Source organism: Onychostruthus taczanowskii, unplaced genomic scaffold, assembly GCF_017590055.1.
Source record: "Onychostruthus taczanowskii isolate IOZ18803 unplaced genomic scaffold, ASM1759005v1 scaffold56, whole genome shotgun sequence".
In the NCBI taxonomy this organism is placed as follows: Eukaryota; Metazoa; Chordata; class Aves; order Passeriformes; family Passeridae; genus Onychostruthus; species Onychostruthus taczanowskii.
The window spans coordinates 712,944-783,120 of NW_024503235.1; the positions used below are offsets into that span (position 1 = coordinate 712,944).

General features: G+C 50.7%; 2 protein-coding genes across 9 annotated transcripts in view; both read right to left on the bottom strand.

Moving 5' to 3' along the window:
* Positions 1-24,824: 24,824 nt before the first annotated feature.
* On the bottom strand, positions 24,825-50,718 carry CLIC4 (chloride intracellular channel 4). The gene is made up of 6 exons (XM_041417453.1): positions 50,527-50,718; positions 36,541-36,650; positions 31,842-31,967; positions 30,948-31,054; positions 29,631-29,812; positions 24,825-28,799 (listed from the first exon to the last, which is right to left on the bottom strand). Exons 1-6 carry the CDS (start codon positions 50,596-50,598, stop codon positions 28,635-28,637), a joined length of 762 nt encoding a protein of 253 aa, XP_041273387.1. The 5' UTR covers positions 50,599-50,718; the 3' UTR covers positions 24,825-28,634.
* Positions 50,719-64,570: 13,852 nt separating this feature from the next.
* The window catches only part of SRRM1 (serine and arginine repetitive matrix 1), a 17,474-nt gene continuing 11,867 nt past the window's right edge, over positions 64,571-70,177 (bottom strand). For 6 of the 8 annotated variants that reach the window (XM_041417358.1, XM_041417356.1, XM_041417354.1 and 3 more), the window contains 5 exons: positions 68,533-68,637; positions 67,544-68,005; positions 66,404-66,581; positions 65,745-65,939; positions 64,571-65,560 (listed from right to left, as the gene is read on the bottom strand). In XM_041417358.1, coding sequence (XP_041273292.1) covers positions 65,456-65,560; positions 65,745-65,939; positions 66,404-66,581; positions 67,544-68,005; positions 68,533-68,637 — 1,045 coding nt within the window. In that variant the 3' untranslated portion in view covers positions 64,571-65,455. The remainder of the gene's footprint in view (positions 65,561-65,744; positions 65,940-66,403; positions 66,582-67,543; positions 68,006-68,532; positions 68,638-70,177) is intronic. The other 2 variants (XM_041417360.1, XM_041417355.1) reach the window with 1 other exon arrangement.

The following is a 70,177-nucleotide window of genomic DNA, read 5'->3' on the forward strand; positions in this document are numbered from 1 at the left end:
TCTTTGCTCCCCTTAGCAAACCTCAGTGATGGTGGCTGAAGTGAAGGCGGCATTCAGGACAATCTGAGACGTTTGAGATGCACTTCCAAGGGGCTCAGGAGCCTTTGGCATGGCCTTGCCACCGTTCTCCAGGTGTTCCTTCCATCCCCTCTGAGTGGCAACACTCACAGCTCGTGGCAAAGCACCATAATTCTGTTCATGTTTCCCATGTTCTCACCCAGAGAGGATTAACACGATTTTTTATTTTGACTCACATGTGTCAGTTCATCCTGAAAGCTCTGAGATCTGGAGAAAGGAGCAGTTTCTACTCCTGGTGGTGGGAATGTTGTGAATTGATGCTGTGCAGCCTTTCCCATCCCCTCACCCTCCTGTCCTTCCCCAGATGACCCCGAGCACAGGGATCTCGCTGTAGAGGGGGCACTTAAGCTGCCACTGGTGGTGGTGGCATCAGGTGGCATTAGCAGGAACCAGCTGTGCCAAGCACCACGCACCCTCACAGCTGACACCACAGAGATTGCAACCAAACCAGGGCCATGCTGGGAGGCGGCTGTGGGCTCCTCCAAGGCTCTGATGCACAACACAGGGTTTGTCACCTCCTGCAGGCCACCTGTGCCCTCTGCTGGCATGAGAACTGGGGCTGGATTCAGGGTTTTTCGGGGTGGCAGGGCTGGGAGGGCACAGACAGATTCCTGGGGATCCATAACTGCAGTACCCAGTGCCCTGCAGAGCCCTCCCCGCAGCCACCGGACAGTCCCAGCCCCAGTGCCACCAGTAACCACACCTTTCTTTTCCCATTTCTCCCATAAACACAAGAAAATCGAACGCCCAGAGCTGCCCTCCTGGCCCCTGTGCCTCAGTGCCACCATCCCAGCCTTGTCACCTGTCCCCAGCTCCCAGCTGGCAGCCGGTCACCCTCAGCACAGAGCGCTGGGATTGCACTACCACAGCGAGGCTGGAGCAGCACATCCTGGCTGCCCTGGAGGGCTGCCATGACCACTCAGAGTTCCATAAGCAACGAAGAACAACTCTTTTCGATAATAATAATAATGATAATAATAATGATAATTTTTTTTTAAAAGCCTTACCCCAGCATAACTGCAACCTCCACTTGCCTTAGCGCCGGCGCTCGCCGGCTCTGGAGCTGGACAGGGCAGCCTGTGTTTTGATGCCTTTTTGCATTTGTCATCCTGTCCCACTGGTTGAAAGCACAAAGGAAACAAGGCATTCGTAGTTGTAGGTTAATTTAAGACTGATTGTAGTGAGTTTTAAAAGAGAAAATAATAAAAAGAATGGCAACGATGTTGTTTTTATGACATATTGTCATGTGAAGGTGTAAATAGATGCACCTGTGTTGTATGCAAATGGTCATGAGACAGGCCAATGTTTTTTGCTTTGCACTATAATTTGCTTTTTTTAAAAAAAAAAGAATGCACAATCGCTTGTACAGTAAAGCCCCTTTGTCTGGCTCACAGAATATTTAACTATAAAATCTAATTTTTGGTCTTATTGTTATAATAATATAATTCTTAAATGTGTTGAAGGATACGATTCTTAATAATGCTTCTAATACTTGTATGTGCAGGGTAAAATATCACCAGACTAAGGAGATGAGATCAGAGATCTTTGTAGATAAAGAAGGCTAAAGTTGTTGGGTTTTTTAATGGTGTCTTATGATGGACATTAAAAAAAATGCTAGTGATACCAAAAAAAAATGTGGTTATTTGTGTAATACCCCAGCCCTACTTGAAGGTAATGCCCTATATTTAATATGTAGCCCAATTTTTAACCTGCAGCACTTGTGACTGGGGAGGGGGGAGGTGGGGAGGGCAGAGGAAGAGGAAGAGGAGGGTCTGCTCCTCCCGAAGTCATCGGGGAAGCTGCGGCTGGAGGAGTCTCCTGGCTCTGGAGCAGGGCTCGGCGGGGCTGGCGTGGGGACAGAGCCCCGGCTGGGGGGACAGTTCTGCTTTTCTGGTATGGGGTCATTTCTGCTCCGCGGGCCGTGGCCGTGGCCTCGGGCCGCCGTGTAATCCTGTCAATGCCATGTGGATCAATAAACAAATGGTTACAATGGCCCCCTGCCTCCCGCCTGTCACTTCTGCCCGGGACAGGGGCGCTCCTCACGCTGCTCTTTCTCCAGGCTCTGATTTTTGGCTCATTCAGAGCACCCCGCTACCAGCTCTGGGGCTGCTCCTGGCCACAGTCTGGCACCACAGGAGTGTCCAGGGGAGGATGGGATGGGATGGGATGGGATGGGACAGGGTGGGAGGACCTGAGCTCGCTGAAAACCCATTTAAAGATCTCCAGAGGGTCCTGGAGCGCTGCCCGTGCCCGCCCAGCATCGCCTCCCTGCCCTCCTCCTGTCAGCGCCGTCCCGAGCCGCAAAACCCCCGCACAAATCCAGCAGGACCCAAATTCCCGGGCGGTGCGAGCCCAGACCCCTCAGCACTCAGCGCTCGCCTCCAGAACCCAAATGACAGCTGAAAGGCAAAAAGGAAAAGATCCCAGCCCACAACAGGATCCGATGCCAAGGCGCTGCGGGCCGGGGCTCCCGAGGAGAACTCAGCGCCAGGATTATTCATGAGCCCGGGGCAGGAGCGCCGGGGCCATTCCCAAAGCTCTGCCTCCCCTCTGCAGCATCTCCGTGAGCAGAGCCCACAGCGACGTTAGCCTGGAAAGAGGAAAAAAAAAATTACAAAAAAAAATTAGGAAAAGACCAAACCAAACCACAATAAATGCTCGTACCCAGCTCCACAGCCCTGGCCAGCAGGAATATGTTCCAAGGAAAACCCAAGAGTTAGCTGCCTTTTCTTCACAGCTACTGGGAGAGGAAACACCCCGAGGTGTAGCTGTCATTTACAGGAACTTTCTGTTCCAAAGGGATCCGTGCTTTGCTCGCAGCCTCGGTCAGAGCTGCAGTGGGAAGAGAGAAGGAGAAGGAAAGAGAGGAGGGAGAAAGGACAAATAAAAAGGGTGATCCATGCATGGATCATCCATGGAATCCATGGCGTTCAAGTGGGTCTGATGCTGATGCCCAAGGAGGGGATGAGGTGTCAAGGACAACAGCACCTAAAATCCTGATGGGAGGCCCAGAGAGCTGATGGTGTTAAATGTGCCCAGCACCTGAGGGCCAGAGAGCTGTGATTTTTATACTGGTATTATTTTTATATGGGTATTATTATTATTTGTGTTATTCTATGGGTGATATTTTTATAAGGCTGATGTTTTTATATTGGGGATATTTTTACCTGAGCCACCTACCCTGCACGGCATCCAACGTGCTGCTGCTGCAACATGCTTCCACACTGATTTTGCCCCAATTTAATGAATTTAAATTAAATTAAAAATTAAATTAAATTAATTTAAATGGAACATCTGGACCCCAGCATGGTAGTGTGGGGTTGTGGGGTAGATCAACCTCTCATAAAGGGTCCCAAAGACCTGAGGGCTCCCTCTGTTCCAGGGGGAAGGTGAAAAACAGGGCTGGAAGCAACAGCGTGGGGCAGTCAGAGCAGGAATGTTTGGATTTTCTTTTGCAACAGAAAACAGAAAGGGGAAGAAAAATAGCTGGAGCTTGGAAAACTATTTTTTGAGCATTCAGATATTAAATTGCGTGGAGTTTGGGCTAAAAAATCTCCTAGGAAAAATGAAGACTATTTCCTTTGAGATCACAGCTAACAAAAGTCTCAGCAAAAATCTTGTTTTATTCTCATTCCAGCCCAAACTCCCCCAGCCTCTGTTTTAATGACTCTGTTGTGTCCAAACTGCCTTGGTAAATAATCTTTTAACTTGCACAAATTCTGAGACTACCCAGGATGTAGGGGAAGGATCCTGGCCCTTGCCTTGCCCACATCAAGCCCTTAACGAACCATGCCCAAACGAGCAATCAGCATCATTAAGGCCCAATTCTGTTCCTCTGAAATAGGAATGAAATCCTGTTCATCTGAAATAGAACCACATGGCCCTGAGAGGTGCAGAGCACCCATCCAGCACCCCCAGGGACCCCCTGCACCTGCAAAAAAATCACCCTGTGGGCACCCAGCTGGAGGAGAGCGAGGTTCCCACTCTGGCATCATCTCCGTGGGCATCCACGGGGGGTTAATCCTCCTGCAGGGCCTTCCTGCTGGAAAGGATGGGGGGTTGGTGGGACTGGGGTGGGTGTTTTTGTGAATGCTGCCTATTTAGAAGCTAAATGATGGAAAACATGGAAAATTCATTAGGGTGTCTGGGCAAGTGTTGGGTTACACGTCATTCACATCCACTTACTCAGCGGGACCTCGCGCCTTGGGGGAGAGATATATTTATATACATTTATATACATGGATTTTATATAGAGGAGCAGTTTGGGGAGGGTTTTTTCCCCCTCCATTTAATTTCCAGACTGGCACAAAAATGAGACTTTTTGCTTCGCTTTAAAACTGCCAGCCCCCTCGGCCTGGGCTCGCTGGGCTCTGTCCCCTTCCCACTCCTGGGAGGTGACTGGTGCCATTCCCAGTGCTTGGAAAAGGCAGGAACTGTTAGCCCAGGATCCATAAAGAGCAAATCCACGGCCAGGGCAGGACCTGCAGGCTGAGATCCCCAGCTGGCTGTTCCTTCAGTGCTGCTGGGGGATGATGAGAGCTGGGAGAGGAGCAGGGGGCCGAGGGCTGGTCTAGTGCCCAAAGTATAAAACCCCAAAAAAACCCCCAAATCCTTCATTCCTGATAACTCAGAATTTCTCCAGTTTGCTACACTACAAAACCAACCCAATGAAAACATTGTTCCAAGGTCATAGGAGATGTTTTGTTCAGGATGTTTCATTTTTCAGGGAGCTCTTTCTCCCCAGCTTCAGCCTGTCCTGACACCACCTTCCAGCCCTGAACCACATCAGAGATGCCACCAAGCAGGGCCATGTCACCTCCTGATGGCACCTGAACCTGCATCCCGGTGCTGGCAGCCCCAAAAACCACATCTTGAAAGCCTCAGCAGGCACCTCGTGTGCTGTTCTGTGATTTAATCACACATTTTATTTTTATTTAGTCCATGCAAAGCAAGGCCCCCGTGTAACTGTTAATTCCTGCCAGCAGCAGCCTGGGATGCAGAGAAGCTGTTTTCTTGTGCTGAGGCTGGGCTGGGCCGCGAGATCAGAAGAGTTTCAATTAAAACAGGCTCATGTGAGTCTTTATTCTTGGCTTAGCCCACAGAGGCTAAAAACGCTGTTAAGCGACGCAGCGCCGGGATCCCGCCGCTGTCAGACACCCGGCCCTGAGCGCAGCTCCACTTCAAAGCGCCGGGGCAGGGCACGGTGCGCAGCGAGGCCTCATTAACCCGGGGATCGCGTTAGATGGGCCGATAGCGGGCTCTAATTAGGGCGGGAGGGGCGGCCGGGGGAGCCGGGGCCGCGTCCCGTGTGTGAGTGCGCGGGGCCGTCCCGGAGCATCCCCCAGGTGAGCGCCCCGGGCGGGCACCTGCTGCGTGGGCCGGGCTCACGCGTGACCGGGCAGGCCCGCGTGGCGGGGGACGCGAGCCCGGCGGCTCCCGGAGCCTCCCGGAGGCACCCGCAGCACCCACAGCTCCCGGAGCCTCCCGCCGGCCCCACCCGGGCACCCCCGGCCGGGGTTCCCCCCGGGATGCGCGGCGCTGGAGCGGCGGGATCCGCCCGGGGAGCGGGGTCGGGAGCGTCCCCGGCGCTGCTGTAGCCCCCGAGGGTCAGGCAGGGAGCTCGCACGGCTGCTGGGGGTGTTGGTGGTGTTCCCTGCGCTCCTGGCAGGCAGCGCAGTGTGCCTTGAGCCCGAGCGGGGTGGAAAAGCCACGGGTGTCTTGGTTGGGTAACCAAACTATCCCTGGGATGGCACCGGGGCATCAGGAGGGCACTGGGAGCAGCGGGCGCTGCCCCGAGCTCCTGCCCAGAGCAGCAGAGAAGGAGAGAAAGGAAACCCCGGGCACATTTTGGGGCTGGATCACCCAAATTCAGGCTCTGAGCACCCAAACGCCGGCCCTGTGAGCACCCACACCGCGATGCCGAGGGGGTGGGCACCCAAGGATCAGCTCGGGGTCTCCATCACCGCACGGAGACTCGGCGATCCCCCTGCCGAGGTGCCGGGAGCCCCTTCCCCAGCCCCGGCCGGGCTCTGGCGGCGCTCCAGAAGGGATATTTCACACCAGCGCTACCAGGCGCAGTATTTCCTTTCCATCCGAGCGATTTGCAAAGCCCCCGGGTCCCTGCAAACATACACAGGGTGGGTTTTAATTCGGGCAGGAAAATAACCACAGCAGAGCTGGGTTTGGCTGCAGAGGGCGGTCCCGGAGGTGCAGGTCCCGGTGCAGCTCCCGGTGCTGTTCCCGGTGTGTTCCCGGTGCCGTTCCCGGTGTGTCCCCGGGGCGGCTGCAGCCCAGACCCCCCTTGGCAGGTTTTGCTGCTCGTCTTTGCAGCCGGTGGGTTTATTACAGCAGGGAACACCCAGGGATTTTTTTGCTGTCTGCCATGAAATCGATACAGTAATTTCATTTCTCAGTCATAAATGAAACGAGCTGTAAAGCAAAGTTGGGTGTTTAAGCCGGAGTGAAAGAATGAATTGTTCTGATGGGGGACGTTAACGAGGGGATTAAATGTTCCTGAGAATCTTGGGGGTCCCCAGGCCACCCCGAATGTCACTGGGCGTTTTTTGGGGCTCCCTGCACCCCTCCCATGTGCTGCCTCCAACCTGTGTGGTCCAGCACCCTGTCCTGCCTGGGTGGGACACAGAACTTCACTGAGCCCCACTGGGGACATCTCTGGACATGGAGATACTCTCGGGGGTTTGGGACACTGGTGGCTAAGGGAAAGAGCAGAGGGAAGTCCTTGTGGGATGGGGCTGGTGGGGAGCTCTGCTAGCCCCTCATCTCCTCATCCTCATCCTCATCCGTTCCTCATGGCGACCCTTCCACATGGGGATAGACTAAAAGGAATGGGAAAAACAAACCCAAACCAAGGAGGTGTTTGTTACCAGCAGCCTTTCAGCTGACCCAAAGCAGCTGGGGTTTTTATGGCTGGTGTTTTCAGGGGACACAACCCCTGCTGCTTTCCGAGGAGGGTGGGCAGAGGTTTCCGCTCCGGGGCCGGGCAGTTCACAGCTCAGGGGATGTTTTTCCCTGGCACGGAAGGCAGGAGGTTTGCCCAGCTCCACACCATTAAAGATTAAGCCCAGAATTTGGTCTTTGCTTTCCTGCCCACAGCCTGGCAGCCCGACCTCGGGAGCCCTCCTCTCATGGCAAGCACCCAAGACCCCCAACTCCCCTCCTGCCCTTGCTCCATCATTTATTTTCCAGTGGAAAATAACCCAGCGCTGATCCGGAGCGCTTTGACAAGTCCAAAAATACGAGGCCATATTATCTTTAAACCATTTTTTAAAAGCCCCACAGTGAAAGCCCTATTGGGGCAGGAGAAACTCCAGCCAAGTTCCCCACGTCCGCCCCCTGCTCCACTTGTATTCCCCTGGAAATCCTCGCAAAGAAAAACACGGGGCCTGAAAAAAAATTTGGTTTTCATTAAAACCCTCGAATGTGAGGGGTTCTGTAGCTTTCAATGGGGCTTTGATTCCTATAGATGATGGAATGTTTTCAGAACATTTAAAAAATGTTCTCCACCTTTCTATCTTGTATCAGCGGGAACTGCGCCGGCGTTTTTCTCCCTGATAGAAGTGGCGAGGGCTGGAGGCAGATCCAAACCCTTTCCTTTATTTACCTTGAGGTTTCAGTTTAAAAATGTGATGATATTTTCTTGTGGCTTTGGAACCAGAGGAGATAATCCACGTGGGGGGAAAAGAAATGGGTGGAAAACGCTGCAGGAATTTTTTTTTCAAGGGGGATTTTAATTATTAATTTATTTTTTTTCCCGTGGAGAGGAAGCGGGGTCACTCAGCACATGCAGGCACCCACGTACCTCTCTGAGCCCTTTCTGAGGGAAGTTGAGAGGCATTTCCAACCCTCTAAATCATCTCCAGTTTTGTGGAGATTGCCTAAAGAGATGATTTTATTGCCGTGTTCCATCCCTGCTCCTGGGTGTGCCAGCTGGTGGCTTTTCTAAATCCCCTTTTATAGGAGATTGGCCTTTTAATGTAATTTAATTCCATTTCTTTTAGTGAGTGTAAAGTAGGTTCCTGGCCTTGGCATTTTTGAGGGTGAGGTTTAAAGGGCTGGAGGGAGCTGAGGTGCCCCTGCCCATCACCCCCAACCTCACCTGGTGCCAGCGATGCCCGAGGAGCCCCAGGGTGCTGCTCAAACGCCAGGCTGGGACAGCCCCGTGTCCCCCCCCCAGAGACTGGTTCCTGCCCACCCCACGGAATGTCCCCAGGGCCCAGCCATCCCCAGGGCTCTCTGCACAGAGCTCTATTCCAGCTTTTTTCTGCTGCTGTGTCCGAGTCACCACCCAGTGCCACCCCCAGACCTCACCAGGGACCTTCCCTTCTCACACAAACCCCACCCAAGCTGGCATTTTGGGGCGGCTTTGTGCTTTTCCCTGCAGGAAACCCCAAACCAAACCCCTTTCCTGCAGCTCGGTGGGGCTCTGGAGGAGGAGGAGGAGGTTCTAGCCCAGCCCTGGGTGGCTGGTGCCCAAACTGGGCACGGTGCCAGGCTGGTCAGACCGGTCGGGCCGGCTGGGCGGTGCCCGTGGCACCCAGACACGCCGTGCTCGCCCCCATCGCTGTCCCTGCCCCTGCCCAGGTGGCAGCTCAGCCTCAGCTCCATCCCCGCTCATTAATCACCACCCTGACAGGGCCACCCAGGCTGGGGTGGCCCGGTGCCACCGCGGGTGCCCGGCCCTGCTGCCCCGCGCCCCGGGAGCACCTGCAGCGCTGCCAGCCTGGCTTCATCCCAATTCCTGCCCGGGGGATTAGAGGGATTGGAATAAACCCGAGGGAGCTGAGCACGGAGTGCCAAACCCCAGCTCCAGCCCTGCCCTGCTGACCCAGCACCTCGGGAAGAGAGTTTGAGCTGGGCTTGGAGCTGGGTCTGGAGCTGGGTCTGGAGCTGGGCTTGGAGCTGGGTCTGGAGCTAGGCTTGGAGCTGGGATTGGAGCTGGGTCTGGAGCTAGGCTTGGAGCTGGGTCTGGAGCTGTTCCCCCAGTCCCTGCAGGTGTTGGCTCCAAGCAGCAGCAATCTGCAGGGGCTGAGATCTTCCATGGGATCTGGTTCCATGGGATGTGCTTCCAGGGGATCTGGTTCCGTGGGATCTGGTTCCATGGGGCTGCACTTCCCCAGGCAGCCTGATGAGCAGGGATGAGCCCATCCAAGGTGGGACCAACGCAGGGTCCCACGTTCTCCTTGTCCCCTCCAGAGCTCCTGGGCTGCCAGGGCAGGGGGTGACGGCTCTGCCCATCCCAGCTCCTGCCCCGGGGCTCCGGGAGCTGAGGAGAGCCGAGTGTGCCAGAGCTCACGTAGGCAGGAGGAGCTGCTGCCTCTCCAGGGCGGGATGAGGACGGGATGAGGATGGGACACGCTCCCCTCTCACTCTGGGCAGGCAGCAGCAGCAGCAGACGGGGCTGGTTCCGAGCTGGGAATGCCCAGAGCCCCGAGCAAGGAGCCAAACCCAGCCCCCTGCTCTCCCCTGCCACAAGAAATGCAAACATTATTAATTTTTAATACCTAATTAAGAAGTTTTAATGTGCTCCCCCGGCACGAGGGGCACGGCGGCTGCCACTGGAGTAGAGAGGTTGTAAAACACTCCCACGGAGCTGCTATGGATTTGAGGATCTTTGTTAATTGTTAATTAGCACGTGGAGCTGGGCTGGGTTAATGACCAAGGACCTCGTGGTCCTTGTGTGGCCATGGACCAGCACAGCATCCCAAACCAGCATCCCAAACCAGCATCCTAAAACAGCATCCCAAACCAGCATCCCAGCACAGCATCCCAAACCAGCATCCCAAACCAGCATCCCAAACCAGCATCCCAAACCAGCATCCCAAACCAGCATGCCATCAGAGCATCCCAAATCAGCATCCCAAACCAGCATGCCATCAGAGCATCCCAGCACAGCATCCCAAACCAGCATCCCAGAGACTGGGGGCTGCTGAGCCCCTCTGGAGCTGGGCAGCCACAGCGGGGCCGTGGCTGAGCCCCCCCAGGTCCCTCCCAAGGCTCCAAACACTCTGAAATGATCCCAATCAAAGGCGCCTCTGTAACCCAGCCCGCGCTTGATCCGTGCCTTGAAGAGCTCCAGCATTTGCCTACGGGTGGGAAAAAAACCTTTATTAGATTAAAACCAAGCCCCTCTGCATGAATCCTCTCCCTTTTCCCAAGCCTGGTCACTTTAAAAGGCAGAGATGGAAAAAAAAAAAAACCCAACTGGGATAGGTTTAAAGAACTCAGCCCTTCACGGGAGATGCTTCAGCCTGCTGTAACTTCACAAATAAACTTTGCTTTATACCTTTGACTCGTGGCAGTTTTGGCAAATCCAGAGCCCTTCAGTGCAGTTTCCTGCATTCCCGATTGCTATCGGAAGGTTGGGAAAATATACAGGTGGAGGAGCAAATTTAACTCTTTGCTCCCCAGCCTCACCCCTGAGTCAGGAAGAGCTCAGGGCTGCTCCAGAAGGGATGGGGAGCAAATCCCTGCCTCAGCAGCACAGAGAGATGCTCAGGATGGGCTCAGGGAAAAACCAGGAATTGGGACTAAAGGAAAAGGCTGGAAGCCAGGCTCCAGCCCAGCTTCCCACTCCTGTGCTGGAGAAAACCTGGGGACAAGAGGGTTTCCATACCCATGGAATGGCCCCTGGCTGGCATCAGCTGCAGAAACCCTGTGAGGCTTCACAGATGCAAAGGGATTTTTATTCTGGGTTTTTAAAACAAAAAACAGAGTAATAATGATAATTTTTGTGTGAGGAACCACAGTCCCAAGGCTCAGATGAGGCTCAGGGAGGTTTGGACTGGCTGAGGTTCATCGAGGAAAACCCAAGCACAGCAAGTCCAGTTTAATTCCCTACAAATGCCAGTGGCCCTGCTGGCCACAGCTTGGCTGGAAAGCCAAATAAATTCAAATAAAGTAATAATAATTAAATAAAATAACAAATTAAAAATGTCAGCCAGACTTTTTTGGGCCAGGACCAAGCAGGAGGAGGAAATTCCAGCCCCTCCATGCCAGCTGCCACGGCAGGAAGGTGCCCAGAGAGTGGCTGGTGAGGAATGCAGGGGCTGGGCTGGGCAGGAAGGACACATCCACACCTGGGAGGGGCTGGATCTGACCCTTTTGTCCCCTCCAATCCCAGATATCAGCCTTGGCCTCGCTGGAGCACAGGGACAGGAGCACTGGCCATGTGTCAGCCAGGACATTGCCGAGGGACAGACGAGTCCTGGAGCTCCCAACAGCCTCCCAGGAGCAGCAGGAGCTCCAGACCTCCCAGGGGAGCGTGGGCAGGGACACAGGGTCAGAGCAGGGATCCTGTCTGGACCACGGTGGCTTTGCTGGTCCCCTGGGCTCCAGGGCCACCAGCGTGCAGAAAATCCCTTTCCCAGCCCGCAGGGACCCGGGACAGCTGGGGAGGGAGGGGATTACTCATCTCCACAGGGACTGCGGCTCCCGGGGGAGGAAAGGATGTTCCCCATCCTCCCCTCGCAATAGGGATGGATTTTTTCCTCTCTGGGGCCAGCTGGGACTCGCTGAAGCCCCGGGACGGGAGAAAGCCCCGTCCCTCCCCAGCTCAGCACAGGCACCTCGGCCGCCTCCTCTGGCACCCCTTGAAGGCACTGACGGGGATTTGGCGGGGGCGGAAAAGCCGAAAGAGCATCACGGGACCCGGCTGGGGCTCGGGCTGTCCCTCCCCCGGCCGGGACGGGCTCTTGGCCCCTCGGGGCCGGGCAGGGCCGGAGCCGCCGGTGCCGCTGCCGGGAGAGGCCGGCCCGGGGAGCCGGGAGCGGCGCGGATCAAAGCGCCCGGGAGCTTTCGGAGCGATGGACAAGACCCAGCGAGAGGGCGAGCAGACAGAAACACGGCCGGATGCGCCGTGCGGGGCTGCGGGGAGGACGGGGAAGGTGCAGGCGCTGAGCTCTGCCCCACTTTTAGGCGGTGACCTCGGGCGCTGCTTTCATCTGGCTCCGTCTCGGCAGATCCGGGTGAAACGCTGCCCGCGGGGGCTGTGCCGATGGTGAAGGGAGCAGGGGCTGGCACCGGGGGCTGTGCCAAGGCTGAGCCACTCCAGGGCCCGGCTGTCGCAAGCTCGGGTGTCCCCAGCAAACATCATCCACTCACCCCAGTGCGGGAGCATCCCCAAACCCCCGTTTGCTGTAAAAGAGGGGAGAAATGCAGAATGGAGTCCAGCCTGGCTTTGCAGCAGGGAGAGGAAATGTGGGCATCAGAGGGGAGCTCCTGCACTCACCATCGGCCCCATCTCCAAGGGATGGAGCAGCAGCAGCAGCCGAGCCCCTCTGGCCAAAGTAGGAGCAGGAGCAGGAGCCAGGGGCAGGAACAAGAGCAGGAGCAGCTCCCTCTGGGCCCCAGACCCCCGGGATTCACACCCTGCCCTGCTTTGCCCATTCCCATCTGGGGTTTGCCAGGCCGGGAGGAAAGCCCAGCCCGGGGAGGTGAGCCGGGGCATTGGCACGGGCACTGCAGGGGAGAGGGCAGGAAAAAGGGAGCCTGAACCCAAACCCACACTCCGCAGGTTTCTGGGAAGGGTTTGCAGTGACCACAGGGAAAACACACACAGGTCTGGGCAGTGCCCCGGCCGGGCAGCACCTGCGGGGCCACAGCCTGGCCTGGGGACGTGGCACAGCGGGCAGTGCCAAGGAAATGCGCGGCGGGAAGGCAGGAGGGATGTGCTGAGCCCGACGCCGTGGAGCATCCCCGCCATCCTCTCGGCATCCTCCAGGTCCACCAGGATTTCTCCTTCTTGGACAAATACAGCCGGGCACAGCGAGCCCGGGTGTTTGGGAGCTCTGCCGGGCACAGCAGCCCGGGTGTTTGGGAGCTCTGCCGGGCACGGCAGCCGGGGAACTCCCGGCTCCGATCCCGATCCCTCGGCTGGGCCCGGTCAGAGCGGGGAGCTGATCCCCCACCGGCGGCTGCAGCGTCCCCAGCTCGCAGGGAAAGTGGGAGAGGAGGCCGGGCCCAAGTCCCGGTTGTGAAATCAGCCCCGGTACCTGCCCGGCTTTGAAATGCAAAGCGCTCGGCTCCGCTCCGGCAGCGCCGCTGCGGTCTGGGGCGAACAAAGCTCTCAACACAAACGGGCTGCAGTCGCTGATCAGCGAGCAGCTTCAGACCGAGAGGCATCTCGCATGCAAATGGGGTTTACCGCTAATTAAATGCACAAAGGAGATTTTTCCAGGCATCCAAGGTTGCTCCTGCGGAGTCTGAACTCCCACACGCGCACACACCCAGCGCCTCTGCAGAACGAGGGCTTTTTCTGCGCACAAAGCACTTCATTTCCATGCGCGTGGATTGGGCAACGCTGCCTTTCCCGGCTCCCTTCCCTGCTCCCGCCGAGGGCATCCTGATCCAGCAGCAGCTCTTGGGGCTCCCAGTTCCACCCCGTGTCCAGCTCGGTGGGAATCTCAGCACTGGGACAATTTCAGCCATTGCCAGGCTCGCTGCAGCTGCGTGAGGTCTCGCAGGTGCTGGGTGTGGGGAAAAGGTTTTGGTTTGAGGGACAAGACCCACAAGGCCCCATCTCCCAGACGGATCCATGAGGCCACTTGCTGTCCTGTCCTGTAAGGACAAAGCCCCTGTCCCTGAGGACATTGGTGATGTCCACGAGCCGGGCCGGGGATTGCTCTGCCCCAGGAACAGCCCCCAGAACCCGCCCTGGGCTCAGCACAGCCCCTTCCTGCCATCTCCCAGCCCAGGGGACACCACAGCCTGTGTCACCCAGCCCCTCTCCCCTCCTCCCGGCACAGCCAGACCCCCAAAGCCAACCCCAATCCCAACCCTGCCCTCTGCAGCTGCTCCCCATGGCCCAGCCACGTCCAGGCTGCGCAGTGGGGACAGGGACAGGGGCTCCCGAGAGCAGCCTCTGGAGGGGCTGCTGGAGTCACCCCAGCCTCAGGGTGCTGCTGAGGGGCAGCAGGGACAGCCCAGCCCCGGGGGGACGCAGGGGACACGAAGGAGTCGGACACGGCCGCGTTTCACAACTGCCGATGGCTCGGGCTCCCCCCGCCGCCACCACCCACAGCCGGGGCGTGTTTGCAGCACCGAGATGTGAGTTTGTATCTCCTGCTCATCTCCAGCTGAAGCATTCCTGCTTGTTTACTGGTCCTCTCCCCCAGTCACAGGATCCCAGTCCAGCAGAGGAGCTTTCATTTCCTGGGGACATCTTGCATTCATTAGGACATGTTGTTATTGACTTACAAGGCTGCTAATTCCCAAGGTCCAATTTAGCCCTCAAAACCACCAACATGTGTGCTGGGGAGTTGCTACATCCCTGCCAGCAGCCAAGTGTGCTCAGCAGGCACAGAGGGAGCCCAGATTTAAAGCCAGGGAGGTTTGGGACCTCTCTGCTCCGTGCTCAGGATCTCCAACCTGCCCTGGTGGCTCTGCAGGGGCACGGCCACCACTCCAGCTCAAATATTCGCCCTCTTCAAACGGGAAAAATCAGAAAAAAGCGGCTGGGGAGATGCTGTGGGGTGACAGGGACAGTCCAAGGGGGGAAAGGACAGCTGGGACCCCTCGTGCAGCCCCGGATCGGGGCAGGTGTGACCCGGGGCTGCCAGGAGCGGGGGCAGAGCCCTGAGGAGCCGAGCCCAGGTTTGAGGAGTTGCCTCAGCAGCGGCTGAGCTGCACCAGAGACCGCAGCCGGGCTCCTTGTCTGGGCCGGGTTTAGGTCCAACAGGTTCGCTTAACTCCCCATCTCGGGGTATCTCTCCCTGCGCCGCTCCCGCAGCCGCGCTGCCCATGAATAAATAAATAAATATATAAACATAATGTACGGTGTGGCGAGAGCGAGCTTAACTCGGGCCCCCGGGGGCACTGAGTCACCTCAGCCGGGATTAAAGGCTGGTGGCTGAAGCAATTCCAGCCCCCGGCTGCGGCCCCACCCCGGCCGGGAAGCTGCAGCCCCCGGTGGCGGAACCACATGGAAGCAGCGCCGGGGCCGCCGCGGTTCGGGGCTGGGCGCAGAGCGGCGGTCCCGGGAGCCCGGGGCTGGGCAGCCCCGCCGCGATGGCTGCAGATTGCGAGGAGGCGGCGGCGGCCCCGGAGCCACCGGCGGGGATGTGGGGGATGCCGGCTGCGGGGGATCTGGGGGATTTGGGGGATGTGGGGGATCTGGGGGATGCGGGGGAACTGGGGGATCTGGGGGATCTGGGGGGTCTGGGGGATCTAGGGATGTGGGGGATGTGGAGGATGTTGGGGATCCACCTGCAGGAGCTCCCGGTCCGTCCCGGGGTGGGCACAGCCTGGGAACGCTTCTTCCTCGGCAGGAAGACCCGCACAGAGGGAGAAGGAACAGAGCTGGAACTGCGGGTCCTGCCCCAGCCCAGGGCTGGGACAAAGCACGACCCCTCTGCCCCTTCCCCACCGCAGGGTTTGCAGGTTTGGAGGGCGCTGGGGGCAGGACCCTGAGTGTCCTTGAGAGGGACCAGGAGCTGGGGCTCCCGGGGTGGCCCAAAAGTCCTTCAGAGAGGGGTGGGAACCATTTCTCTGAGGCTGAGGAGCTGCAGAGGTTTTGCCTCGGGACACAGGATCAGCAGCTCTGCCCTGGGCCCAGATCCCCACGGGGATGAACAGAAGGTGGGATTGACATCCCGAGGTCCAGCTGTGCCCCACAGCCCTGGGAAGGGGCAGAGACAGCAGAGCAGCAGCACCCAGAGGGCTCAGGCAGCTCAGCCACCTTCCTGCAGGGATCCTGAACCCTGGGAATGGGCTCCAGGCTGCCCCTGAACCCTGGGAATGGGCTCCAGGCTGCCCCTGAACCCCAGGAATGGGCTCCAGGCTGCCCCTGAACCCCGGGAATGGGCTCCAGGCTGCCCCTGAACCCCAGGAATGGGCTTCAGGCTGCCCCTGAACCCTGGGAATGGGCTCCAGGCTGCCCCTGAGTCCCAGGAATGGGATCTAGTCTGACCCCACTGTGGGAGTGCTGAGGCCCTTTTGGAAATCAGGCTCCTGGAGTTCTGCAGGAAAGGTCAGGAGCTGCTCTAGGAGCTCATTCCCAGAACCAAATCCCAGGAAAGCCAGCCTTGGGCTCCTCTGGAGCATTGATTCTCAGCTCGTGGCCGAGAGGGACGGGAATTCATTACCGTGGATCTGGGAAATGCAGATGCAGAGGAGCCTGGGCAGGACAGAGGCACCTCACTGCAGGCAACCTCTAATTAAAGGGTTCAACTAATTCTTCCCAGGGTCAGGTCACCACTTCACTGCCCCTCAGAGCACTTTGTCCTGGGAAAATCCCAATCCCAGCCACGGCTGGGAGCACGTGGGTGACCTCAGACCCAGAGAATCACCTGCTGATCAACCAGGATGGGAGAACAACCAAAAAGGTCCCTTTTGGCATTAAAATTCTACATCTCACCCTTGGAAAGGCAAGCCCAAAAGCCTTTGGCTGGGGATACACATCTCCAGATGCAGCAGAGGCTGAGCTCTTCATGGAGATCCAGGAGAGATGGGAGAGGGTCTTTCCAACAACACAGCCAGCCCCTGAGAAAGCTGAACTGCTCCAAATCGTTTTTAACAACCTTAAAACAGCAGCTGAAAAATCCAACGGGATCATTTCCTCCTGGACATATTTGGGAACGTATTTATTTTATACCTTGTGAAAAAAAGAAATTCCAGGATGTAAGTGAGAAGCCAAGAAAGGGGAAAAAAAAAAAAAAAAAGAAAAGAAAAGAGGGGAGGGGGAAAGAAAGAAAACAAATTTGAACTGGGCCTGTTTTCCATGCAGTATTAAATCTCCAGCACACAATGAATCATGCAGTCCTCGGCCTAACAAGGAGGACTCCAGAAAGTCTGTAGGATGAAGGAGTCACTGGAGACTCCAAGAAATATGACAGGCTTGCTCCAAAGTGCACAAAAGGTTTTTTTAGTAAAGGAGAAAGAAAAGAAAAATCTCTGAAATGAAAGCCCTACAACAGCTTCATTTGTATAATCCCTCTCAGGGCCGGGGGCTGTTTGCAGCTCTCAACAGGAGCAGCAGGAGATGACAGAAGGCAGCCTAAGGAACATGGATGTGAACTCCTGTCCCAGATCCAGCGCGTGTGTTTACGGTGGGACAGGGAAGGCCCGGGCCAGGATGAGCCCACAAACCCCAGGGAAGCAGGGCTGGAGTCACCAAACCTGTTCCCTGGCCCCAGGCAGCCGTGTTTACCCAGACCAGCCTGTCTGCTGCTCCAGCACAGGCACTGCCCCAGCAGCTGCACATTTTCCAGGCATCCAACCTCAATCCGTGCCTTGGTTTCCTCTCCCTCGGACTGCAGTGCCCTCCATGGGCATTGGTGCCTCTTCCCAGCCCTTGTTCCTGCAGCTCTTGCTCCCTCTCCCTTCGTTTATCCCACACCGGGCTCCCAGTCCCTCCTCTCTTCCATGGAATTCCAGGAGAAGCCACTTTAACCTCTCAGGTTTGACCTGGCAGCCTCAGCCCCGACAGGGCAGGAAAAGCCTCGGGGAAGCTCCAGCAGCCTCTGCAGCCTCTTCCCGTGCTCAGGATGTCCTTCCTGCCTCTGGGGCTGGCCGTGCTGGGGGATGGAGCTGGGGGAGGATCCCTGGGGGTTCTGAGGCTGGCTCAGGGAGGGTGCAGAGGATCTGAGGAGCCCAGGAGCTCTGGCAGTGATTCCAGCAGGGAGAACCAGCCCTGGGCACAGCAGAGACCAGAGAGCCCTGAGCATGGTGCCACCAAGGCTCCCCAGCCCTCCAGGGATTTATTTATCTGCTCCTTGAAATCCCCAGGGCGCAGCAGCACTTCCCTGCCCCTGGAAAAACCTCGGGATCTGCAGAGTGAGAGGCACCTGTGGATCCTGGGAAGGGCAGCCCCTCCTGCCAGGAGCTCCTTTCCCTCTGTGCCCTGACAATCTCCAGGAGTTTGCCCACACATCGTGGCCAGGCTGAGCTCCAAACCCCAGAGCAGAGAATTGCCCAGGCCATTCCTCTTTGGAAAAGTGGAAGGAGGAATGCAGAGTCAGAGCAGAGCAGGGCAGGGGGCTCTGGGAGGAGGGGGCTGCCCTTTTTTTGGATTAGAACAGGCTGCAGCAAGCAAAAGATGGAATTGTCACTCGGCTCAGCCCGGCCACCATTCAGGCAGCAAAACACTCTCTGGTTTATCTCCATCACCACCATCACAGACCCTTCCTGGAGCTCCTGGGGTGACTTTGGTGCAGGATGGATGCACTAAAAACCTGGGGAGGGGCAGAAAGCCCAGCCCTGGGCAAGCACAAGCACAGCAAACTCGTTCCTTGGCCTTTCATCTGCTTAACAGCACTCTCTGTGGCATCCAGAGAAACCTGGGAATGGCAAAGAAAGTCTAAAACAGAGATTCCCCCTCCTCCACCTGTGCTGGGGCACAGAGAGCTCCAGCGGAGACAGTGACCCAGGGAGCAGCAGAGCCTGGCAGCAGCTGCTGAGCCACCAAAGCTTCCACAGGATTTCAGCTCTCTTGGCTCTCCTGGGTGGGAAATTGAAAGAATTTTTGCTCTGATAACACCCAAAGGGTTCAGATCCAGAGAACCACCCCAAAAAAACACCCCAAAGCAGAGCAAAGCACCAAAAGGAGTGCCAGGCTCCATCTGTGGTCACCTCTGCATCCTCAGGGTGCAAGGCACAGCTCAGCGCATCGGCAGACCCTGCGATGGGGGCACAAACATTTCTGCGAGCCAAGCCCAGCCGCCGCTGTGTTCTCCCCTCAGGATCAGTGAGAAAATCGCGGAGGATGCTGCAGGAGGGGCAGAGGGGCAGCGAACCTCGGCCGGGCGGGAGGCGCAGCTTCTGATGAGCTCCTGGAGTTCTCGAGCCGAGGCTGACCTCCACAGGCAGGCGGGATCATCACAGCCCGGGATTACCACAAACCCGGGATCAGCATCACAGCCCGGGATCACCACAAACCCGGGATCAGCATCACAAACCCGGGATCAGCATCACAAACCTGGGATCACCATCAGAGCCCGGGATCAGCATCACAAACCTGGGATCATCACAAACCCGGGACCATCATAAACCCGGGATCATCACAGCCCGGGATCATCATAAACCTGGGATTATCACAAACCTGGGACCATCATAAACCCGGGATCATCATCACAGCCCGGGATCATCACAAACCCGGGATCATCAAAAACCCGGGACCATCATAAACCCGGGATCATCATCACAGCCCGGGATTACCACAAACCCGGGATCAGCATCACAGCCCGGGATCATCATGAGGGCCCAGGATCATCACAGCCCGGGATTACCACAAACCCGGGATCATGAGAGCCCGGGATCATCATGAGAGCCCGGGATCATCATCACAAACCTGGGATCATCATTACAGCCTGGAATCATCACAAACCTGGGATCATCACAAACCCAGGACCATCATAAACCCGGGATCATCACCATAAACTCGGGATCACCATCAGAACCCGGAATCATCATAAACCTGGGATTATCACAAACCCGGGATCATCATCACAGCCCCGGCTGCTCCTGGAACCAGCAGTGCCCAGAAACATTCCCAAACCCTGCCCACAGCCCAGGCCTTTCCCCACCAGCCTGTCCCAGTGCCACCAAAGCTGGGGACACCTCTGGGGGCCGGGAATTCCTGCCCCGTGTCCCAGGAGGGCGGCTCTGCAGGGAGGCACAGGAGATCCTGGGCTGGTTCCTGCTGTCCATCTCTCTGCTACATCCAGGACTCTGCCTGGGAATCTCCCCCACCACTTCCCACTGCTCTGGAAATTAAGAGGGTGTGAAGACAGGAAAGCTGCAGACAGGGAAGGTCTGACACGGAGCTGTGGGTCTGACAGGAGCTGCAGGAGATGGAGCACCCAGGCCAGGAGCAGATCCAGAAATCCCAACTGCCCCAAATCCACATCACCTGCTCCAACAGGTGACAGCAGGCAAGGACTGTTTACGCCTTTGCATTGCTGGGAAGGCTCATCCTCTATCCCAATAATCAATAAGGCAGCAATTTGAGGACTGGGTTTTTTTCCCCTCAAAAATCAGGAAAGATCCCATGGGTGGAGCTGATACCAAGGCTCCTGTTCCAAGAAAGTCTGAGCAAGCACAGCCCTGCCAGAGCCAAGGCATCATCCCTGCAGGGCAAGGGCAGCTCCTGCCTGGCTGAGGTTTGCAGCACCAGCTGCTGCTGTGAATTCCTAGACACAGCCTCTGCCTCCTCAGAGCCCGGGCTTTGTCTGGGTGTCAAATTCCAGAGTGGATCCGCTCTGCCCTTTGCTGTGATGGGAAGGGAAACCTGGCAAGGTCCCCGTGGAAGGGCAGCTGGAGCTGCTGCTGCTGGGGGCTTCAGGGGAATCAAAGGAGGATGAGCCAGGTTTTAATGCCTGGGGGAGAGCGAGCAGAGCAAAGCCAAGGGCACAGGAGTGGTTTGCAGGTCTCGTGTTTGGGGACACTGGCCAGATGTGACAGGAGCTGCTCCGTGTCCCTCACCCCACAGCCTCTGGGGTCTCGCTGAGCCCCATTTCCCAGCTCTGGGCCAGTTCCAGCTTCCCTCAGAGCTGCCCAGCCCAAGCTGTCCCACCACCACCTGCCCTTGGAGAACTGCAGGGCAGCCACAGCACACCCAGCATTCCAGGGCCAGGTTTTCCCTCTCCTGAAGTAGGAACAAGTGATGCCAACGGAAAAAGAGCCCCAAGACCTCCTGGAACTGCTGTGCCACTGGTCCCCTCGTGTGTGTCACTGGACTTGTAGCCCACTGACCCATCCTGCCTGGCCTGAGCTTACAAAGGGATTTGGTGGGCTGGTGCTGTGGGGGCACGAGGAAAAGGCTCCCATGGAGAGCTGAGGAAGCCCCTGCCACAGTTTGGCTCATCCTGGCTCCAGCTTGCCCACTCCAGGAAAGATTCCCAGGAGTTGCTCCCGTTTGCTGCCTGGCAGTTCAGGCTGCTTTTCCCCTCTGAACCAACACTGCTGACAGAGCCTGGAGCTGCTCTCCCTCACCTTTCATCCCCTGTGCCAGCAGCCAGCGTGGCCAGGGCAGGGATCCTGGGGGTCAGCCCTGCTGGATCCCCTCTGCCCCTCTGCACAGGGGGCTCTGCTGCAGCAGGGCTTTGCCAGCCCAGCTCCTGCAGGCACAGGAACACCAACCCTTGGGAGCAGTGAAACCACAGCAGGACCTGCACAGGGGCTGATCCACCCAAAACACAGCTTTGCCCTGGGGTCAGGGCTGGGCAGCTCTGCCCCAGGCTGGGGCTCACCCCAGGGCACCCAGAGGCAGAGGGACCCCCAACGATGCCAGGGAGCTCAGCTCTTCCCAGAACCAGCCCCGACTTGCCTGGGATTCAAGGCCCTCTCTTATCTTCTGCGGCAGCTCGGGCTCGTTGTGAAATCTCCCCACTGGAGATGTGAGCAGCCAGGATTTATGGCTTCTGTAGTTTCCCTTTCATGGCTCCAGCTGGGGAAGAGCTGGCGAGGGATGAAAGGTGCTGCTCCGGGAGGGATGGCAGGAGAGCACTTCAAAGGCTCCCAGAGTCGCGTTAGGATACTCAGGATCCTTCTCTTCCAGCCATCCAGAACTTCCAGCAGCCTCTCCCTCCTCAAGCACAGCCTTAAAACCATCTGGAGCCAGAGTCAAGCACCTGCAGCTCAGCTCTGGAGCCGCCCTCAGGAGCCCCCAGGAGGTTTCTCATCACCCCCAGACAGTGAAATGCCACCAGGGCAGCAAAGCCAGGGGTTTCAAGGGAAAGATGAGCAAGTTCTACTCATAAGGGAAGTCTGGGCTGGAAGGGAAGGCCAGAAGGAGCCTGAGAAGGGATTTTGGCCACTGATGCCTCAGGATCACTTGCCCCCTCGGGCAAGTCACGCTGTGAGCAGCTTTGCTCATGTGCATCTTCCACTGCCCGCTGGGACAAAAGGATCTCAGACTGCCTGAGCTGGGCTGCCACACTCTGGTGCCTGGAGGGAGCCAGGGACAATCTCCATCTGTGAGCTGCCTGCAAGTGTGCAGAGCTTCTCCTCAAGGAAGCTCACAGAGAAGAATTCACCCAAAGGTCAGAGCAGCGTTATTTCACACTCCTCCTTGGGTGCTGACTCCGGCTCCAAGGCCACAAAAAGTTAAAGCCTCATGAAGAAATCTCAGCCTGAACACTTCAAACCCACCAAGCCCATGCATGGAGCCTGCAGTAAATGTTCCTGTGCTGTTGTGGATGTGATTCCTGGGTGAGTGGGTGCAGCAAGATGAAGAGCCAACCACTGCCCTAAAAAATAACCAAACACAGACTGCAGGAACTCCCAGTCCCTGTAAGAGCTATTGCCTGAGGAAGTTAAAACTCAGAAGTAGCTGAGGCAGCACATGCCTGCCCACTCTTTAAATCACCAAAAGCTCCCAGCACTTTCCTGCCCTCTGTCCTTGCCTGGGCATCCTGGCTCCTGTGCCACAGGTGATGCCACCTGGCACCCAAACAGCAGCTGAGGTTGCCCAGGTGCCCTGAGTGACAGAAAGAACAGCACAGGCTCCATTCTCCAGCTCCAAACACATCCATGGATCCAGACCAAGCCAGCCAGGCTGGATGGAAAAGCTCAGCTCCAAGGCACAGAGCAGGGCTGGGTGCTCACACAGCTCTGGGACTCTGCAGGAGCTTCACTCCCAGCAGCCAGAGGAGCTGATAAACTGGAGTCACTGTGAGCAGCACTGCTAAGAAAAGCCAGTTCCTCAGAGCACGTGTCCTTGTCCTCAAGCAGCCTCCAGGGCAGTGACCTCAGGTCCCCTCTTCAGCCCAGGAGCTGCTGACAGGAGGTGCAGCAGTGCTGGGACTCGTCTGGAGCCACACGTGAGAGTTTGGGCCAGGGCAGGTTCAGCTCTGCCCTCCACAGGGCCCCCACTCAGCTCTCAGAGGGAGATGATTGTAGCTACAGATGGGAAACACCACCAAAATCTTCCAAAGGAAATGATTACTTTGAATTTTAGAAATTGAATTGAAATGGAAAAAGCACCCAATCAAGGAAAGGGGAATAGCTCACCCTACATTTTAATTACCCTACATTTTCACAACAAATGGGATCAACCTGCCTGACACAGACAAGAAATGAACTCATGGCCTCTAAAGTCAACTCCAGGGATCCAGTTCATCCCATTCCTCATTGGGCTCTTCCCAACAAGAACTTTACCCCAAAAACAACCTCCAACATCCCAACAAGAACTTTACCCCAAAAACAACCTCCAACAGCTGTGCAGGAGCTCCACGTGGCTGCTCACAGGGTCCAGCTCTTCTGCTCTGTGTTTAAAGGCAGCAAAGCTCTAGTGCCACTCAAAACCTCAGGCAGGAAATGGTTCAGGAAGACAACTGGGGGGTGGTCACCTTTTTCCAGGCATCCCAGAATGGCAGGAGCATCCAGGAGCTGCAGCTCCCCTGGGAGAGCTGTGTGCACACAGCAGCTGGGAGAAGCTGTCTGGGGCTGCTGGGCTCCCTGCAGCAGGCTGGGGCTGCTCTGCACTGGAAACATCTGGAGAGAGGCTGCAGCAAAGTCATGGAGGCAAGGGAGAAAAGCAGGAGAGGATGGAGGGTCCTTGATGCTGGAATGGGGAGCCAGCACTGACCCACAGCAGTTCATGGCCCTCTGCACACTGGGCAGAAGGAACAAGACCATAAATAACATCAGTGTGTCTGCTCCTGCTCCCTCTCCAAGCACAGCTTTCTGTGAGACCCCGAGCAGCCCCCAGAGGTGCAGGTCCCATCTCCTGGGCAGGGCTGGCAGGGCACAGCACATCAGAGCAGCCCCTGCTGCTGAGCCCTGCCCGAGCTCCCTCCTGGCAGCCTCTCAGCCCTCCAGAGTCTGGCTGCCTCAATCAGCATTTTTAATCACTGAGGATCATTTAGGTTTAGAACACTGCTGTGCTCTGCACCCAGAGCTCAGCCCCATAAATGATTTCTCCTCTCCCCCACATTCCCCCTGTGTGGACGGGGATGTTTTCAGACTCATTAAGAGGAGCAGTATCACTTTAATCAGCCTCTTTAAAATAACAATTCTGTGTGCAAACTGACAAAGTCATTCCCTAGGTCCTGCCAAGCCCTTTGCCGTAGGCAAAGGAGCTGAGACGTCCCTTAGCACCAATTTTGTTTGTTTATTTATAAAGTTCACATGTTTGATCTTTGTTTAGCAACTGTTTTCATCTCCCTGTCCAGTGGTAAGAACACAGCAGTTCTTCTCTTGAGTCAAAGAATCATGAGTTCCCTTTTCCCAGCTCTGGAAAGCATCCAGCATCAGCTTGGAGAGCTCATCCCAAATTTAGGCAGGCTCAGTGCAGGAGGCTCCATGGGGAGAAGGGCTGCTCCCCCCCACTGCTCACCAGGCTCTGGATCCCCCTGAAATTAAGGTTTTCATTAATTACCTGATGACTAACTCACCTCCATGACTGTGATTACTTTCAAACGTTGCCACCACGACCCCAGCTTGCTCAGTCACAGCTTTTGGCAGTCCTGGAGAAACACTAACCCAGATTAAAACACTTTGGCACTGCCAGAGCTGCTGCATCTTATCTGGAAGCAGAAGACAGCAAAGAAACCCATCTGAAACTCAGAACAAGAGCTCTGAAATCCAGGAATTCTGAGGCACCACAGCTGGTTGTAATGTTAGAAATAACATCAATTCTGCCTTAAATCACATCACCACTGAAAAAACCCTAAACCTGAAGGCCAAAAATGGAGAACATAATTACTAATAAGTTGTGTTGTGCAGTTCAGCCCATCACCCTGCAGTCCTGGATTGCACATGGAATCTTCAGAAATAAGAGAAAGATCTGCTTGGTAGTGAAAATATAATTTTATTTAACAATAGCTGCCAGCAGTATACTGGTATATCTGTAAAAGATGTTCCAGAAAGTGAAAGACATAAGCAAACTACAACAAATTGTATCAACTCTTCAAGTATTTCTGCAAACCACGCTCCAATCCTTGATGTCCTGTCTCAGGGGTCTCCATCCCCTCATCCTGATCCCACCCCCTCCAGAAACCAAACTCAGGAGTTGGTGGCACAGGTCCTGAGGCAGGTGAAGCATTTCTCACTTGGGTTACAGCCTTCTCCTGAAAAATATTCCCTGCATGGGTTCAGATGGTTCTGAGTGGCAAGGGGAGAGCAGCAGAGCTGGCTGCACTTCACCACTTTTTGTTCTGCACCCAGATAGGCATCAGTGGGTTTGGCTCCAGCAGCTCCCATTTACTCCTGTCTGTGCTGCTTTGATACCAAATGCTAATTTGCTGCTTTAGCATAAAAATTTGATTACATCTCTCTCCTTATCACGGAGCTGCACGCAGCTCTCGATCAGTTTGGACATGCCCAGTGTGGAGAAAACAGCGATTTTATGGGAAAATGCAAAGCTGAAAGCTGGGGCTGCCTGGTGGGACATCCAGGGAAGGGATGGACAGGGAAGCTGTGGAGGGGCTGGAATTGTTCCACAAGTCCCACACGCCTCTTGTTCCACAGGCAGCCTTTCCACAGCAGGGATCTCCTCGAGAAGGAAAGCTTTGTTAAGGGGAAAAATAATAATAATAATAATAATGCACCCAAGGATGGTCTGTTCTCCCACACAAAAACAGGGTGCAGGTGATGGATTTTCCCCTTGTGTTCAGGAAATACACAAGTCACCTGTTTTAATGCGAATTTAAGCATATTTCAGCTTGAGAATAAAGAAAGTTATTCAGCATGCTAATACATGCAACCAGCTTGCAAACTGGAATGCCTACTTGAAAGGGTAACTGCTGTTTTTAAATTGGAGAAGGGGCTAGAAGCAGCATTTTAAATTTAAACAGGGGGTAGATTAATTGCTGTTTGATGAAATTAAAAATGCATTTAAAGATCAGATTGTAAACAAGTTGACAGAAGTCGAGAATTTACATAGTTATGAAAGGGCTTTTTTTAATTAGTGTGGAGCTGGTGATTGGGGCCAGATGAAAGTGCTCTGCCCACACCAGACGCTGCCGTTCCCCGCTGCTCTGCAGGGATCACCTACGGAGCTGGAGCTGCTCCTCTCCACCAGATTCCTGCTCCCTCCCCGAGCCAGGAGGGGCTGGGCAGCTCCTGCCACAACCAAACTGCAGCAGGAAGCCTGAGAGACACCCAGGACAGTTAGCATGCCAGGCTGGTGCTCGTTGGAATTCCACCTCCCAGGGAAAGGCTCCTTGTGCTGAGATGAGGAACCCGCTGGTCCCTGAACTCTGCTTGCAAGCTCTGAGACACAATGGAGCCACTGAGGGAGAAGGGGAATGGTTTGAAGGCTGCCTGAACAGCAGAGGGGATGGATTATGTCAGAAGAAGCCCGAGCTGGTGTTTAAGGAGGTGGGGGTTGCTCCTGGCTGTGGGTGCCCTGCTCTCTGCACTCCAGGGATGATTCCCTGGGAAAGGGAGCACAGCCTGACTCCACAGCCCCATCAGCACAACTTCCAAGGGCCATCCTGATCTGGTTTTGAAAGGAGAGCTAAAAACTTCACAAAGATATGCCCACATGCTTCCTACAGCTGTGTGAACCCTGTGGTGGCCAAGAGCACCGAGCCAAGGAGGGCTGGTTTGGGGATTTTCACCCTATGTGTGGTCAAAAATGCTGTTATCTAAATAAAAAAGTCATTCCTTTTTCTAGATGTCACGTTGTAGCAGAGACTGAAGCCCTACAGAGGATTCTTATGGCTGAGGAACTTTATTCACGAGGGGAACGTGACATTAGAGAACAGAAATTAATAAAGGGTCAAGGTTCTCCTAAGCAGCTCACTCCCCAGGATTTCCTTCTGTGCCTAAACATTCCTGTAACAAACCAGAACAGGGGTTAAGTGTATCTAAGAGAGTTGCCTTTGAAAGGGATGTGGCAGGATTGCTAAGTGCCTTTAGATTGGAATTCTAGCTCTAGGAAGGCAAGGCACCACAAGCCAGGTATACAAATGTGGATCTGGTTCTCTACCTCTTCTATGTCCAACTAACTCCATGGTACATAAAGTAGCAAAAGCAGGATGCTTAGAAAAGTCAGGCTGGTTTCCAGAAAGCCAGTGCTTTACCAAAAAAAAAAAAAAAAAAAGAAAAAAATTAGTGTATAAAAGTGTTTGTGTGAGCATTTCCACGTTATTGCAGAATGTTAAATATTCCAAGAACAACCTAGCAGGAATAGCACTTTCCAGCTTCTAAAATCAGTTAAATATAAAAGTATCTTTACAAAAAAATAGGCATATAAGTCTAGCATTCTTTGGAGTTGTTTATGATGGTCTTTTAAAAATAACCTAGCAGTTTATTTCGTGCATCAAAACCATTAATTTTAAACAAGAAAACTATTCCCTGGTTTAGAAACATCTGAAAATTGCTTTTAAAAAAATTGTAGTGCTATTCCTCAATGTTGCTGTAAAAAGATTTAAGTATAGTAGTGCAATGATTATGAGTATGCAAAACTGCAGTCCAGGTGCACAGAAACAATTGGGATAAATTCACTGGAAAGGACTGGATCCCACCACCATTTCTTTACAAAATTCCCAGATTCCCATTCAGAAAAAAAACCCTACTATCATTTAAGGCAAATGTTTTCTTTAAAGGTCACTTTAGCTTTCTTCAGGGAAGAAAGGGCATTAAAAATTCCCATTTCATGGCTCTCAGTCCATTTTGCATCACTAATCATTGCACTGCTATTCCCCACCCAGAGTTAGGACACTACAGTTTCCACGGATTTGGGCTATGACAGAACAGATTTTTAAGTAAAAATCACCAAAAATACCTATACAAAACAAAAAGGCTCTTAACTACCAAAAAGAAAGCCACTTGCAATTCTTAAGGTGAACAGAGGGCAGCTTCCATCTCTGCTGTTTCCTGATGGAAAATCCTGACAATTATTTGTTTGCTGCAACTCAAAATTCGTACAATGCAGGTGTTTAAATCTTCTCAAGCTCTTGAAGACACAATAAACATCAACTCTGAGCTTTGAGCTTCCTGCCCCAGCTCTCCAGCCTGGATTCAAACTTCCCTGATGCTGAGGTCATTCAAATCCAAGGTTCACATTGAGTCCATTCTCAACCATTATAATGAATTCAAATCCAAGAGATTTTTTTAAAAATACAACAAAACAAACCAACAAAACTTTGCCAAACATTTTGCAAATGGCTCTTTTGGATACTAAGTTCCCTTCTCTATGTAAATAGGATAGACAAGCAGGTACAGTTCAACATGTCACAGGTATGACAGGTGTGTACAGATCTTCTGGAAAAGCAATAAATTCCAAAATACATAAATATTCCTTGTACCATACAGTGAGACAGGATCCTAAACCAATTCCTGGACAAATCATGGACCAAATGTTTACAGAGAAAAGCAGCAGGGGCGAGCCAACCCTTGAAGAATGCAGAGTCACCCCAGTGCAACAGGAACACGAGCACATCGATCATAGTCAAAGGCTGTGAGAGGAGGTCAGGAAAAACAAGCCTGTAATTAAGTCTGCAAACTTTAGGTAATTACTGTACCTGGTCTATCCACGTGACTTGGAGTAACTGCGAGTTCATGCAAAAAACAATTGCTATTGATATGAAAAGAGCAGTCTGTTAGAAGCATTGTTATGGGATATGCAGGACCTCATCCTTTGCAAGTGCTGCTTACTTGGTGAGTCTCTTGGCTACATCACTGTAAGCTATTTCAATCTCCTTGTCTCCAGGACAGGTGTTGGTGAACTCATCCCTGCTGTAAGCATTTGTCAGGTATCTCCAGATCCCTGTCATCTCCTTGGGAATCTCGAAGTTGCGGTATTTTTTGGCCACCACCTGGAAAAAAAAGAATTGCTTTATGAATTTACAACCTTCACTTAAAACATTTTTCCCAGCCCTAGCCACTCTCTTGTGAAGTTAGCTTCCAGCTTGGACACTTGGGATGACTCCTGCAGTTTCCAGAGGCTGCTCCTGAGGGATGCCCCTGGTCCTGGCTGCTCCTCAGGGCTGCTCCTGCCTCGCTCCCCTTGGGGCTGTCCTCACCCAGGGAAACTCTTCTGCAGCAGGCAGAAACTGAGCCTGTGGCTCCATCTGCAGTACAGACCTGACACAGATCACTGCAGGCAGGAGGAGAATCCAACCACACTGATGTGGGCACATCTGCACTCCTGTGGTTGTCCCAGGCTGCCTCTTCCAAGATTCCAACTTGCTTATTTATCCAATCCCTTCATTTCCTACTGTGTCATTTACTTTGTTCTGGAGCAGTTTCTCTGCAGAAGTGAGCAGACACCCACTTCAGCCATTACCTGCTCACCTGATCTTCACACCCTCCTTGTCCCTGTGAGCTCTGCAGCTCCCTGAGACCACGAGGTCAGTGCAGGGAAATGGGGTTTGGCTCTCTGCTGCCCAACCTGCCCCCAGCTTCACACCAGCACTGAACTCCCCTGCCCAGAGCCCTTGTGAGTGACTCAAACCTTGCACAAATTCAGGTGCTAAGAGTTCTCTTTCAAATATTGAAATCTTTGACATCAAATTTAAACAAGATTTTAATTCAGGTGCTAACAATGCAGTTAAGCTTACACACAGCTGCAATTAGCTGGGCTCGGGAGTGCCACAAAGCACAGATATTTCCTCCTGCATTTTCCCTTGAAACCCCTTAGGTTTTACCTTGACAATGTGCAGTTTGGGCAGCAGGTTGCAGTCGGCCAAGGTCATCTCGTTGCCATCCAGGAACTTGCGGGTGGAGACGGTGACATCCTCCAGGCTGTTCTCATCGATCTCGTCGGGCAGGGGGGAGTTCAGGTACTCATCCAGCTTCTGCAGGGTTTTCAAGAGGCCACGTTCTAAGGCTGCACAGGAAGGCGTGATTCAAAACAAATATTGAATGTTATTAAAATATTAAACAGATCTGAAATAGAAACCCCACATCCCCGGGCTACCCTGAAGGATTTGTAAGCCTTGGACAGTTTTTGTGTCTCTGTGCTCAGCAGAGCACTGAAAGTGGACCAGAATCTCTTTAAATATCCCACATGTGTAGTTTATTTAGAAGTGGCTAATACAGGAGTTTGCACTAATTTGAAACACTGTAAGACTGCCCACAAGGGTTTATTTTTGGTTTAAAAAGTGGCTTATGTCAGTTTCTTAAGACTGTGCCTAACTGACTTAAACTGATTAGAATTAAGCTATGCTGGGGTTTATATACATTTAAACATAATCTGTTTAATGTCACATGCTCAGCAAACAGCCCTGACCAACCCAGAGCATCCAGGCTGGTGCTGGAGCACAGCAGGGTTTGGAATGGAGCAGCAGCTTTGTGGAATGCAGCAGCAGAGGGCAGCACACCCCATAAAATCCCCGTTTATTTCCCAACTGTTTACAAATGTTTTGCATCTCTCCCTTTGAAATGCAGCAGAAAGGAACCCTGATTCCCCAGGTTTGGTTTCACCTCTAAGTACTTTGAGGACAAAATTGATTTGTACTGAACTACTCAAAGGCCCAGCTGTGAGGTCTTTACCATTTATTGATCTCTCATGTGAAATCTGTTTTCCTTCCACACAGAAAGGTTTTAATCCTTTAATGGCAGTGACACAAACTAAACTTAGCTCAGAACTCTGAATGGGAGCCCTCAGTCCTAGAGGGGTGAAATAAGAGCAGCAGAAATTCAACCACTGGGGCATGACACAAACTCTGCCTGAAATTTGCTCCTGGATGTTGAAATATTTATCCTTCATTCAAGAGTTTTGAGTGGCTGTTGCACAGAGAGGATCCAGTGCCAGGGATATTTACAAACCATGGACACCCCACTGAAATTCTGATTGAAGTCCTCTTTCAAATGTTGAAATCTTTGACATAAAATTTTAATTCATGAGACTCTCAAGTTTCCACCAACATGCAGCTGAATCTGTCAGGGAGACACTTCCCACAAAGCTGCTCTGAAAAACACCAGACAGTGAAACAGGAGTGCACTGTCCCACAGTGACCCACCTTCATTAGCTTCTGGTCTAGAGTTCTTGATAAAAGCAGAAAATTTGGCAAATATATCCATTCCAGCAGTGTTGGATTCTGGATGCTTTGGTGAGAGTTTCAGGTACCTGAAAAGCAGCAAGGAGCAGATCTACAGCACATTCAGCACAATGCTGCTCATTATCTATTAACTGGCACAAAATGACATTTTGTTTCTGATTTATCCTTTTCCAGACTGACTCCTGAAGTGCAGGATCACACAGTAAGGTTTTTAATCCCAGCACCTTCCAGAGGGACACCAATGCACATTGCTGCTTTCTGAATGAGACATCTGGTACAAGCAGAGAGTCTGAGGAGCCCAGGGGCACCAGAGCCCCCTCAACCCAGTGCTGCCAAGGGGGCACATCACTCATCTGTAAGCAAAATACAGGGTTTTCCATTTCAATTAGCACCAGACAATTATGGACTCCACATCTTTTAACAAAAGCCTGAAGTTTTGCCATGCTGAAAAGACAAAACAGTTCAGGCTGTTAAAGGCAGTGTCTGGATCTGCCTGCCAGCTGAAGAGTAGAAAGCCAAGAGTCTGGAGAAAGTTTGAACACATGAAAACAAATTCTCACTAAAGTTTAGGACTAAGCTTTGTACAGCAGACTCATCTTCATTTGCATTATTTGGACACAAATGTGCCTGTCATCAAAAGCAAGAGTTTCAAAGTGCAGAAAGGATGACTGGGGTATGCAAAGGATAATTTTAAAATAATCTCACAGAGAAAACAATTTTTGATCTAAAGATGAGGGGAAGAAGGTAGGACAAGCAAGAACTATTCCATGTCTTCAGCTTATTGATGCTGAAGAACACCTCACTTAGGGCAGAAATCCCCTGTCTGAGGTGACAAACCATCAGTTTAACACTTACTTGGGTGGGGCCAGAACATCTTCCAGGAACTCTTCAATCTTGTTCACATCTGTCCTCACTTCCCCATTGTATGTGATGAAGGGAGGGTGAGTGCCTGGAGCCAGGTTCTGAAGGTCTGCTGGTTTCCTGGGGTGAGATGCAAACCCATGAAGAATAAGCAGGGGACATTTCACTGCTATGACCACAAAAGCACTGCTGAGGTTTCCACATCCTCAGTTTTAAACAGACACCAGCAGTTTTCTTTCTAAAATGTGAGTTTACAACTAAACATTTTGAATACACTTGCTAACAATGAATTTAAAACAGTTAAAAACAATTTCCTCCTACCTCTGGCTGTGTTTATTCTCGACTCAGCACAATGTTGACTAGAAGAGGGATACCTACAGACACACCTCACACTCTCCCTCTATCCCCAGCCCTCCAGAAGAGTTTATATATAGCATAATCTGTGCTAATCCTCCCCCCTCACACAGAGCTGCTCTGGAAGGAAGAACTCTGCTCCAGCCCAGTGTATAAAGCATTTATTCCGTGCCCAGGGAGGTTGGTTCCAGGCAGGCTGACAGATGCTTGAACATTGTGTTTATAATTATTCTTCAGTTTTCCCCCAGTGAAAAAAGGTATTTACAAACAAGAGCAGCACACCTGGGAGAGGAATCCCACATTAGGATTATTAGCAAAAAGCTGAAACACTCAGCCATTTCTAGCTCTATTTCTAACTAACATTTCCCTCAGGCAGCCTGGCCACCCCCTCCTGCTGGCCCAGCAACAGCAAACACTGGCCCAGCTGAAAGTTCTGCCAAGGTAAAGCTGCCCCTTGGTTCCTGCTGGAACAAATCCAGACTGGACCCTAACCCTGAGCTGGGACTGAGCCCTGTCCAGCGTGGCCACGCTCCTGAGGCAGCCCCAGGCGTGCAGGAACTGCATTTACTGGAAACTGCAACTGCACTTCAGGAAATCCTCCTGACACCACCAGACAGGGAATCTGAGCTGGTGACAGCCCCGGTCCTGCAGGGACTGAGAGCAGCTGGACTCCAAGCTGAGCCCAGTTTACAATCTCTCCTGTTTTCCATTTCTTACAAAACTGAGAAGCCCTGTCAGAATTTCATGTCCTGCCCACTGCTGCCCCTTTCATAGAGCCAAGGTGTGCTTACTTGTAAGACTGAATGAGAAAAGTGATTTTCATACTTTACCCTGCTTTAAGGCAGGGGATGGAAACCTCATGAATACAAGAATTTAATTCTTTTCAATTTTTAAGCTTCTGAGAAGTTATTTCTCACTAAGAGTTGCCACCACTCTCTCACTTTTAGGATTTAAAGTCTATCATTGGGTAATGCTTTAAGTAGCTTAACACTTCATTTAAATACAGCTTTGTAACTCCCAACAATTACAGGAAGTCATCGTGGCTCCCTTCCAGTTCCCCATGTTGGCCAGATAAAATTCCTCAAAAGGAATGTTATTTTAAAAACAAACAGGGGCAAGACCACAGGATCTGCAGGAGTACTATCAAAGGCAAGTTTTAACTCAGATTATTCCAAAGAACTACCCAAAAAGAGTTTTCCAAAGAACCAGAGTGCATCTCAGAGCACTTCATCCATCCAGTCAGGCCACCTGGATCTTTCAAGAGCAGGAAAGCAGAGATGAAGATCCCACAGCCCAGCTCAGGGTTTAACTTCCAGTTTGCTGCCCCTGCCAGGAGATCCCAACCCAGCCCTGCTTTAGCACAGCCACACAGGAACAGCCTTAAAAGGCTCAGAGTTCAAATTCCCTCAACAGTCAAACAAGAAGGCAATTACTGTAACAGTGACGTTTTCCTTCAGAGATAAAGCTGGAGAGCTTAAAAAAACAAACCAAACCCAAACAAAAAACCCTTCTGTAACCACTCCAAATAATTCCAAGATGGTTTGTGCCTACCCCAAAGCTTACCTTTACCAGGGGTTTTGGAGGCACGTGAATTATCTGGCCATCACCACCCTCAGAGTTAAGGTGTAAACACCTCATAGCTTTGCCACAAACCAGAATAGCAATTAGCATGCAAATTATTTATTGCAGAGCAGACAAAATCCAGCCCCCAAAATGTAACACATGTATAAATTACACAAATACTGCAGTGAGGATCTGAAGAGTACATGGGGAAAAGCCAGGACCAAAACCCCAGTTCCTCAGCAGCATTTCACACTGCTGAAGCTGGATTCACCTCTGGGTGGTCCTTAATATTTAATCGGAATATTCCATATCATTACTTAAGCTTTGCCTGTCAAAGGAACTGCAAAAACTCCAAATGAAGATGCTTCAAACAGGATTTCAGCACTCAGCTGAAGGCAAGCTGGCCCTGAGTGCTGTTCCAAGCCCAACAAATGGTTTGTGCAGTGCAGCTCTGCTCTGGCCCCCAGAACAAGCCAGAGCTCTGGGCACTGAGCTGCTGCTGCCCAGAAGGGAAGAATGAAGCCTCTGTGTGCCCAAAGAGAGGGAAGAAATGCCTGACTCCTTGCAGAGGGTGGGACTGCCCTCCTCCTTTGCCTATGTGCATATTTTGTGTGTTGAGAGCAGAGCTGAGCACTGCAGAATGTGCCTTTGTTAGTACAGTGCAGCTTGGAGGGGAAGGCACACAGGAAAGCAGGGCCAGGCAAAGCAGGCTCAGATTTTCCTGTGTCCCAAGTCCCTCACTTGTGAACTTTTGTACCCAACCATGACCTTTTCAGGCTCACAAACAGACAGAGCTGGCCTTGCTGTTGTGCAGCACTGACGTTATGAGGCAGAGGAAAGCAAAGCCTTTTTTTCTGGTTTTGGCCAACAAAATAAATTCCATTTTTTTTTAAACAATTCCTGCTCTGCTCTTTGAGTTTGTGTCTAACAGGAACAAAGAGCAGAGGAGATAATTGCCTTGAGTAATGTGCTCACAAAAGCAGTTTCTTGTGACAATATTAAGGCACCACCTAACATCTATTATCATTCTGGCAGTGATAACAAGGGGAAACAGCCCCACGTGATAGCAAACATTTCCTATTAAGCACTTAGCTGGATGTGATGTTCTGCAAACTGCACTGCTCTGCCACTGGGTATTGATCAGTCCACAGTTAAAGTTGTATTTAAGGACATCTGAATAAAGTCTAAAAGGAATTAAGTTTGTATCAATATCTATTCCACCCTGAATTAGCTTCAGTGATGCTTTGTTTCCTTTCCCAGAGAACCCCTTCAGTGCACAACACCAAAGTGGTTTATCTGACCTATTCCCCTGCAGATCTTTAATTTTGCACTTATTTTGTGTTTCCCCCCTCCTCAACAGGAAAAAAAAAAACAACCCTGAAAGAAAGCTTTCCTTGTGTAAGGAAGGTCAACTTTAAACATCTGCAACCAATTTATAGGCTAAAAGTTAGTCCTACATCTCATTCCCCCACCCAATTAACTCCAAGTTGCCAAGGGGACACAAAATAAAGCCAATTCATCAGGAATATTTGGCATTTTAATGATATCTAAACTGGTTCAGCAGTAAAAAGCCTTTCAAACCTAAAACATCTCTGTCCACCTCCTCCTCCTGCCCACCCCAGTAACTGCAATAGGTTAAAGAACCCCATCATTAAAGGAAAAGGAAATCCCAAACTACCAAGAGCCCACAAGCAGCAGTTCTGCTGCTGGGTTTGCACAAAGCACAGGCAGGGCTCAGGAAGATGTGACACGTTTGGTTTATGGGGCTGGCAGCACCAGTGTTTGCAGGGAAATCCCACTCTGGCCAGAAAAGCTCTTTGAGCAGCTCCAAATGCACCCAGAGCTGACAAAAGCTGCTTTCTGCCCCTCACCACACATGGAAGCCTTTAACACTCCTTGCCAGCACTGAAGCAGCAACTTCAGTGATTTTTAAAACCCAAACAAGTCACCTCCCTCAAAAAAATCCCAAGAGGTTGAGTCCAGCAGGGTGATTTCCCCCCTCTATGTAGGATTTAGTGCAGAACACTGTGTTTCTCTTGGCTTTATTCCTGAAATTCAGGTTTGGAGGCACTGGCAGCCTCCCCTCCTCAGAGCTGTGACCAACAGAGTTTTCCATCAGTGCTGGGAAAACATGACTTCACACCCAAAGCAAACACAAGGCCCCTGCTGAATTTAGCACTTTCATAAAAAAGAATGCCCAGCCTGAGGAAATTCAGACTCCTGGATTCACTTCTCACTGGTTTTAGCCACCAAGGTACTCATTTCATAGAGGAGCAGCTGCAATTTAGGTGACAGCATCATGACTTCTCTGGCTGACACTGAACAAAGGCAGAATATTCTACATTTTATTCCTGCCCATTTCACTAGGATTTACCTCATGGGCAAGTATTTTCATTATTATTGCACAATAACCAAAATGATCTTAAAAACCTTAAGAAAAGGAGGAGGCTGCACATTGTTTGTGACAATTATCCATCACTGGAGGTTTGACCAGAGGCTGGCTGACTAAAAATATCCATCTGTCCTCACTTAGGGCACCTTGATGTGAAGTCAGGAAAGGCAGAGTAAATATTCAGTAACAAAAGACTTTGTGTGAGTTTTACAGAAGAGCACCACTGAACAAATTCCAGAGAACTTACCATTATTTTTGGTTAAACCATCAATGAATGCACCATTTACACCCAGGTTGCCTCAGTCAATCATTAGGACAGATTTTAATTTCACAAAACCATCCTGTGAGAACTCTTGCTGGCCCAATAAATCAAGCATTTCTTACCTCTTCAGGTCCACTGTTGTGACACTGAACACGACTCCCTTCAGCCACAGGATCATGAAGAGCCTCTGGGAGAAGGGGCAGTTTCCTATGCTCTCACCATCACTGCCAGCCTGCAGGACAGAACAGAACAGAGCATTAACGTGGGCAGGGCTGTGCCACTGCAACAGCTGCAGTTAAACACACACTCAGTACACCTGAAATTGCCACATTTGTCAAGTTTTTATTTGTCACGTGTCCTCTGGCTGCTCAGAAAGTGTACAGAGCAATTTTTCAGTTATCTGTGACGCTGCCAGTGCTGCAGTGCCCTTGGCAGCTGAACATCCTCCTCTGAGCAGCCACACCTTCTGATGGCAGCTCTCCAGTGGCAGTGCTGCTCTTTGCTCTTTATTATTCTTTTTGCTTTCTTCTCCAAGGCATGGCTAATTAATTGGAGTCATCTCCCCAGCTCAGTGCCTCTATCTCTGCCTGTGCAGTGCTCCAGGGAGCCAGGAACTGAGGATTGATTGTACTGCAGGTGTTGTGAGGAAAGACATAACTGTGAGTACATAGAGACTTCACTGACAATTAAATAATATCCCAAAGCCACTTTTTATAGGCAATTTATCAATCAGTCTTTGTCCCAGCACAACAAAGGCCCATTAGAAAGCAGCAGTGAGCTCCCACTGATAGCACCCATCTCATCATCGCTCTGACAATGAAGGATGCATTGCTGAGTTGGAAAATTTTCGTTTTTACTGGGCTAGAATGAGGCCCTGGAAACCTTTGTTATAAAATTCAATCATCTGAGAACTGGTTCAGTACTTAAAGCAGCCAAATATGTCAGATTATCCTGACAGGTACTTTATATCAGATGAGTTTCAATGGATTTTGCTTATTATTGTTATTATTAGAGTCCTTCCAAGAGCGATTTTCATCCATGCAATTCTCAAAGCCTGGCCAATTCTTTCATCATCACAGTGAGGAGAATTCAGAAAGACTTTGAAAGTTAAGAAGAGTAACAGCAGGATTTTCAAAGGCCAGGAAAAGAGAAAGCTTTCAGTGAAACTGTCTCAAATTCAGAAATCTGTGTTGGGTTTTGTAAAGTCATGGGGCCTTTGCAGATAAAGCTGAGTCTCTTTAACAGCTGTTGAGGATTTTTAAATTAATTACTGTTCCTACAGCTAATGGACTCATTCCTGCAAGTGCCCCTCCTGTCAGAGCTTCCAAAGACCTGGTTGTAGACACAGCCAGTTTTCTTCATATCTTTATTAATGTCATTAATGAAGACTTGGCGGAGAAAGGGAGTTGTTATTCTGTCATAAATTACAAATTGCCTGCTTTATCTTTGGATAGTAGAGTCAAACTTGCAGCAGATTATTGTTAATAGATTGTCTCAAATTCTGTCATGTGTCTGCTCAGGAGACTGAATTCTAGAAGCATCTAGAAAAATGATAATATGTTAATATTTAACCCATCACTGTCCCTGCAGACAGCAGGCTGGATTTCAGCAATTTCCCCCTCCCTGTGTTTACACTGGAACTGACATTTCCTACAGCTAAATTATAGATTTATAATCATCTGCTTTTTCTGCTGCCACGTGTCAGGTCTGATCTACCTTTGGAAAAAAGGGTCTGAAAAACACAACAGTGCATCCCATCTAAGGAAAACAGATATTTTGTACTGCCCAGGGTAATTCATGCTTTGAAGCAGAAATAATCCTTTGACTCAGAACTGATCTGTGTCCTCAAACTTCAAACAAAACCTGTGTTACACTGCACTAACAGCACAGGCTGAAATCCCCATCCATTAAACTTTACCTGGCCCACTGGAATCCAAACCAAAGCTACTTAAAATCATAGAACTGCACAAAAATTTGTTTAAAATTTCAGGCTGACTGGTGGCTTTCATTAATATCCATCCTCCTAAGCCAAAATCAAAGTGACCAAAAAAGGTCAAATGCATTTACTTATCCTGAAACTTTCCTTCTTTCCCAACACAAGTGCAACACTCAGAGTGAACAAGCAAGCAGCAGCATCTGCTTCAGTTTAGGACAGGCTTTTTGGATTATTTGAGTCACAGGAGGGGATCAGAGCCCAGCAATGCTCAGTCTGTGAGCAAACCCTGATGCACTCTCAAAGCCCAGCAGCCCAAAGGGAGCCCAGACTGCTCTGTCTGCAAACGTTTGTCCCATTTCTGCTCCAAAAAGTCCCAAGTTATTCTGAGCACATACTGGAGAAGGAATGCACTCAGAATGCCAAGAAACTCTGGCTGCAGCGCTCTGGAGCCAAGGAATCCTGCTCTGTAACTCTTTGCCCGAGAGGCCTGTTTGGTGTCTGTGTTTGATGCTGCAGCCCCTCCTCAGGGGCAGCCAGCCCTGCATCCCCCTCAGCCCATGGATTCTCCTCACAGGGTCCCCACCGTGCTGGGTGCTCCTGCAGGAATCACTCCTGCCTCTGATGTTCTCTGCCAGAACAGAGCTGTGCTGGCTGTAAACTCTCAGCTTTACATAGTAGGGGAATGCTCTGAAAGCTGACATGGTTTGACATGCAGGGGTTAATCACAGAATAATTGTTGCTTGTCATTGCCTTGTCTTTGAATTCAGGCCATAAAACTCCAGGATATCTTCGGTGTCTAATCCTCATCACCATCAGAGTAAAGCAAATATTAAATGTTGACTTCTTTGTACTAACAGGTTATTTGTTATTAGACAAGGTTGTAGGCATTCTATACCAAGAAGCTTTGGGGTTTTGTTTCAAATTCTTTTTAAAACCAGTCTAAAAATCTTTATTACCAGTAATACTGCTAATATTACTAATGCCAAACTGCCTGTAATTAGGGCTATTTTCCAATTCTACCATTGCCCACTGAAGGATATGTATTCAAAAACCTCACCATATATCTAATTTCACTGAATTTCAGGTTTTCAATTGTAGGGATTAGGATCAGGCAGAGGAAAAGTGCCACACCTTCCACACAACGAGGAAAATGGGATTTCTCACTTGTGTGTTACCCTCTACAAACTGAATTGAATTCAAAAAACTTCTGAGAAGGTGGCAAAAAGGACCTTGTTAATTGTAAGACGTGGCACAGGGAGAGCAGAGCACACACCCTCCAGAACACTGCTCTACAGTGTTCTATGAAAACAAATAAAGCTATTTTTAAAGAAACATTAAATAAGAAAGGAAGTTCAAACAAGAATGGGAGAGTTCCAGGGCAGTAACACAGATCAGCTGCTCACTGAGGAGCCAGCCTGGTTTATCACAGCCATTCCTCCCAGTGCCCAGCAGCTCAGCCCATGCAGGAGTGCAGCCCTTGGGAAAAGGAAAAAAACCCCAAAATCTACTTATCCCAGGGTCTGCAAGAGTGAGCTTAGCTGGGAAGCCACCTCCTCCCTTTCTCTTGCCCTGAGTAGTGATTTCATTCAAATGAGACCATCCAAGAAAACAAAACCCCAGAGAGCAGAAGTAATCAAACATCTGTTTGAGTGGCTGAACAAGCTAAGGGGAGGAAAAAAAATCCATTTAAATTGTGAAATGTTTGTCTTTACAGCTGCATAAAAATTAACCTGACTCCTGACACGAGAGCCTGAGTGGATTTACCTTAGCAAGGGAGTGCTGGAGTTTGTTGCAAGACCAACAAAAAGCCAGACAAGCAAAGGAACATTCAAAGGGCTCTGATGTGAGAATTCTAGAATCCTTGGTCCCAAAGATTTCTGCAAAATTGTTTCAAGTATGAATCAGTTAAAAGGAGCCCACTACAAGTTTCCCAAACTAGATCAAATAACTGCAGAAAAATAATGAAGTCAAAGTGCATCTGATGAGCAATGTAATACAGCTCAGTCTCTGCCTGCAAAAATAGAACAAAAGGAAAGGGCAGAACACCAGAAGACCATTTCTTAATTTACCCAAAACTCCCAAGGGAATTCCTCCCAGAAGTGACATCTTTACCAGAAGTGGTAAAAGAAGTTTGGATGAAGAGGGATGGAGACATTTTAGAAGCATCTCAGAGAATAATTTTCACCCAGACAACGACTGCAGCACCAAGGAAATCCCCACTCCCACAAGTGGGAAAGCTGCACTCTGCAAAGTCTAGAAGAATTATTTTCCAGCCAATAAACAGACTGGGGGAAAATGAAAATGAAAGAGAGGGTATGTTCAAATTCTGAACTCAGTAATCTTGAAATATGTCTTGAGTTCTAACAATGAAAACCAAACCTGCTGAGAAAAGTGCATGAGCAACCCAGCATGGTGCAAAGCCATTGCCTCAAACCAGCAGATAACAATCAATTTTGCATGCTTAATGAGCAGTAAGCTCGTTCCAAAACTGAGTAATTAATAATAATCCTTTAAGGATTACTGTTTTGAAAGGAAATGGTTTAAGGTGAACTAACAAAGCCATTCAAGTGAAAAACCTGCAGCAGTGCCAAGGTGTGAGATAAAGGACCAGAGGACACAGAAAGGAGTGGTTTGATGTTCCACACGTGAAAAGGGTCTGGCTGCATCAGCCCAGATCCCTGGACCTTTATCTTGCCCAGCTGAACAGGCAGAATTGTGGTGCTGACCGAGGGTGTTTCAGATAAGAGTGAAGAATTGCAGCCATGGAAGGAGTGACAGCAATCGATGTAACAAATGCTCCCCACAGTGCCATTAGTGCAACTGTTCCCTGTGCTCAGGCAGGGGTGGATGAGCCTCGGGGGTGCTCTGTGCTCACACCCACTCTGCAAACCAAAGCAGACCTCAAAGGCTCCCAGAGGCTCGAATATTGATGAACATTGATGTTCTCCTCTGATTCAAAGAGCAAAACAAGTGACAAGGCAGTGAGGTGCAGGGCTGGAAAAGCTTATCTGCAGTAGTGTTCCACTCCTTGCCACCCTCCCAGACCTGCAGTTTGAGAAGGGAGTTGGTTTGTTTTTAGGGGAGGAACAGCAAGGCAGAGTCCAGCCCTGACTAAATCCGGTTCAACCAGATTTAATCTGAGGGCTGAGTGACAGGGACACTTCCTCCTGTCACCTCTGGCTCTCTAGGACAGGGCACAGCTGGGGCCACGACCTCCAAGGCAAAGCTTTTCCCTGTGCCACCAGGCAGAGCACACATGAACAGAACACTGCAGCACAGGGCTGGCACAAAAACGGGGCCGAGAGCCCAAAGAACTTCCCTGCCACGATGAACAAAAGCAGGAAAGGTGGGAATCGGGGAGAAAAACCAACAGCACATCCTGCAGAGGGTTCAGGACATCAGAAGTGCCTTTTGAAGGTGAATTTTTTATTTGGCAACTCTGTGTGAAGGTAAACTCTCAAGTCACAACCACCACACCCTGCCCAAATTTAGCTCAACTGAACAACTTAAGCCATCACTGCTACTTTAAATAGCCATTCCTTTGAGAAAAACATAGGAAAATGGAAAACAAAAAGCATCAGGTCAGTGCTGACACCTGGAATTCCCTAAGATAATTAGCCTAAGATAATTAGTGTACATTTGCTATATGTTGACTGACATTAACACACCCAGGACACAACCAACCTGAGTTACCACTGCCTCTCATGACCCCTATCACCATTTGTAACCAACCCAAGTTCCACTTCAGCTGAAATTCCTTTAAACTCAAAAAACACTTCAAAACAATTAACTTGAGTGCCTGTGTTTACTTGGGATCTGGCTCTTTCAGCAGGGGAAGGAATGTTTGCCAGCCCATCCAAGCTGCCCCTTCGGTCATTACCTTTCTGATAAGTCCCCTCTGTGTCACACACCAGACTGGAACAGCCACTGACCATTTTAGGATGATGCTATTTTCAGCATGATGCTGCTCCCAAGAAAATCATTAGCAGGTTTGTCTCCTGCACAGTTTCCTGCAGCTCCTGCTCATCACTGCTCAAAGCTTTTTCTCACTGAAAAGCTTTTGGAAGATGCTGTGGGATCCTCATGGTGTAGGGAAGTAAATTCACAATTCAGCAGAATTTAATTAAGTGCTTCTAGTCCTTTGGAGAACAGGAATTATGGAGCATGATTCCATGCTCATCCTTTGGAAAAATCAGATGGAGAGTCCCCAAACCTGCTTTAAATACAAATCACCATTTTCTTCAGTGAAGAAATGAGCTTAATGACAGGAACATAAAACTCTGGGTTTATTGTGGACAGACTCAGGACACTTCCTGGGCTGGCACAGGAAAATCCAATTATTCACTAATGGCACAGGCCTGGCATCTCTGCTGTGGCAATACCTCAAACAGAGCTAGTGTTGAACAAACCCCACAGGATCAGCAGGGCCACGCTGACTACAATGTGCTGGGCAACATCTCGACACAATCTTGCAATTTTCTGGTAGGAATCTGCTAGCAGACAATTAACTCTGCAGCACTGAGGGTTTCTTTTGCACTGCCTGAAAGTTGCCTTTGGGTCTCCAGCACATAAACCTAGAGCAGGAATTGTTCATGACAGTGATTCTCTCTTCCTGGACTTATTAAATTTGCTGGAGTACAGCGTGTGCCTTGGCTCCAGCCCAAGAGACCCAATTCCAAACCTCCCCCACCAAATCATGAAGCACCAAAGTGAGAGGAAAGAACAGCAAACGCTGTCACTGGGGCTCAGAAGAGCCCAGTCAGATCTGTATCTGTGGCATTTCAGAGTTCTTCAAATAAACCTCTGACTGTGCCTCACTTCCGTGGGACAGGAAAAGACAGAGCTGTGTTTGTGGTATTTATAACCTCATTTAGAGAGATGGGCCAGGGGCTGGGCAGATGAGCAGAGAGAACAACCAAGAGCTGCTGCAGCCTCACCCGGGGCTGCTCCTCCTCCTCCTCCAGGCCATCCCAGCCCAGCTGGCTTGGGCTGAACCCTCCCAGGAGCAGCAAAACCCAGAGTTTCATGTCAAAATCCCAGCCCAAAAGGCACCAGCTGGGGGTTCAAAGCCTGGTCCAAGACAGGATGTGCAGCTAAAGCACTGCTCAGCCCGGGCTGTGAGCAAAGGAGGGGGCAGGGAGGACACAAACTGCCCAGGTTCTCAAAAACCAGCACAGCCCTGAGCCTGTTCCCCTGTCAGCAGCACATTCAGAAGCTCTGGGGAGGAAAAACATTAGCTGGGACCAGAAGTGGGGCTGGAGTTTCTATTTCAGAGTGAAGGCACTGGGCCTGTCCAACACAAGCACAATAAAAGGCACCTCCCTGACTGAATTCCTGCTCCCCTGGGAGATGGGACCTGAGTTTCTCCTCTGGGACCTGTGTCCTGATCTCCCTGAGCTCCAGAACACCGTGTCTCACCTCGTGCAGCACCCTGAATGGCCACAGAAACCTCCTCAGCCTTGCTTTGATTTTCAGATAAAACCATGTCAAAAAGCTATTTCCTTTATTTCAGAAAAGCAGCTCTCCAAAGGACAGAGCCAAAATAGTCAAGCTCCAAGAGCCAAAAAAACTCTGAGGCTGGCCCAGTAGCACTGACTGATCCCATTAGCTCTTCTGGGGCAAATATACAGATATGACTTCACTCCTGGATTACACTCCTATATTTAGTTTATACCTAATATGGAGATTCAGTGGGGAGAACTCAGTCATTTCCTTGCCCTTTGTCTGGCCAACAATACAAGGAATAAGTCTGAACTCCAAGAGAATTCCCACACAAAGATGTTTGTAATTAACAGCAGTTTAGCTTATGTTTTTCACTTCAGCAGAAGCAAACACCCTAAAAATCCAGACTGTGCCACAAATGTATTTGACCTGAATTAAAAACCCCAAACTACTCAAAGCAAGTTTTAAAAAATTAACTGGGTTTTTTTTTTTTGTTTGTTTTTGGGTTTTTTTTAGGGAAAAAGTATTCTAAAATAAAGGATTTAAAACTCCTGAAGTCAAAGCTCTATTGAAACTCCTGTGAAGACGACATAACAATTTTGGGTTTGGGTGTTTTTACTGTTGAAACATGCACAAACTCTTAATACCACAAGGGAGCACCTAGCATCTATTTTAAGACTAAAACTATATTATTCCACACTGAAGAATATGCAGGGAAAAAACCCCAGACCTGATTAGGACAATAAGCTGTTTGTTATGGCTTATTTACCAAGAACTTTGAAGATTAAAATCAAATTAGATGGATAACAAATACAGACGTAAACTATTTTTTCCATGAACCATCAATTTGCAACCAACCACCACCTTAATTAAATTTTGTTGTCTTAGACAAACCAAGTGCCTCCCCTGGCAGACAAAAACCACCTTGTTTTCCCCCACACTGTCCAGCTCAGGCTTTATAAAAGTGCACTGCTCAGTTCACTGGGAAAAGAGAACATCTACCAAAACAAGGCAACAAATCCAATTACTGCCAAGTACAGTTATCCAGCCTTAAAAGTTGTTCTTGTGGATTTTTAAGTGGTATGTCCAGCCTGGCCAGACGCTGGGATTGGTGCAGGCACTGTTACAAAAGCTTGCAGGCCTTGTGTTTGTCACATCACAAGAAATGTTTCATTTAAACAAAATCTGAACACACACTGGTGAGAAAATAACAGTCCAGGGCTTTTTTTTGTCTCTTTGAGCTAATGAACACTTTAAAAAAATCAAACTTTAGAGTCCAACAGTCACTTCCCAGAGTACACAGCTTACTGTTTAGCTTGGAGTTCAAGGAATTCCCCAATTAGATTCTTCCACAGATTGCTGGAAGAGACAACTCAGCCTTCAAAAATCCACATCCAGAGAAGCAACGACTTCTCTGCTCTCCCCATTCCAGCACAGACAGGCTTCTCCTCGAATAAAGAACTCTTTCCATGCCCAAGATGAGGTCAGGATAGCCATGGAAGGAGCAGACAGTGCCATGAGTCACTCCAGGGATGATCACCAACTTCTCATCGTGCTAATCCTGTCCCAGGGCTGCCCACTGCCAGATTAGCAGGGCCTCCCACCCACTCCCTGAGTCGATGTAAGGATTTCTCATATCTCGTTACTTCCCAACAATCAAGCATCTTTATGGCCACACAAAACTCTCTCTAAAGAGGATCTCACTCTCTTTACTCATTTTCACAGGAATGCTGGTGTTCAGTGCCCTTCCCTGCTTGGTGAACTCATCACTGCACACTCAGCCACAGACTGACACACAGAACATCAGGACAAGCCCCGGATCCTCCGTGTTCCTTTCTCCCTGACTTTCAGCAGCCTCCGGGCCCTGAAGTTTGCCCCACAACATGTGCTCTGACACACAGGCTTTTCCTTCCACTTCAAGCCCTCAATGCACACCCTGAGAAATCCCAGCTGGGAAAACTGAGGACAGACTTGTCTTTTGTAGCAGGATCTGTGCTGCAGGAATATGTCCATGGCATGTGTCCCACGGAGGGAGTGACTCACAGCACCACCACAGAGCCCAACCCTCAGCTGTGAAGGGCCACCAGCTGAAATCTGGGAATTCACAGAGTTTTTAGAACCCTCTGAGGGGAAAAGAGGAAAAGTGCTTGAGTGTTAAGACACATTTCAGCTGCAAAGTCAAACAGAAGCTCTCCTGACAATCAGAGCTGTCTGATGTTAATCGTTGGGAAGGGGAGAAGGGATGCCAGGGAATACAACCATTACTCAGAAGCAATTCCTGACTGAAGGAAAGCTAACTCATCTGGAAATGAGTTAACCCTCTGGAAATTATTGCCAGAAGGTTTTAAGCTTACTTACCAATGATTTGCAAAAAAAAAAACCCCCAACATTTACACTTGAGACCATCTCTGTACTTTTAAACAACTCTGCACCAAGAGCACCAGTCCTGCATCACCAACCAGACTCAAATGAAAAAGCTGAGGGTGTTTCTGGCTGTGAGGACTTCCTCAGGCAGAATTTAAAGGAATTACAGTTTGCTGGCCAGAGAAGGAAAAGGCCTGATTTATACCCACTGAGCACAGGATATAACTAAATGGTTACACCTCAGTTTACAAAGGGCTCCTTTACAACACTCCCAAGAAACAACCCTCACATGACATTTTGCTGTCTACACCAAACACATATCACAGACAGGCTGAGGAGGTTCTCAGCTGCTGAGGTTACATCAAACCCTCCAAGGATCATCTGGTGCATAAGGAGGAGACTTACCTAATAAGATTATCAAGCAATAACCCTGCCAAGACTATCTCTGAGAAGCAGCATTGCATGTCTCCAGTCCTGTTATTTCCTTGTACTGATGTGCCTTTAAATCATACAGCTACTTTGTGTGGAAAAAAAAATAAATAAAACTGGTGACAAAGAAGCTCAGGGATGGTTTGTTATAAACCAATGTACAGAGCTACAGGGCTGCAGAGTGCCACAGCACAGCTTACATAAGGGAATGAGCACAGGGTGAGACAAAGGCAGATCTGAATCCACACAAATCCAGCCCGTGGAGCTGCTGCTGGAGATGCTCACATCCCCTTCCTGCCCCAACCCCAGCATTGCACTGAACAAAACAGACCCTGAGCCAGGAAGACAAAGAGTTCACCTGCCAAATCTGTTTGGTTCAGATACACAAAAACAGAGAGAGGCTGCTACAGCCACTGTGAGGGCTTCAGAGTGGGGTATTTATTAAATGTGAAATCACAGCTCTTTCTTTTGTACTGACAGACAACTCAGAGGTAAACAGATAGTAAGACTCTATCTGATTTTCAACACAGGTGCCCCATTTCGCAATGACATCTTATTTGAGAGCTGCCAGAAATCCAAAGTCTGATTTAATTAGCAAGTACACACACGTTACCCAGTGGAGAGGGGAGCCCTTCCTCACATTCCCTACGTCTGCTCCAACCCATGCCATGCCAGCAGAGCTCTGAATTTCTCATTAGTGGAGCCTGGTGTTTGTTTCCTTTAACACTGAACTTGCTGACCCTCTGTGTCTTCACCTCGGTGTGAGCAGAGGATGCAATCACTGAGCACCCAGGGCTGAGCTTTCAGCAGCTCCATCCTCACACACTCCCTTACAGGAGCTGCACAGGCAGTTTTGTAACTGTTCTGTGATTTCCACAGGTGACTGGGCCTATTTGACCATGTCACCTCACCACGTTTTTTATTTACAATAAAATTCCACACAGCACCAACTAAAGCACAGCTATTATTCCAAGTGACCTGTCTGAGCTGCACTCCAATCCCAGAGCTCAAGTTTCTCCAAGCACATTCACCACAATGCAGCCTTCACTGCTCTGAAATGCCACTAGGGCACATAAAAATATTCCTCTTAGACAATGGAAGCCTCCCTCGTTAATAAAACATGCAACAGACGAGGAAACTAAATGAAATCAGATACACGACGGGTTTTGTCCTAATCAGCTCTCAAGAGAAAAGACTGGGAAAATATTTACACTTGGTTTAAAAGAGACCACAGGCAGCCCACCGGCTCTGGGATGAAAAAAGGGCTGGAACTGACAACATTGTGACACCAAGGAACAGAATCACCACTGTAACAGATTTTCTTACCTAAGTACCCTAATCCTGCACGGAGTTCTCACAGACCAAGAAAATACAAGTCACAGCAGACTGATACATTGTCTGGTGGGAAAAATCGCATCCATGTGCTGGTGACAACGCTGCGACAGAGTCACTCCCGGCTGACCCCAGCCCCGTGCCTGCTCCTCCCCGTGCCCACCCCATTTTGTCACTGATCACAGTTCAATAAGGCTCAAACCCCGCAGTTTGGGCACAGAGCCAGACCCTTTCTCCTGCTGCACAGGTTTGTTTCTCAAGCTTTAATCCCTACCTTTGTTTCATCTCGGGTCTGGCTGCTACAATCCTTTGTGCTCAGGTCATGCAGTCACCGCCCCTGGGCCGGGCGTTGGGCTGAGAGCTCCAGTTTGGTCCAGAACTTTTTCCTCTACCTCTGCCTGAAGAGCTTCCCTGGCTAACAGGGCACAGGTGGATCCCAGACACGGCTTGAAAAGTGATTATCTGAGTGGAGAAACTCAGTAACTTCGGATTTTTTATTTTTTCTAGATTGTACCCAAAACCACGTGGAAAAACTGCAAGCGAGCGTCACATTCACAGAGGAAAAAATAATTACTAAAATCCAAATTTAGTGCTCCTTCAGACAGACACTGTTTGCTCTCTTCAATAAACATATTCTCCAAGCAATTTCTGAAGTGAGCATCTAAATGAGTCAGAAAACAAGATTTTATTTGCCTTACAAAAAAGCTGTCCTGATAATCCTCAACAGCTTCAATAAAGTGTGGGACAGGCAGCAACACCCAGGTGAAACTGTTTGGTCTCTCTGCTGGGCTGGGGGTTGTCCTTTATCTGAAGGATTTCATAGGAAATAACCTTTACCTGAAGATTGTGAAGGCAGGCAATAATAATCTCTTATTTTAGCCTGAACTTTATCCTTAGGGCAGACAGTGCTCAGCGTGCAGCAGTCATCCATAACAACGGGAAAAGGTTTTCTTGAGGGAAAAATCCTCACTGATAACCCAAAATTTAGCCTTCTTAAACCCATGCCAATAAAGAAATTTCAACTGGAAAGGACAAAAAAATCCCTGACTTCCCCCTTTCATATAACCTCACAGATTTATTGTCCAATTCTGATTTAATCAGAATGAACACATCTCTCTCAAAACTATTTTTACAGCTTCTTCCCTGCCACTCCTCATGCATGAAATATTCTCTTTAAACACACCCACAATGCTGATTTCCCTCTGCCCCCAAATCATTCTGCCATCAATCACTACTCAAATCTGTTTAAAAATAAAAAATCAGCTGATGAACTTTAGGACAGATGAAGACAAATTGGCATTTTATATCAAAGATACACTGCTATAAATAATTCAAAGCAATCTGTAGCTGCAGTTGTAAGTTCTAACCTCTACACTAAGAGCCTAAATACTCTGACCAAAATCAGGTCTGGAATCCTCCACTGCAAAGCTCTCCCTGGGGTCCCATTACTGCCTCTGGATACTACTATTAGAAAGTATGAAATGAGGAAAAATTCAACACTTTTAGAGAGTACAATTTAAGAAATAAAATCTATATTTAATAACTTATTTCCAAAGCTCTAGCTGGATATTTTCATGTTTGTCATCGTTGCTTTTATACAAAGCAATTCCCAAGTTCCCAGACGAAGAGATCTCTGATTTTATCACTGAAACTGGGAGAAACTTCATCCGAAGAATTTCAATACTTTTCTGCAGAGGCTTTCATTAAAGGACGTTTAATCACAGAAAGAGAAGATTGCACAGAGTAATTGGTGTTACTTTTGATATGAAGTAAAAGTAAGGTGCTGCATCACCAGAGCCCCGGAGGATGCAAAATATTGCATCATACAGCAATAAATGAATGCAAAACATGTGGAGATACCATATGGTATCTTCGCCAGATAAGGGCAGTACAACACATGCCCATTCTTCTAGCTTGGATAAAAACCTAGCGTTACTTTACATATTCACTTCCCGTCATAAAAAGTAGACTTTTTGGGGCGTGGAGCGAGGAGTAACTCGTGTTTTTGCTGCTTTTTTTGCCGCCTTTTTGCCGGGCACACAATGCCGAGCGAGGGCGATCCATTGTGGCGCTCGGTTCTTCGCCCGTGCCAGCGCTGCCCCGCACCCGCGGCACCCTTTGCTCCGGGCGGAGAATCTTCCAGCAAAACGCATCCGGGCCGTACATTTTTTTTTTTTTTTCCCCTCCAAAAAAAGTGACTTTGCTTGCGGTCCGCCGGCGCTATCGCCCGCTCCATCTGCGCGCTCTGACTCACCGCGGCTCCCGCACTCCCTCCCGGGCGCCGGGCACACGCCCTCGGCTCCGCTTTTGTGCCCGCACCGCGCCGGGAGCCGCCCCGAGCGGAGCCCGCCGTGCCCGCGGGGTGCTCCGAGGGGCTCCCCACGCCGTGCAGGGCGGGGAGCGCGGTCCGCGGGGAGCGGGGTCCGCACGGAGGGGCCCGAGGGAGCCGTGAGGGGACTCGGAGCCGTGAGGGGACTCGGAGCCCCCCGGGCGGGAAAGCGGAGGTGGGGGCGGGGGGGAGCGCCCAACGGTCGCGGCGCGCGCGCGCTCGGCGCTCAGACGGGACGAGACTCCCCCGCCCCACCTCCCCTCCCCTCGGCCGTACCTTGACGAAGAGCTCGATGACGGGCTCCTTGTCGCCTTCCTTCAGCCCGTTGACCGGCACGGACAGCGCCATTGCTCTCGCTGCTGCAGCCCCTAACCCCGCCTCGCCCGCCGCTGCCACAGCCGGGACGGCGACGCCGCTCCGCTCCCCTCACCCGCCCTGCGCGCGACTGAGAGCGGCCCCGCCCCGCGCCTGGAGCCCGCCGGGGCCGCGCCGGATGGGCGGGGCCTCGCGAGGGGGCGGGACAAGAATTGAGGGGGGCATCGCGGAGGGAGGGCGTGGCCTCCCTGAGGGGACAATGCTGGGCAGCGCTGAGGGGTGTGGCCTCTGTGAGGGGGCGTGGCCGCCGTGAGGGGACAGTTCTGAGGGGCGGCACCGGCCATGGCGGTCGCGGAGTCCCTCAGGGACGGGGGACCCCGCGGTCCCTCCATGGCGGAGGGGACATCCCCGTGTCAGACATGGGCTCCCCGGGCGTGAGACACCGCCCGCGGCTGATGTCATGCTCGGTGACAACGTCTGGGAGCGGCCTTGGCGGGGCCAAGCCCTGTGGGAGCTGCCGGTCCCGGGGTATGTGTCCCCCCGCCATCGGCTCAGTCTGCCTCACCCTCAAGCGAAAAACTTAAAATCTAGAAACTTCCCCCTCATAAACCCACCACACCAGAGCGTCACGAACAGCTCCTTTCCTGGCAGGGGGAAAAAATCCATCCCGAGAGGCAGATGAGTCTCCAGCCTCATTCTCCCCTCACTATTAAGGTCAGGGTCTGAGGAGCCGGACACAAAAAAAAGCGCTGGAGAACTGTGTGAAACATCGGAAAGAGAGCAAACCGCACTTTTCCCAGCCTTTCCAGCGGAGCAGCAGAGCCACGATCACATTTTCCCCGCGCGGCTTCACACAGCAGAGCGGCTTTCACGCCTGGCGCCTCCCGCCCTTGCTCCCAGTCCTCGCTTTCCTTTTGGAAGCCCAGACTATTTTTAATAGTCTGAGTGCAGCTGCACCTGAGCGTCTCGGCAGAGCCGTTCCCAGGGCAGGCCGGGGCTGTGGCATCCCCCGAGGTGGCACGGAGTGACTCCAATGCCGTCTGTGACCCGGGATGAGCCTCCCTGTAATTTGTACCCAAATGCAGCCCGGGATGGCTCCGCATGGAATGGTTACCAACGGAGCGCTCGCTGCTAATAACAAATCCTCCTGTCTCTCCGGGCGTTTGCTGCCCTCGGTTCTGCATAACCTGATGTCTTTACGCAAATATCGGCTTTGAATGCCCTTGAATTCATCTGGAGCAGGAAAAACTGCTGCGAGCCCCTCTCTGGAGCTGATAGGGCTGGGCCGCTGATGTGACAAAGTCCTTTTCATTCCCGTTCCTGCAGCTTCTGGACAGCCCCAGCACCCCAGGAGCCAGTGGAATATCTGTCTCTGCTTGGTTTAGAGTCCAAGGAATCTCGCTGATTCATGGGGTGGGACAGCCTGGGCTGGAAATCGGTGTGGCACTGGAACCGAACTGATGCAGGGCTGTGCAGTTCCCTAGCCAGGAACCTCCCTTGGTAATTACCTGTTAATTAATTGCAGCTTGTACCATGAAGGACACCGTCCCACCGTTGTTGTTGTTGGAACGTGGATTCCAACAGAAGGGAAGAAATTTCCCTTAAATGGGGCTGTTCCAGAGATTCCACAAGCATCTGTCTTAGGCTTTGCATTCATTTTTTTGCATGACAGAGTAAGAAATTTGCACCAGCTGGGGCCAAATGTGGATTCTGGGACTGCTTTAACGAGGGGCAAAAGAAAGTTGGATCCTCTGCCTGCTGGGAAAGGCAGGAGCTGAGTCCTTATTCCAGGACAAGGAACGCTGAACCCCTCAGCCAAGGACCAAGCCTGCCTCTCTGCTTCACCAAAAAGTTCAAAATCCCAGGGTTTTGTCGAACTCGCCGTACTTCCAGGGCTCCCCACAGCACAGACCCACCTGCTCCAGAACAGGCAGTGGTTTAGCACAAAGAAACAGCTCTCCCACGGAGCCCACAAAAGTGGGTGTAGAGCAACAAATCTGAGGTCTGCGAGGCTCTGGGGGCCTTTTTATGTTTGCCAGCCCCACAAAGGAGCTGCCAGGGCTGTTTTTCCCTCACCACTGCTGCATTTCTGCTCTAACAAAAGCTCTCCCCTGCTGGTATCTCGCAGAGCAGCTAATAGCTTATTTCATTTATACCCAGCTGCACCAGCCCTGGCTCTGCTTTAATATCTTTTCAATTATTTCACTTTCAGATGACATTTTCCTGGTTTCCAGCTACCACTCACCAAACCCCCATTCAAATGAAACATCTAACAATATTCAGTCTGAAAGCTCTCAATTCTTTCCTCCTTCAGTAATTGCTGTTTGTATTATCCTGGATTTATTTATTTCTTTTTTAGAACACTTAGAATTAATTTGTCCACGCTTTACATAATAAATCACCAGTGCTCCTAAGAATCCATAGGGAAATAAGCATTACCCACCTTTAACAGCAGTGAGGAGTGAGTCAGGAAAGTTCAGTGACTCAAAGCTAAATTTGCACTGAGCCACGGAGTGGGAACAATTCTGGCCCCCCACGTGTGCTCAGTGGGTCACTCCCTCAATATTATTTTATGCTGCATTCAGGAGCTTCGTCCCCATTTGGCAGAGCAGCAAAACAACGTGGGATTGTTTCACTTCTCCAGCAGTTTTGGCCTTTCTGCAGCAGCTTTTCCATCTCAAACTTTCCAAGTGCTTTTGAAACTGGAGGCATCAGATGTTAAAGATATCAAAGCAGGCCCTCTCCTGCCCTGGCTGTGCGTGTTCCTCTGGTGGAATTCTCTGCCACGCTGACCCTGGGGCTCAAAAATGGGTTTTTATTTCCACAGGGAATTTTTCAGGCATGGGAGGAGCTCAGCACACAGGTCATGTTGTCACTCAGTGGGACACATGTAAGAACATCCCATTTTTGAAATTATAATGAAACTGCTGTGAGAAGAAAGATGCTGAGGAGGTTTGGGAAGGAGAGCATCCCGCGCTGGCTGTGGCTGCCAGCAGGAGCCTGTCCTGACTGTCGGGTTCATTAGAGCTCCTGAAAGCCATGCTGGACACAGCTGGGAGAGCAACCTGCCCAGGGACACCTATTAAAGGAAAGCAGGACTGACACACCCTGGTTATAAATACCAGCATTCCCATTCCACAGCTAATTCGGGATCCTGGGCTGGGATGCAGCAGCGCAAGCGCAGCCGCCAAGGCGCAGCCCTCGTGTCACAGATGCTCTGCTGAGCTGCTGCCCCTCTGCAGAGTAATCCCAGGAGCTCCACGTTCCTCCCTCCCATCCAGGCACCAAGGAGAGGTTTTGGGCTCCATCCATCACCTGCCTCCTGCGAGGGAGGAATTTGTTACGGCTCATTCTTCTTTTATTGCTCCTGCGTTGAGCAGGGTTTGGTTTGCCAGATTTCCAAGGATTGCGGGGGAGACCCAGCTTCTGCCGGTGTCAGACTGTTTGTAGTCTGCTGTGATTCCCAACCAGCTGTCCCTGGATGGCTCATTTTCCTCCAGGGTGGCTGCCAAACTTTAGGATTAGCTGCGGTGAGCAGCTGAGGACACGCGTGGAGCCGGCCCTGGAGCTCACAGCTGCCACCGGGGAGAAATGCAGAGAAAACAGCTTTGTGCTGCAGGCTGAGCAGAGTTACAGCAGCACAGGACACATCCCGTGGCATTATGTGGGAAGGTGACCTCATGCCACAATTTCTGGGTCACTCCTGTGCTCCACGGTTCAAGTTAGCACCGCTCCGAGCACAGAGGTTGGAGAACTCAACGTTTCTAGGAAAGGTTCATCAAGAACTTTCGGTGGCAGTAATTGCACTTGGAGTAATTTAATAATCAATGGCCTTTCCGTGCTTCTTCCTTTTTTGTTTCCCCTGGTTACTGGCATATGGTCCTTTCCCCGGGGAGCTGGATGGTAATTAATGCATTTTGTGGTTAAATGTTTGGACTCAGCATCTCAGGGCGCCCAAGAAGCAGGGAGGGGACAAAGCAGGCATTGTCTGCAGGTTTCCCCCTGCCGTGGGTCCCCTCCACCGAGGCACCAGGGGCAGCTTTTTGGGAATGCTGACACAGGCAGAGCCTTCACCTCTCTTCCTCTGGAACACGGGGGAAGTTGAAGTGCTTCTCACCTCCCTGCCTTTGGAGGTGATATCCGAGGGGGGGAAGGAAAGTTGGCTCCCAGGACCACACACACCACAGGAGTAATTGAATGCCTGACTCTCCCCTTTCAGCAGGAGGCTGTTGCCGTGCTCTGCCCAGGGTTTCTTGCTGCCCTACTTTCCAAATTCAGATATCAGCCTGTCCTCTGCTGTGAGCATCAGGAAACAAAGATTTGGGCTTCTTCCTTCTGCAGGAAAAGACCTGGAAAGGATAAAGAGGGAGAGATGGAGCTGGGTCTGAGTGCTGGGAAACCTTCCCATGGCAGCACTGGACACACAAGGAGTCCTTCAATAAAAACCCCAAATCCACTGCATTCCTGGATTGAAAAGTTATTTGGGAAAGAGGAAAAAAAAAGCTAGTTTAGTGAGCCTGATTAAAATCTGTATTTCCCCACCTCTATGTATACAAGTTGCTTGAAAGTAAATAAATTCAGGTACTGTCTGTTTTCTTTTAAGGTTAGTCCCCAGGTGATTCAAACACCTGGGCTGATAAGGAGATTTGGTGAAGAAAAAAGTACTATACAACCTGCTTCTCCCAAAATAACAACCCCAGCTTTGCCTGGCTGAGGTTTATTAAGTGCTTAAATCAGCCACAGTCCCCTGCAGCAGCAATCAAACACACCACCGAGGTTTCCTGCTGAATTCCCATCATCTGAAAAGCCTGGAAGCTGCTGGTAGCTGGGGCTCCCCTAATGAACCCTGTCCATTACATCCCAGCTGGGATTCTCACTGTGGACTGAAGTGCAGAAACTCTGTTTGCTGTGGGTTTTTAATGGGCTGCAGGTCTGAGGGACCAGGGAAGGGGAGCTGTGGGGAGGCAGGTGGGTGTGTAACTGCCTTATACCACAGGAGTAATTGAATGCCTGACTCTCCCCTTTCAGCAGGAGGCTGTTGCCGTGCTCTGCCCAGGGTTTCTTGCTGCCCTACTTTCCAAATTCAGATATCAGCCTGTCCTCTGCTGTGAGCATCAGGAAACAAAGATTTGGGCTTCTTCCTTCTGCAGGAAAAGACCTGGAAAGGATAAAGAGGGAGAGATGGAGCTGGGTCTGAGTGCTGGGAAACCTTCCCATGGCAGCACTGGACACACAAGGAGTCCTTCAATAAAAACCCCAAATCCACTGCATTCCTGGTTTGAAAAGTTATTTGGGAAAGAGAAAAAAAAAACCAGTTTAGTGAGCCTGATTAAAATCTGTATTTCCCCACCTCTATGTATACAAGTTGCTTGAAAGTAAATAAATTCAGGTATTGTCTGTTTTCTTTTAAGGTTAGTCCCCAGGTGATTCAAACACCTGGGCTGATAAGGAGATTTGGTGAAGAAAAAAGTACTATACAACCTGCTTCTCCCAAAATAACAACCCCAGCTTTGCCTGGCTGAGGTTTATTAAGTGCTTAAATCAGCCACAGTCCCCTGCAGCAGCAATCAAACACACCACCGAGGTTTCCTGCTGAATTCCCATCATCTGAAAAGCCTGGAAGCTGCTGGTAGCTGGGGCTCCCCTAATGAACCCTGTCCATTACATCCCAGCTGGGATTCTCACTGTGGACTGAAGTGCAGAAACTCTGTTTGCTGTGGGTTTTTAATGGGCTGCAGGTCTGAGGGACCAGGGAAGGGGAGCTGTGGGGAGGCAGTGCTGGCTCTGTGTGCAGGGAAAGGGGAAGCAGCAGCTCCTTCCCAGATTCCAGCCCCCCTGCCATGGATCTGCAGGGATCAATCCAGGCACAGCAGTGACAGCAAGATGCTCGATTTTGTCTCTGAGGTGCAGCCCAAGAGAGAAAAAGGTTCAGAAAAAAACAAGTCAAACACAAAACCTCTTTATCTCCAGGCTGGCTTGATCCAAAGCTGTGAGTATCAGGAAAAAATTCTTCCCTGTGAGGGTGGGGAAGCCCTGGCACAGGCTGCCCCTGGATCCCTGGCAGTGTCCAAGGATGAGCAAAACCTGGGATGGTGGAAGGTGTCCCAGCCCATGGCAGGGGTGGAACTGGATCATCTTTAGGGTGCCTTCCACCCCAAACCACTCCATGATTCTCTGATTCCATCAGCAGGCACCTGATAACCCATCCCAGTTTAGGGCAGGACTGTCCCCTCCACAAATCCAAACCACGGCTGTACAGCTGGCCACCAGCTGAAGTTTCACATCTCTGCTCTGCCTGTGGGGTGAAGCTGTGCATCCCAAATCCCCTGAGCTTTCCAGGAGGTTCCTTGGGCTAAGTCCACCTCTGGGAGGGATGACATTCCTCCCAAGGAACATAGGGAACACCTCTCCCAGAGCCACCCTGCTCCAAAGCGATGGCGTAAATGCTGATCTGACTCAAGCAGTGACATGATGAATGTGGGGTTTATTTCCTCCTACCTGAGTCACACTGGAAGGAGCCAGATTTTTTTCCAAGTACTCAGGAAAGGAATTGTGGGCAGGACAAGAGGCCAAGATCTCGCAGTTCTACCAGGATTTAGAAATAATCTTTGTGATAAAATTATTTGCGTTGCAGCAGCATGTAGAGTGCTCCAGCTCTCCAAACACAGGCTCCTCCTCACAGAAACTCCTCCACCTTGTCCAAACCTTGCAGCCTGAGGCACTGCCAAGGGAATGACATCCCAAATCCCTGAGATACCCACAGCAGGACGGGGAACTGAACCCAAACTTCCTGAGTCACCAACTCAAAAAGCAGCTGTGATCCCCAGCAAAGCCACTGTGCCCTGCAGATGGGGAGAACAACAACAATCCTGCAGGGCAGGACCAAAGAGTTCCCAAATCTTCCTGTCTCCCTGCTCCTTATCTGCAGCACACGCTCGACCTGCTCAGGCTGAAATTCTGGTATTTCAGATCATCGGGTCCTTGCTTTTGCAATTTTAATTATCACCTCTTTACCCCAGTGGTTTGTGTGTGTAATGATTGCTGTAAGGCTCTTCGGGCTCCTCTGAGCAACGATAAGAGCTGGTTAGAGCCAAAAATTTGGGCACAAACCCGGGAGGGATAATTGAGGACTGGAGCCATCCCTCTGCCCCCCGGCCCAACCAGGGATGTCCAAACCCAGCCAGGCTCTCAGAGCATCTCTGAGTACCAAGGCTGTGGAGATTTTCTCCTTTTAAATCCTTTGCTTTTATCCCAGCCGTGAATCCCAGCTGATCAGTGCAGCAAGGTGGGCAATGGGATGGAAACGGGAGGAATTTTCACCGAGGGGGTTAAACCACAGACAGCTGCTTCTCTAACCCTGCCCTGATCAGCTGCACAAGAGGTTTCCACGATTCAGGTTTCTTTCAGATTTAAAACTCATTCCAGATAAGCAAATGAGCAATTAGCAGCGCTGTATCTGTGATATCATTAAAATTCAAATGGTACCCTGGCTGCTCATTAATAGTGGGATGTGCAGTTGGAGAGGATAAACCCAAATCCTCTGTTGGCAGCTGGGGGAGACCCCTCTGTGCACAGCCCCCTCCTCAGGGGGTTGGTGCCAGCAGGGCCAGCCCCTCCTCGGCCCCTCTGCAGGGCCAGCCTCTCCTCAGCCCCTCTGCAGGGCCAGCCCCTCCTCAGCCCCTCTGCAGGGCCAGCCCCTCCTCGGCCCCTCTGCAGCCCCCCTCTGCCGGGAGAGTCTCGGTTATCAGCACACAGCGTTCATCACACGAGCTCCATCGAGCTCTTTATCAACAGGAATCTCCCTTCCGTCACTGGGAATGCTGAGCCCGTGCTGCAGAGGGGACGCTGAGGCAGGAGGGGGATCCCACGAGGATTCCCACAGTGTGTCAGCGTCCCCAGCTCGGCGCCGACCCCGCACAAGGCAGGGAGCAGGGGCTGGATGGACGCGGGGCCGTGCGGGCTGGGCTGGGGGCGGGAGAAGGAAGCGGAGCTGGAGAGGGGCCAGACCCCTGAGCAGCAAAGCCTCGGGACTGCAGCAGCTCCTGCAGCTGGTCCGGTGCAGGATGGACACCCCGGGGTGGGATGCAGGGGATGAAAGGGTCTGATGCCTTTGGGAGGAGGGAAGGCTTTTATCCAGTGGAGAAATTCACCCTGTGGTGAGCTGGGAACCCACAGACCACGGACACAAACCCAGCGCCTGTGGAGATGAATCATCCCCAGGGCCCTGTTCTCCCACAGAACATGGGGATTTCTCCCTTTTCACACAGCTCCCTTCACTTATCTCTGTCCTGGATAACAGCAGGTGTCCACTTTCCCTGTCTGGAAAGAAGAGTTGAACTGAAAGCGGAGTCTGCCTGCAGCCACAGGGACGGCTCCCTTTATCCTCCCCCATAAATAATAGAAGATTCATTCACAGGCTTGTAATAGATTAAAAATAAATAAATAAAAAAGAGCTCAATTTTGTTTTGCCAATCATGCACTTAATGCAATTTTCCCTTCTCGTCCCCTTGTGCCGGTGCCTGTGGACTCACAAAGGTTTTAATAAGCTGGAAAGGTGCCAAACCATTTCTGTCTCATTAAAAAAATATCAGCACAGTGACAAAGGTAATTTTTTTCACATCAGTAGTCAAATCCACTTGCTGAATTAAAATCCAGCTGACAGGGAGACCATCAATTTTTAATGGGAGCTTCCTCCCTCCTGGAGAGGGGAAGCCTGGGGGGGTTATTCTTAAAAGGGATCCACATTTCTCATAACCATCCCATCAGCTTTAGTTTCATCTGAAGCTCGAGTTTTAAAGCCTGAGCGAGGAACTACAAAAAGCCCCCCCAGGTAAAAAACCTCCTGAGAGCTTCCCAGGCTGTGTCCCCTCAGACAATTCCCTTCTCCCACAGCACGTGTGGGTCAGGGCCTGGACCCCAGGGAGCTTTGTGCACATGCAGGACATGGTCTGGGCACAGGTCAGGGCTGGGGACAAACCCAGAGGAAGCTCTGGCTGAGCTGATAAGCACCACACGTGCTCTGGAGAGTCCGGCCCCTCACGCTGACCCTCCTCTCCAGGGGCCATTCCCAGCTGACGTCGGCAGCAGAATTCCATTTATTTCATAGCCACAACAATTTACACGAGCTGCAGCTCTGCCCCTGGACTGAACACAAAGCCTCTGTGGGGGAACCGAACAATTCCCCACAATTCCCTTCCCCCCAGCGCTGCTTTCCCAGGACAGCTGTTTTCCGAGTTTTCTTTCAAGTGAAACAGAAGAATCCTGAACTTCCCAGGGCTTCGGAGCATCATCCTCCCCCTGCCCGGATCAGCACAAGGTCCAAAAGCAGCCTGAGCTCCCCGGATCTGCTGGACAAGGTCCTTCTCCGCTTCTCCCTGGGATTCAACAGCTCCATGCAGGACCAGCCCCGGCTCCAGGGGTCGCAGCTCCAGCTCAAGGGGTCATAGCCCTGGCTCCATGCAGGAGCAGCCCGAGCTCTGGGGGTCGCAGCCCCGGCTCCACGCAGGAGCAGCCCCGGCTCCATGCAGGAGCAGCCCTGGCTCCAGGGGTCACAGCCCCGGCTCCACGCAGGAGCAGCCCCGGCTCCGGGTGTCACAGCCCCGGCTCCATGCAGGACCAGCCCCGGCTCCACGCAGGAGCAGCCCCGACTCCAGGGGTCGCAGCCCCGGCTCCACGCAGGAGCAGCCCCGGCTCCACGCAGGAGCAGCCCCGGCTCCAGCCCCGGCTCCACGCAGGAGCAGCCCCGGCCGGTCCCTGCCCGGGGCTCGGTGCACAAAGCCCGGGAGCGCTGACTCCGGGAGCTGCCCGGGTGGCCACATCCTGCCTTTGTGTGGGAGGAAGGACGCTCCGGACCCACATCCCTCCTGCCTTCAGCTCCTCGGCCCGGGGAAGCAGATGTGGGAGTTCAGAAGGATTCCTGACCCCATCCCGGGCTGGGCTGCCTCCCCTGGGCCCGGCCCAGAGGTCAAGTCCCACACCTGGCCCTGGGAGGTGTTCACCACACAACTCCCAGTGGATTGATCCCGAATGGGAAAAACCCACGATTCTTACAGAATCTGCCACAACACGAACGCTAAAGATAATTAATGACTTGGTGATTAAAACACCTTGCACTGAAGGCTCAGTCTTCCCTCCTGCAGCAAACCCCGACCCGTGGGGAGCTGCACTCCTGGCACCGATCCCAGCCCCGGTGTGGGAGCCAGCACGTTCCCTCCTGCAGCGCTGATTTTTAGGATTATCCAAACCCCAAAGCAGGCTCGGTACAGCCCCAAAGCACGGCACAAACGAGCGGCCGCGTCACCGTGAGTCACCCCCGGCCCAGTGCCGGCAGACCTGACTCACCTGCCCCGGGAGCTGGCCGGCTCCCGTTACAAAATCCGACACTCCCAGCTAGGGAAGAATTTCGCAGCATTTTCTCTCCCTGGGAGATGGGTTGCAGCCACACAACTCCCGTTTGCTGCTCAGGCACAGCCTCTACACAAGACACCAGCAAACCCCAGAGGAGGCACTTTGTGGCTCTTGATTTTAAATAAAAGATTGGGAAAAAAGGCAAGAAAACCCCAAACTCTCCAGCTGCACAACAAACTGTGATTCTCATCCCTTCAGGAACAGCTTCCAGTCCATCCCCAGCCTGGTGAGATAGAGCCAAAGCCACTTGGGGGTGTTTAGGTACAAACCTGCAGTGAGAACCCCTCTGAACATCATCTCCCTCTGTACATTGGTTGTTCTCCTGCTTTAAGAGCAATTAAAACCAACCTCACTTTTCCCAGCCATCCTCCCAAGGCTTAATCCACACTCAGGATGGGACATATGAAAAATTCACCACCTGAGTGCCTCCAGCCACCAAGGCAGAAAACACAAACCATCTCAAGTGGAGCAGAAGATCTCTAACCATGTTGGATGCTCCCTGAGCTCCACTCACAGCACAAAGAAACGCTCTGGCTCAAGTCAGAACTAAACTGAACAAGTGATAACAAAGCCAAGCACTTCTTTCCCCCAGAACCTGCCTCAGAGCAGCTGAGCTGTCACCCCTCGAGTGCCACACAGCAGGAAGGACTCCAGTTCCTGCTGGAGCTTCACAGGGACTGTCTGATCCTGAGCCAGAGGGAGCCCAGATAAGAGTGGCTGCTCCAGGACATCCCCAGCTCTTGTTTCACACCCAGCTGAAGGGACTCCAGCAGTTCCAGCCTCTTTGAACTCATTCAGGATTGTTGCAAAAAGTCAAACTCAAAAAAGTCAAAAGTCAAACTGCTGATTGCTCTGGGAATACACAACTCCCCATCCCATTGTGCTGAGATTCAATAATCTTTTTATTGCCCTGGAAGAGATATAATTACTTCCAATAGTAATTTATGAGTAAGACCTGATCTAAGAGAAACACAATTCCATTGAATTGTCAGTGCTTTGAGACACTGACATCCACAGTGGACTTGAAGCAGACAAACCAAAGGTTTATGAGATGATCCTGTACCAGATCATCAGTTATGACACACAACAGGTGGAATGGAACTCCACCAAAACACAGCTCTGTGCCCTGCTGAGCTGCTCCTCCCAAAGCTTTTACACCAACACACAGGGATTTGGATTTTGGTGCTGCAGGAAACAGGAGTGAAGTCACAGTGCACAACTGCTCCTCCAAGCCCAGGGCCCTCCCTGCAGCCCTCACTGCTCAGGACATGGATGTGTGTCAGGTGAGGGAGGTTTTGGGATGGCTCCCAGCACAGAACTTCATGCTGGGTTTTATCCCTGGGCTCCCAGGGAGCAGCAGCAGAACAGTTCTGTGTCCTGGGGCAATGCAGGGTAAATCCCTGGGCTCAGGAAGCTCCACGCAGCACTCCCAGGCAAACTGCCAAAGTCACACAAGTGGAAAAATTTAACAATCCAGCCCTGAGTTTCTATAAGCTTGCAACTGTTGCACACACACCTGCCATTGTCCCACCTGTTGACACAACAAACACATCTTTTTCAGAAGCAGCTACAGAGACTGACCTGTGACTCACCTCAGCCTCACACTCACTGCTGAGGACTCAGTTCCATTTCAATTACACAGCCCAATTAAACTTTTTGTGGAGTTGGATGCAATCGTTGCAGCAAGTCCCTTACCTAGACTCTGTGTCTGTCACTTCATGAGGGTGGCCCGGGTCAGGAAGCCAAAATTCAGCATGAGCAGATCCAGGATAAAAAAGAAGTGAGATCCAGGTAGCTCCTGCCTCATCACATCAGGAACCTGCAGGGTCATTTCTGAACTACAGATACAAGGATTTAAAAACAGAGACAAGAGGTTAACCAAGAAGCTGGAGAGGGGAAGGGATCAGACAAGTTTGGGTTTGGATGAGGAGAGCTCAATCAGAGGATCAGGAGGGAATTCAGTGTCAGGAACAGCAGACACAGATGGAACCCAGCCCAGCAGAGATTCTGTGCTGAAAAGGGTCTGTCTGTGCAACAGCAGGGACAGCTCAGGAGAGGTGAGGAGAGCTCAATCAGAGGATCAGGAGAGAATTCAGTGTCAGGAACAGCAGAGACACAAATGGAACCCAGACCAGCAGAGATTCTGTGCTGAAAAGGGTCTGTGCAACAGCAGGGACAGCTCAGGAGAGGGCTCATTACCCCAATTGATATTTAAATGAAATGTTACTACTTGAATGGGTAAGTAGGAAGAAATTAAAATACTAAGCTAAATACAATTTAGAAGTTATATTCTTTTTAAACACTGCATTTAATTGCTCTTTTTAAGCCTACACCATTCTTTATGGATAGATGAAAAAAAAGAGGCAGGGGGAGCAGCAACAATAGAAACTCCAGGGGAGATGGAAACGTGGAGGGAAGGCCTGGCCCATCCAGAGGTCCTTTATCAGCCCTGGAGGCGGGAGATGGAAATAGGTGTGAGGGAAGATAAGCAGTGACTCAGGCCCTGAATGTATTTAAAGAACTTCTATTAGTGCTAAGATTAAAAGGCACTCAGAGGTCACTAAACCCAGGTAGAAGCAAGATTGGGATGATAAAAGAGGAGGCATTAAACCCTGGGGAGCTGCACCCCTGCAGGACATGCAGGGAAAATCCCAAGTGAATGAGGATCAGCACGTCCTGAGTTTGGGTCTGTGGCTCCTCAAGCACCAAATTCACCCAGATGGACTTTGAGAAAGTTCTCTGTCCAGAAGCTTCTTGGAATTTATCACACGTGTTTTAATAACAGGTGATCCTCAGCATTCCAGCTCCGGAGGAGGTTTACAAGCACTTGAGCACACAATGACATTTGTGTGAAGAAACAAAAGGTTCAGCACAGGGAAGGGCAGAAGGAGCTGCTCTGACACCTCCCCTGCCAGGCAGGACCTGGAGCAGCCCTGCCTCAGGTTAGACCCTGCACAAGGGCAAGGAAAGACTCACCAAGCTGCACACTTCACTGTACATCACAGCTACTGCAGCACAAAAAGAATTCAAAAGCACCTTCCAGAACCTCAGGCTTCAGAACTCAGCTGATTTCAGAGACACAGCTGGAGTTTTTACAAGAATTTCACAGCAACAACCCAGCAAGTTTCCAGTGATTAAAAGGGGCTCGGAACTGGGTGCTTTGTAAGGTCCCTTCCAACCCAACCCACTCTGTGATTCCATGATTATGGAAAGGCAGGGAGCCCCCAGGATTCCTCAGATGAGCTCTCACACCACTACAGCTCCTTCTCCAAGTTAATCAAACCTGCTGTTCATTTCTTGCAGGGCCTTCAAACTCTTTACTTGCACTGACCAGCAATTTTCACAGCAAACACTGAGTTTGAGCTTCTCCATCCTCTCAGAGCACTGCCCAGGTAAGACTCCTGCTTGGCAAGAACTCCACAGGAGCATCACTAATTAAAGGGCTTTTCCTGCTCCACCAGGTCAGTTAAAAGCCCCAATTTTTCCAGAGCCATCACAGTGGATCAAACACGTTCTCATCTCTGAGCAGTCATTAACCCTGCACAAAACAAAGCTGATTAGCAAATGTAAACGTCCAGATAAAAATAGCCAACATCTGTTTAAATTTAGAAATTTATTTTGTTTAATCCACAAGCTTTATATAGCTTTAGTTAAAAAAACAAAAACAAAGAACAGTGAAAACATGACAATATCCAAAGTTCAGGTTCCTCTAAACTTTCAAAGAACACAGCTCTGAAAGTTGCTCAGACCATTCCGAAGAACCGTAACGAGACAAGATTTATGAATGGGGCAACGACAGCTCACAAACAAAATTTATGGAACTGAAGGAATTATTATTTTTTTTCTGGGTCTGCTGATCATGGAAACTGCCCTTTAAAAAAAGAACATAAAAATACAAATGAAATTCCAGTGTTCCAAATCAACATGTTACATCAATATAAACCCACAGTGTCCTGGTAAACAACATGCTTTCATTTATGTACCACTCTAAATTGCTATTCTTGATCGGCTTTAATGGAGACTATACAGGCAACAGTAGAAAGCATTAAAATAGAGATGTACTTCCTTGAATTCTGCAGTGGTTTTACTCCTGGGCAAGCCTACAAACCACAAAGGTTAGTAGCATCATGTAAGTGATACAAAAGAAGTCAAATGAGCCCCTTACAAATTCTGCTCAAGGCTCTGCTGGATTTCAAAGAAACGAGGGAACTGACGGTCATGTTTCAAACCTCCAAAACAAATTCCTACTGCTTCTAAAAAGTCTCACTCTAAATGAAATTATGCTGACTGTCAATGAAAGAATGTCACTAGTACACTGTGGACACCTTTTGTAATGTAAATCCATGCCCTTTGTACATGGTGAACCTCAACCTAGCAATTATTACAACAAATGTTATATTCTAAAGCTCAAACACATTTAGCAATTTGAAATTGAATTCTGAGTACAAACCAAATAAAATGTACATTATATCAAAGGGTTGGCCTAGGAGGGGGGGGACACCTGCGCCTTCCTCATGGACCTCAGGGCCTTCTCCCGCAGGTGCTTTTCGAGGTCATCCAGGTTGTCCTCGGGTTCACTTTCTGTCTCCTTCAAACAAACACAAAGAGCTGCTTCAAACACCCCGGGCCTGGCCAGGCTCAGCCCTCCCAGCACTGAAATCCCCACGTGGAATCACACACCCCCAGTCTCACTTTGGAATTAGGGCTGTCAGAACACCAGCAGAGCACCTTTACAAAGCACGCCCTCCCTTTACAAAGTCCCAAATTCTCACCTTTTTGGGTTCTGTCTCTGCTTCCTGGTCTCCCTGTGCTGAGGTGGTGTCTGCTGGAGCCACAGCAGCAGCTACTGCAGCTGCTGCTGCCTTCTCCTTCTTATGCTTTTTGTGTTTCTTGTGCTTTTTATCCTTTTTATGCTTCTTATCCTTCTTTTTCTTCTTCTTCTTGCCACCACCTTCTTGATCTGAATTCTGTAATAAATAATTCAATACATGTTACAACTCATCTCTAAGGCTTCAAATTTCTCTAGCAAAGAATGGAACAGCCCCTGGGAAGCACCTCAGAAGAAGAGGTGAAGAACCAAACAATCTGTTCTCTTCCCACTGGGAATATTCTGAGTTTGCATATAAGATACTGACCATAAATATACCCCCCTCACTAATTACAGACCACAAAACTCATGTAAACTCATGGAATGGGACAGACTCTTCCCCAGAATTTGATTTTCTATAGAACACCATTTTCTCCCACACTTGGAGATGTTAAGCTTGGAAACTTCATGTTACAAATTGTTTTTACAAGTTTTTAACTATGAAGAATGACCCCAAGCAGTTTCCCTCTGTGAACAACCCTGGGGCTGCTCAGCAGCTCAGCCTTCCCAAGCAGAGGCTGCCCTGGAACTCAAAGCAGTGCTGCTTTATGAGCAGATAAATACCCTGGCAGGTGATGGGCTCTGAGTTGGGCTCTTGGCCTTTTTTGCAGGTGACCAGTTTGCAGAAGGAGAGCGAGAGCGGGCAGGAGATGCAGGTCCTTGGTGTTTTTTGGGAGCTGTCTCAGGTGAGCCTGACGCAGATCGGGACGAGGACACGCGCCGGGGGCTGGGGGTGGAAGCCCTGGGGAACACAGAGTCACAGTCAGAGGTGAGGCACAGAACAAGGGAACATCAACACAGAGCCAAATGAACACCTGGGCTTTAACTTGGCCAGGCTGCAATTGGAAGATTTAAATTTATTTAAAAAAAACATTAATTAATTGCTTGGCTGATGTGATAAAAAAGGCAAAACAATCCAATGGCAGAGTGGATCCATAATGCAGCCTGAAAAGCTGTTAAACAACCCTGCTGCTGCTGCTCAGAACTGATTGCTGCCTTTCTGGTTTAACTAAGTTATAATCACATTAGAAGTCAAGAGAACAGCAATGCTATTTAATTGTGCAAGGCTTTCCATTCAGCTACATTTGCCTTCTGAAAAAATTCATAAGCCAGCACCACACTTCTCACAATCTGCTCAGAAAAGCAGCATCTCACTAAAGACATCAATATTTACAATTGTAGCAGTTTATCATGGTCACTTACAGAATTATTTCTGAGCTAATGAGAAGTGTTGGTCCCCTTCCATAGTTAGGTTTAAAGACAAAGTTAAGTTTTCTTTAAAGCCAGCAATTAAAGGGAAGGATCTGAGAAGACCTCATGGCAGCATTCCAGGGTCTTATAAAAAGGAGAAGGGCTTTTTATGCAGGCAACACAAGGGAGAATGGCTTCCCACTGCCAGAGGCAGAGTTAAATGGGATATTGGTAAAAACCTCCTCCCTGTGAGGGTGGGCAGGCCCTGGCACAGGTGCCCAGAGCAGCTGTGGCTGTCCCTGGATCCCTGGCAGTGCCCAAGGCCAGGTTGGATGTGGCTTGGAGCAGCCTGGGACAGTGGGAGGTGTCACTGCCATGGCAGGGGTGGCAATGAATGGGCTTTAAGGTCCCTTCCACCCAAACCATTCTGGGATTCCTTAACTACTTTCACAGCATTACAACTAAACAACAACCCCTCATCAAACCCAGAGCAGACAAGATAGGTTTTTTTACTTTGTTTTCTTGGGTTCTGGCGTTCTGGACACCCTCCTGATGGGCCTGGTGCTGGGTGAGGGTGACTGCCTCCTCTGCGGCGACGCCGACGCTCCCCGGCGCGGCGGAGGAGGGCTGGAGGAGGGGTGGGAAGCTCGAGGCCGTGGTGAAGGTGAATGCCTTTTGTTTTGTGGTGGAGAACGTGTTTCCCTGTTGGATCTGCTGGGAGGAGACCCCTTCCTGTGCTTGGAAGATACGGAAGGGGAGCGCCGTTTAGCACTAGGGGAGCTCCTCTGTTTTGGTGGTGGGGAGTGGGAGACTCTGCGCTTGGACTGGGGGGAAGGGGAGGCCCTTCTTTTGGGAGGAGGAGGAGGAGAAGCTGTTCTTCTCTTGGGAGGGGGAGATGGGGAATATCGCCTCTGGATCGGGGGGGAGTATCTCCGTGGAGAAGGAGAACGTCTGCGCGGGGGTGGTGATGGAGACCTGCAAAGAGAACAAAGGTTCAGGGGCCACCCAGGCCACCAGTCAGCATTGCCCTGCAGTGCAGCCAAAGAGGGCAAAAAGGACTCTAGAGTTCTTTAAACTACTCAGAATTTAAATTAGAACTCTTTAGAAGTTGTAAGAGTTTAAAATAAAACTCTTTAGCTGTTATCCAGAAAGGTTGTCCCATCCCTGGAATGATGGACAGGGATGGGACAAAATGGCCAGGATGGAAAAAATTTGGAGCAACCTGGGCTAGTGGAAGGTGTCCCTGCCCATGGCAGGGGTGGGACTGGATGATCTTTAAGGTCCCTCCCAACCCAAACAATCCCATGGTTCTGTGACTCCAATTCAGAACTTGCAGCAGCAACCCAACAACCTCCAGGCCACGCACCCACCACACCCAACCCCACCAGCACAACACAGCCCCCCCCTCAGCTTCCCAGTGAAGGAACTGGGAGCAGGGCCCTTTCCCCATGCCCAGAGGAGTCCCCAAGGCCAGAGCAGGCAGGGGGTGCCCGGGGTGGTACCTTCGGCGAGGCGGGGACGGGGAGCGGCGGCGCCGGGGCGGGGGCGCCGGGGAAGGGGAGCGGCGCCGGCGCGCGGGGGGCGGCGAGGGGCTCCTCCTCCTCCTGCTGCAGAAAACAGGGAGTGATCAGCAAACTGCCAGCTGAGCCACCAGCTGCCTTGTGCTCTGCTTCCACTACACGAAATCTGCTCCTTCATGCACCTTAAAATGGAATTCTACTGGGAGTGCTGATGGAAGGAAATGCGCTTAAATCGTTCTGAAGAGGGTGAGACGGTGAGCGTCTGACTGTGACCCTGAGCACACCTGACTGTGACCCTGAGCCCACCACAGGTGTCTGACTGTGACCCTGAGCACACCTGACTGTGACCCTGAGCACACCACATCAGCCAGGACACAATTCCACATCTGCACAACCTGATCCATCACTACCCTGTAGCCAGAGAAAGACCAAATGGTTGGAATAAGCAATGGATCACATGCTGGTTTTGCCTTGGGTGGAGTTAATTTTCTTCACAGTGTGAAACTGTGCTCCATCTGAAATCCAAAATTATTTATTTTTTAAAGTGCATTGAAAAAAAAAACAGAGTGGCTGTTTGCAGCTCTCTGGATTAAAACTGTTCACCAAATGAGCCATTTTCTGCTCTGCAGGGTTTACAACAGACTTCTGGAAGGAGGAATTTTAATCCAACACGTTATTGCATAGAATTTTAAAGGAAAGGAATATTGGCAAAGTGAAATATTACTTTTTTTTAAAAAAGCAATTAAGATAAAATGACTGGATAAGGGAAAATTGAGAGCAATTAAAAAGCAAAGCAACTCATTTACATTAAGTGAGATCTGATTTCAAATATGCTGGGTATTGTTCTCCAAGGCAATGAAACACACTTTTACAGATAAGAGTTTGCTCCAAAATGCAATGCTCTTTTATGATCCAAAAAACCCCCAGCCTTCAAATGTACCAACTGTCCTAATTAAACATGTATTTATGCAACAGGCAGTACGTGAATTCAGTGTGTTGCAAAACAAGATCAAAGCCTTTGAATCCCAACCTGTTTTCCATAGAAATGTTTGACAGGATCCATAATTAGGAAGGTCTCCACTGGTGAGGGTGTCATCCTTATCTCCTACATCATGATGTGTGCTGTGAGTATCTGCTAGCTAAGGCTTAATTACAGCCTGCTCAAGGGTCATTACATCCAATTAATAAACCCATCAAGCTTCCCCCACCTTTCTGTATTTCTAGATCAACACAGAGCAAAAAGTGTCACAAAAAAGTCCCTGCTGTTTTACTATTGTCTACTTCCAGTAGTTCCAAATATCTCATGAACTGAGGAAAGAGAGTTTTGAAAACTCCAATCATCTCTGACCCAGAAGATCAAGAATCTTAATTGCTCGTGGCAAGTGTGCAGGAGGGTTTTGAGTCAGTGGCAGCAGGAACCCAACACTGCTCACCCAAAATTGGGTATCTGGAGCAAGGAGCCCCTGAGGAACACAAGTGCTCTGCTGTTTTCAGGCATCAGTGGGATGTAACAACATCAAAGTTATTGATGTCACAGGCTGATGTGAATTAACAAAGGATGAGCAGTGAGGGACACAGAGCAGATGCTGCTCCTTCTCTTTTTGCCATTGAAATGGTTCCAGGTCCA

Bases quoted from the DNA above. Each gene is read 5' to 3' on its own strand.
- CLIC4 (XM_041417453.1), bottom strand. From the start codon at position 50,598: ATGGCGCTGTCCGTGCCGGTCAACGGGCTGAAGGAAGGCGACAAGGAG. The intron at 36,651-50,526 runs GTACGGCCGAGG...TCTGTCCTGCAG, and splicing joins TCATCGAGCTCTTCGTCAAG to GCTGGCAGTGATGGTGAGAG. The intron at 28,800-29,630 runs GTAAAACCTAAG...TTTTTTTTCCAG, and splicing joins CCAAACTGCACATTGTCAAG to GTGGTGGCCAAAAAATACCG.